General features: G+C 41.9%; 5 protein-coding genes and 2 pseudogenes across 6 annotated transcripts; 3 read left to right on the forward strand and 4 right to left on the reverse strand.

The window, feature by feature from the left end:
- Positions 1 to 2,885: 2,885 nt before the first annotated feature.
- LOC133926339 (vesicle-associated membrane protein 711-like) lies at positions 2,886 to 5,735 on the reverse strand. Its single transcript, XM_062372232.1, has 4 exons — positions 5,428 to 5,735; positions 4,557 to 4,747; positions 4,109 to 4,272; positions 2,886 to 3,287 (listed from the first exon to the last, which is right to left on the reverse strand). The coding sequence occupies exons 1-4, from the start codon at positions 5,645 to 5,647 to the stop codon at positions 3,197 to 3,199; spliced, it is 666 nt and encodes a 221-aa protein (XP_062228216.1). The 5' UTR covers positions 5,648 to 5,735; the 3' UTR covers positions 2,886 to 3,196.
- Positions 5,736 to 7,308: 1,573 nt separating this feature from the next.
- Positions 7,309 to 11,652, reverse strand: LOC133927534 (uncharacterized; annotated as a pseudogene).
- Positions 11,653 to 12,004: 352 nt separating this feature from the next.
- Positions 12,005 to 15,715, reverse strand: LOC133926340 (uncharacterized). The gene is made up of 3 exons (XM_062372233.1): positions 15,144 to 15,715; positions 13,864 to 14,033; positions 12,005 to 12,672 (listed from the first exon to the last, which is right to left on the reverse strand). Exons 1-3 carry the CDS (start codon positions 15,598 to 15,600, stop codon positions 12,154 to 12,156), a joined length of 1,146 nt encoding a protein of 381 aa, XP_062228217.1. The 5' UTR covers positions 15,601 to 15,715; the 3' UTR covers positions 12,005 to 12,153.
- A 1,374-nt stretch (positions 15,716 to 17,089) lies between these two features.
- LOC133926341 (putative clathrin assembly protein At5g35200) lies at positions 17,090 to 24,478 on the reverse strand. 2 transcript variants are annotated; one of them, XM_062372234.1, is made up of 16 exons: positions 24,263 to 24,478; positions 22,620 to 22,750; positions 22,320 to 22,389; positions 21,930 to 22,027; positions 21,633 to 21,774; positions 21,441 to 21,541; positions 20,770 to 20,853; positions 20,615 to 20,665; positions 20,423 to 20,488; positions 20,250 to 20,315; positions 19,441 to 19,521; positions 19,276 to 19,347; positions 18,644 to 18,790; positions 18,496 to 18,571; positions 18,293 to 18,408; positions 17,090 to 17,843 (listed from the first exon to the last, which is right to left on the reverse strand). In XM_062372234.1, exons 2-16 carry the CDS (start codon positions 22,716 to 22,718, stop codon positions 17,436 to 17,438), a joined length of 1,677 nt encoding a protein of 558 aa, XP_062228218.1. In that variant the 5' UTR covers positions 22,719 to 22,750; positions 24,263 to 24,478; the 3' UTR covers positions 17,090 to 17,435. The 2 variants fall into 2 exon arrangements, with proteins under 2 accessions (XP_062228218.1, XP_062228219.1); XM_062372235.1 differs by lacking the exon at positions 24,263 to 24,478 and adding an exon at positions 24,023 to 24,176.
- A 21,944-nt stretch (positions 24,479 to 46,422) lies between these two features.
- On the forward strand, positions 46,423 to 51,377 carry LOC133925779 (cystathionine beta-lyase, chloroplastic-like). The gene is made up of 12 exons (XM_062371530.1): positions 46,423 to 46,832; positions 46,947 to 47,059; positions 48,903 to 48,973; positions 49,063 to 49,154; positions 49,256 to 49,343; positions 49,426 to 49,537; positions 49,645 to 49,741; positions 49,833 to 49,914; positions 50,214 to 50,331; positions 50,481 to 50,588; positions 50,714 to 50,816; positions 50,991 to 51,377. Exons 1-12 carry the CDS (start codon positions 46,571 to 46,573, stop codon positions 51,164 to 51,166), a joined length of 1,422 nt encoding a protein of 473 aa, XP_062227514.1. The 5' UTR covers positions 46,423 to 46,570; the 3' UTR covers positions 51,167 to 51,377.
- A 3,831-nt stretch (positions 51,378 to 55,208) lies between these two features.
- LOC133926342 (cytochrome b-c1 complex subunit 8-1, mitochondrial-like) lies at positions 55,209 to 57,403 on the forward strand. The gene is made up of 2 exons (XM_062372236.1): positions 55,209 to 55,518; positions 57,144 to 57,403. Exons 1-2 carry the CDS (start codon positions 55,349 to 55,351, stop codon positions 57,190 to 57,192), a joined length of 219 nt encoding a protein of 72 aa, XP_062228220.1. The 5' UTR covers positions 55,209 to 55,348; the 3' UTR covers positions 57,193 to 57,403.
- Positions 57,404 to 58,389: 986 nt separating this feature from the next.
- LOC133926343 (proteasome subunit alpha type-4-1-like) lies at positions 58,390 to 62,009 on the forward strand (annotated as a pseudogene).
- The last annotated feature ends 8,895 nt before the right edge of the window (positions 62,010 to 70,904 follow it).

Raw genomic sequence — 70,904 nt, forward strand, 5'->3', positions numbered from 1 at the left:
AAGTCTAGCTCTGTCTCGTTGATGCCACGAATAGCTTTGTCTCGTTGTTGTCCAGCTACACTGAGAAAGTGTTCCATGGTATGTCAGGATCAGTCCAAGAAACCATGGCCACCTCACTCTAAGCGCTCGACAGAAACGATCAAGGTCCAGAAGTCCAGCCCCACCAAGGCGTTTTGGCCTACACATTACCTCCTAATTAACGAGGTTGCAACCACTGCCCTCACCCACTTCTGCTCCAGACCAAATGAAATGCTTTCTGATCTTGTCAATCATTTTTATAAGCCATTTAGGAAGTTTAAACATTGTGGCGTGGTATATGACGGTAGATGTAAGCACTGATTTTGTCAATTCAATCCGTCCCACCTTTGTTAGGTGCTTGCCCTGCCAACCAGGTATCCTTCCTGCCAGCTTGTCGATCAGTGATTGGTAATCAACCTTCCGAAGCTTATAAGGTGTAAAGGTAGTCCCAAACATTTGCAAGGGAAACGCTTTACTTTTACTGGGAAAACGTACAACATATCATCCATATCTAACTCATCACACCTGATCGGATATAGTTCTGTCTTATCAAGGTTTGTTTGAAGTCCTGTTGCATTACCAAAGAGCTCTAGGAGCTGTTTGATTGCCAAAACTTCATGCGTGCTTGGATTTATCACAAGCACTGCAGCATCTACATACAGAGCAATTTGAAACCCCCTTGCTTTTGGGTGGACCGAATGATGAGCCTATGGCTCCTCAGATACGATCAATACTTTTAATATTCCTCAAATCATACAAGGTCCAATTACAAGAGCACATTGACGATAATTAGACCACCAGGTGAACTCGTTTCTCGCTGTTCATACTTCCTTGGATGAATTACTACTAAATTCTTGTGATATTTTATTACTTAGGAACATAAGAGAAGCACCACAACCTTACCCAGACGTCACCCCTCAAAGGTCAAGTCTACTCACACTCGAGGCTAAGCTATAGTCATGGTCGTGGTCAAAGTTATGGTCGTGGTCGAGTCTCAGAACAACACGTCAGTAAAACGAGCATAACTCTCTCATACGAAGTCCGTTTTAGGCGATATTGCACATTCTGGAAAGCTTATGACGATCCCTTTCCAATGATCTATGCTCGCCCAAATATTCCTTATAGTGTAGTCAGAGTCAAAGGAATAAGATGTCGCATCACCGTTTTGGACTCTATTGGGTCTTGTAATCATGTTGGGGGTCAGAGTCTAAGTTGTGCACGCCTCTTTTCACGGCTGCATAACCCTAGGTCGATCTCCTCACGTCCCTCCTATATATACACAGTAGCCGTCATAGTTTAGGGTTGGGTTTTACTTAGATTATTCTGTTTTATATAGTTTCACCGCTTGTTCGGTTTGTGGAACCCCAACTCGAGCACTTCATTGGTAATTAGCAATATTCAAGTTGTATCAACATGTTCTTACTTGTGTTCTCGATTCGCTTGTAGGAAAAACCTTCTTGTTGAGGTCAATCGCGTCTTTGCACGGTTGATAACCACGAAGTAGTGGTGTAGTGGTTGCGAGGGTTCTCGATCTGCTCTGGTCGAAGTCTTTGGATCATCAACATCGAAACTCCACCAATCGACTTATCATATTGCCTTCGAAAGATCGGACAAACACGCATCAAGTGGGGCAATTTTCTAGGCTCTAGATAATGGAACTCAACGAAACAAAAAGGATAACTGAGATGAGATCACCTAACGGACAACCAAGTCCCTATTCTGAACAAGCCATCGATGAAATGAAATATAAATGGACGTTCCATTGCTATTCTTCCCTAAGGGTCTCCTTGGCGATTTCCATCTCACGAGTGATCTACCCGGCGGCCACGGGAAATCCTTTTCGGCTATCATCTCACGTCTTGACAATTGTTGGCGGCCATGGGATACCTACCAGAGCCGGGGGTACGCAGCCACATCGGAGTGACAACACGAATTTTTTCAAAATAATAATATTAATTTAATAAAAAATTGCAAAAATATTATATATTTTTAAACTACAATAATAGTACTCTGTCGGTAATTGGCCTGCAGACAAGCACTTGGTGAGACATGTGCCTGTCGGCAGTTGATAATTGATTTGCCGATACTATTTTCGTAATTTTTTGAAAATACATAATATTTTTGTAATTTTTTATTAAATTGGTATTATTTTAACGTAGGTCGTGGCTGCCATGTATGCCGTGCAGCACCTGCGTGGGTCGGATTAGGAGTTGGGACCCGTCGCGGCAAAGCAGGCCTCGCAGGAGATGGGTTCAGGCATTGCGAGTCAGACGGCGGGACGGGCAAGCAACTGCTTCGGTGGCCAGGGGGCACGCGATGGTGGTTCAATGCGGCACGCAGTGGCGGAGGTTAGTGAGGGTCAAAGTGGGTCATAACCTCTCTAATATTGAAAAATTATTGAAGAAACATTTAATTTTACTACTAAATGTCAACAAATTGCTAATCTAACCCGCCTAATCGGAGTTTAGGCTAGATTTATCTCTCCCTTTTTTTTCAAGATCCGCCACTGGCGGCACGAGCCGGCTTTGCGGGGCACTTGCACCGTGCTGACCCAAGGCTGGGACGGCTACGTACAACTATACAAGTGACGCACGCGTATCCAATAGACTTACTAGATTGAAATGAACACCTACTGATTATGCCAAATGTCCAGTGATCCAAAGATGGCCGAGTTCTTTTCGTCCAGCGTTAGGACAGGCACGATGCACTAGTCTATATGTGGGGTAAAATAATTTTGTCAAATTGATTTAATAATAGAATAATAATCCGACACTTGCTTCGCCTAGATAAAAGGCGGGGTTGATAGATGTTGCTGGGGGGAAAAGAAGCTTTTCATGACAACTCCGTGAGTATGTCATCTTGTCAAATTCAACAGATTACAATACATTTTTACCATTGTCACAATATAGCCGTAACTAAATTCATGTACAAACACAAGAATAGTCGCAAATAAACAACCCAGGCACAATCAGTTGAGTTATGCCATAGACATACCGACAAGAAGCAGTTTATGCGAAGTTTACATCTTTAGTTTTCACAATCAATGCACCACAATTACACCATAAGTTGTAGCTTTACTCCTCTACGCAAAAACCAATTGCAATAGTATTGCAATAGATGCTCCCATGGACAGGGACATAAACAGGCACGCCACAAGACAGGATGCTCAGACCATACTTTACCGTATACAAGTAGGTAAGGTGAATCCATGGCAGACGAAGACAAGCACAACGTATATTATTACCAGGAGGAGAAGTATCAATGCGGCTCTGCAGAAACAGACAGAATATATGTACATGAGATGCATATTGCAGACAAGCTCAAATAGCAGTTGAGTAAATAAAACATCGTGTATCATACTAAGACTTAAACAATAATGGCTATGGCATTAAGCTTCACATATAATCATTATTCAAGTGTAGTGTAGGCTATGTTAGAATGCTGCTTGACATGATAAAAAGGAGAAATAGATTAAACCTATGCCTGAAATTCATCGACTATATGCCTACATTCAGGCTACATGCATCCCATTAAGTTAAGAATTAATTTAGAACATATAACCAACAACTCCCCAGATGCAAGACAATTTCAAACAACCACTGCCTCCACATTTTATCATTCTGCATCAAACCAATAACAGTTCATCCATTCCACATCTTATCAACACCATTGATGTAATTTCTTTGGTTTGTTTTAGCCAGAAGATAATCTTATGTTTAGATCTATGTTGCTCATACTACTATGACAGGATCAACAAGATATTAATATGGCTGAGTGAAGCCCTATATATAGATCACTATTATTGCAAACAAAACACAATAAAATACCATATCCACAAAGTTGCATTCAAATCTACTGCATAAAACCATGTTGGGAACTGCTTAGTGGATTGTTTTTTAACACAACCTGCAGCTGAGGTGGACATTAAGAAGCAAAATTAAGCAAGTCCATGGTGGGTGCGACAATTCAGTGGGAAGTTCATGAACCAGAACCACACAGAGTACTCATGAGGAAAAAGGGAAAGGAAAGATCAATACACAAGCTAAAATATGATAACAAAGTATTCTTAATTAGTTGGAATATCACATACGTGAGCTTAACATTTCTCCACCAAACAGTGTTTCTGTAGCGCCGAGCTTGTCGTTTGAATCGAACCGTATTTCCTTGCATATTTTCAGTTTTATCAACCAGCAGGTCCAAACGATCACCTCTTTCAAGGACTTTATCAATATTATCAATCATAACACTACGGACCTGCAAGAGAATAGTGGACAGTAAATATCTTTTAAATTGCTGGAATCTTTCTTGGTGATATGATAGATCTGTGGGAATGTTTTTTATGGTTTGGTCTAAAACAAGTATATGGAAACAACAAGCAGTTTCACAAAGGTGACAGTTCAAGCACTACATGCATGGTCTTTTCCGCTTCTTGTTTATAAGATTGGAAATCACAACATACATTCAATGTTAGTTTTCAGAACATATTTCCTCCAATACACGCAAGTCTTCATAGAAGAACTGAAAAAAGGGGTGCAAACCTGATTCATTTCACCTCTCATGCGATTTATTCTATCGGCATTAGGGTCATTTGAATAATAGTCCATTTGTTGGCTCAGGACCCTTGAGAACTCATCGTTCATCGCGTACGCAAGGGCAGTCAGCGCAGCGCGGCCATACGTCTTGACAAATCTTCCATGAATATCCTCCAAAAATGCAAAGGGAATTCGTCCTGTGACACAAGAAAGTTAATAAGGTTATTGGTCTGCATTGCGGAAAAGAGACATAGTAGCATATCGACACGAAACTCCATGGCATCAAATTCTAGTTGATACTTAATGTGGAAGATGTGGCTAGTACAGATCAGGCATCATCCGTCATCTCACAAGGCTTAATGTCAACAGGATAAGATATTAAGACACAACAAGTAGAATTTGCTCTTGGTTTTACCAACAAAGAACTCGGAGCCAACAATCAGCATTATACGGGAATTGGTAGACTAATAAGTTGCACTTTTGCAGCAACAAATGAGCTCAATCCCAAAGTCAACAGCTGCAGCCAAATCCAAAACTCGAAAAAAAAGACACACTGAACCTATATCCCAGCCCATCAATTCTCAGACGCCATTTGGCTGGCTATAAGCCTATAACTGAATCCAATCGCAACTCCCCGATTTGTCCAGATCTACCGATCCCCTGAGGGAGTAGCAGAGTAGCAGACACCAGATGGAGGCGCGCATCACGACAAAACCTCCAGTTACTCCCTCGGATCTCCGAGATTCCGCCCGCCTATGGCGCGCGGCCACGTAATCCCACCGCACCCGCGGATCCCAATCGCTTTGGAACAATCCCGCGTGCGATCGGTAGCAGGAAACATGGATGGGTGGGATACTGGGATGGGTGGAGTGCTTACGTCCGGCGGCGTCGTCGGCCATGCAGAGCGCGGTGATCCCGTCGGTGCGCTTGGCGTGGAAGACGTAGCGGTCCTGCGTGTAGGAGACGTGGCTGTCGGCGGCGCCGTCGGGGAGGCGCTCGAGGACCTGGCGCGCGACGGCGCCAGCGTTGGTCGCCGCCGAGCTGTGCTCCGCCAGCAGCACCGTCCCCCGCGCCACTAGCGCGTACAGGATCGCCATCTCCTCCGCCTCCTCCGGCTCCGCCCTCTGCCGTGCAGACTCGAGGAGAGGGGAGGAAGAAAAGGCAGGGACGGGAGAGAGGGGTGGGTGGGACAGGTTGGGATGAACGAAGCCCAAGCTGGCTCGCTACTGGGTGGGGCCGCTGTCTCCTCGTTTAATTGCCTGTGGGGCCCGCACGGCGCGTGCGTGTACAGATGCACCTGTTGTTTTGGGCGCGTTGGTTAGTCGCAGAACAGTTGGCCGGTTGGGTTGGGGTTTTGGGACAGCAATGGCGAATGCATATGGTTTATTTTAGTCCTATAATTTTTCTATTTGATATTTAGTAGGATCATAATATTTATTATCTAATTGGATAGTTACGTGGGTTGTATGTCGGTAAATAATAGTTGTTATAATTGGCATAATATATAATAATAGTGTGGGGATCAAGATAGGACTCATGTTTTAATAAAAAATAATATCTAGTAGCAAGAGATGAATGGACGAAAGAGAAATAATCTTTTTTAAAATGCTGATTGCCTGGTAGTAGTGTTATTGCTGGTAGCAAGCTACTGCCTGTTTTAATGGCATCCTAGAATATTTGTTGTCGACAATAAGTTCTTACTACCTCTCTTATTCTCGTATTATGGTGCTCTTATATATCTCTTGATTCTTCTTATCTGATCTATAATTTTTTTTATTTAAATTATATGAATCTCAATACAGATGAATAGTTCAGATAAGTCCTATGTGTAAGATTATGTAAAAATTTTCGTTTGATTTTATAAGGCTATTCGAGAACTATATCGGACTCGTGCTCGCCCCATTCCGCAATAACTTTTTGTTGTTTTGCACTAGTCCGAGCCGGAGCAGTCAAGTTTTAGCCAAGTTTGCATGTACCGTGCCACCTCAAAGAGTCAAGAGGACGGACGGAGGGAGAGGGTGGTGCTGGCACCCCCCCCCCCCTCCCCTCCATGATCTTAAAATTTCTGTAATTATCCATTGAATTCTTGCAAATTCATTTGCATTAGTATTATTTTGGCCCATATACATCACGGTTGGTTCATAGGGAGGTTAGCCCGCTGTCAAGCCTTGCTCCGACACTGGATCTACATTGAACAACATCCTCTGTAAGAAAAGCAGAACACTTGAAAATTACCTTCAAGCAAATATTGTGAGGGAGGGACATCTTACTTCGAGCAAAGGGTTATGTTTGATGCACTTTAATCACACTAGCCTACACCGCCACAACCAAACAGCCATCTCATCACCTTCTCTTCCCCTGCTTTTGGTACTCACTATACCCTTGCGAAATCCGATATCCCCATTGCATCCCGCTACATAACATGCTAACTCGACTCGAAACTGACAGCGAGAAACCACTAACAGCCCTTCAATTCTACGATCAATAGCGCCACTGTCACCTCCGGAAACCTAACCAATTTCACTTTACAAGCATGATCCAATGGTGAAAAAATGTGATTCATGTTTCTAAAACATCAGACACGTGAAAAATCCACTAAGATTAATCATCATATATATACGGTCTGATGAAATGTTTTGCCATGATAAATAGATATATTTGATCAAACACGCACGACGGCGGATTAGCGACCGGCACGCCAAAAACGTCCGACAATAGCTTAACGGTAAGTTGGCAGCGCCTCACGAAGAACATTAGTTTAAGTCTTAACGCTTGCACCCGACGGCACGCGCTGCGGTGGTCCGTCCGGCGGCACGACGAGCTGCGCCAGGTCGAGGTGCGGGTATCGGCACAGCGCGACGCGCTTCATGTCCTCCATGCGGCGCTCGTACCCTCCCAGCGCGTGCTCCGCGAGCCGGCACACGTGCTCCGTGGAGCCCAAGAACTCGTGCACCGCCGCCTTCCTCGCCTTGGCGAGCTCGGCCTTCGCCTTCGCCAGCTCCTGCCGCAGCGCGTCCGCCTCCGCGGCGGCGTCGCGCTCCCGCGCCGCCAGCTTCACCTCGAGCTCCAGCGTGTAGCCCGGCGAGAACGACGCCGTAGTTCGCGGCCTGCGAGCGTCGCCCACGATCACAAGAGACTTAGAATGAGACCATTCACGTAACGATCGAGTTGCGTTGGCCGTGCACCTGGAGCATTGTTATGTAGCTTGAGGCGATGACGTCGGAGGGCTTCGCCGCCGCGAACGACCGCTCCCGCGACGGCGTGACAATGCCCTGCAGCAGCAGCCGCGCGGCCTCCCAGTCGGCGGTGTCGCCGTCATGTCCATCGGGCACGCGCCGTGGCTGTTGATCATGGTCATAGCCAATGTTTGATGGCTTCTGGATGAAGGAGCCCGGCGGGACCGGAGAACACGTACCGGACACCGAACCGTGGGCATGATCAAGTGGCGTGTTCGGCTCAGGGCGAGACAGCCCCTGATTTGTGTCGTCCTCTGTAATACTTGAGAATCTTTTTCAGGAATTTAGAAGTTGACCTCGGCACCTCTTAGGGGTGCAAAATTTGTCTTTTTCATCTGTTGCTCGAATGGACGATGGAAGACCGTAAATGCGTCGATTTCGTCAAGATGTATTCGTTTTTTTTATCTAATGTCCCGTTTGAGTACTCGGTGAAGCCGTAGCGAGTCCAATAAATCTAATCATTAGATGAAAAAATAGAGAGTATATGACCGAGAGAGGATAGGTCACCACACCGATCCCTACCTGTGCTGTCCAACGCCCTCGCCCTTACCTAGGGGACATCGGCCGCCACTAACCACCTCGTCGATTGCTGAGGCGCTTGTCACAGGCAATCTTGCCGCCCCATCTACGTCGCCCCCTCGTAGCGCCGCCGTGGAGAAGGTGGGGCAAGAGGGGCAAAGAGGAAGGAGGGGCCGGCCGAAGCAAGAAAGAAAGAAGGAAGAAAGGAAAGGAAGAAGGAAAGAAAGAAGAAAGAAAGAAAAGGAAAGGAAAAAGGAAGAAGAAGGGAGAAGGGAAGAGGAAGAAGAAGAAGAGAAAAGGGAGGAAGATTTTTGGAATTCTATTAAATCCATCGTCGATTCAAGTTTCTCGCCACTAAGGTGACTTATAGTTAGTCTTTAAATGCTTGTGGTTAGTGGAGAGCGTTCGATCTTCTCGTCATTTTGGTAATTCAATGATACGTTTACCCTGTAATGATATAATTTTAAAGTTTAGGCCTAACCGGTATCGAATTTGATCGTATGGTTAAAACGAAGGTTGTAGGCCCCGTTGATAGTTTTTCGTTGGCTTTGGTCTTGGTCTTTTTGATTAAATGGTTTATGAGTTTTTGTTAAATTAGTGTTGTTGTCTGGCAAGGGTTAGTCCGTGCGTCATTGTTTTGTTTTTCGATCTTCGACCTAGCTAGAGTAGATTCTCGCTTGGTGTCTTACAAGCAATTAGGTAGATGGTTTTTCGTAACCCTCGGATGTTGTGTATGTGGGGTTTTCAAGCGGAGGAGTGTGTCTCCTTTTCCTTTTATTGTTGTGGCATTTTGGTACTAATGTATGCATTGGTTTACGTGGTGCCGCTTCAAGACGTAGCTAGTCTCTGTCTCTGTTGTCGGTGAAGGCAAGTGAATCTAGCGAATTGCTATGTTTTAACTTGTTATTTGATTACCTCTATCTTTTAATTATAGCACATACTAATATTTTATTAAATGAAATGTGAATGTGTTACTTTCTGCTTTTTGAAGATTGGATTATTTTTCCTGGATTAAGGGTCAGTGTGTTTAGACTTCTACTTTTGGGTTTTCTGAAAAGTTGTGATTTTGGCTTTTCTGAAAAGCTGTTTTTGGATTTTAGATGTTGGTTTTTACAATAATTTTTTAACTCTTAGCACATCACTTCTCATAAAAACTACTCTCAGCTAGCTTATCAGCTTCTAATTCATTTCCTCATAAGCAAGCTTTTCAGAAAATTCCGTTTGTTCTAGCTTCTAGCTTCTGGTAGCAGAAAAGCCAGAAGTAAAAGCCTAAACAACCATGTTCTAAGAGATAAAGGAAGTGGGTTAGATCTTCTCTCGTGAAGTTATTTATATTTCTCATATGCGAAGCATGATGTATATGTCTATGTTGAAAGTTATGTCTCTTGATTATGCATAATCTTATTTGCTTAATGTTAACTTTTTCGGAAGTTTGCTTGATTCTTGAGTTATGAAGTGCAGGAAGTGAGATTTATCACTTTGTACTTGTTCAGTCATTATAATATGCAATTTTGGAAGCATTATGTATATCTTAGGAGTTATGTTATTGGCTATGTATGAAGTATATCATCTTGCATTGAAAGTTTTGTCATTGTATTATGGCTGTGATTGTAACAATATAACGCCATATGTTGCACGTGGAGGGATATGTCGCACACACTTATGTTGCCCGTGGAGAGGTAAGAGTGAAGAAGAGCATGACAGATGCATACATTTGCATTGGCATGGATATCTTTACTACAATTGCATGGATGACATTCTTATATTGTAAGAAAGTCTTTAATACTGTTTTGATGATGCTGCTATGGTGATTCATAGCTAGCGGATGACAGAATGTGGTTGTCATTGTATGGCTAGGATTATATGTTTTTTTCTAGTTAATTATTTCAACTTCTTATCTTTATTAAAGATGATGTTTAATCAATTGTAGCTAAATAGCTTGTTAAACCAATTTACTTCTTGAGATTTTTGAATCTCACTATTACTATCTTTTCAAGTGCGTCTCGAGTTAACATCGAGCATGCAGGATGGATAGCACCACGATTCATGCACGATCAACTTCACATTTTGTCTATTTGGATGTAATATCAGTTTGGTTCCTCTTAGCTGTTGTATTATATGTCTATCTCATTATGTTATGAATGTATAATCGATACATATTACTCGTTTGCTAGGATGTTTAATATCATTAGTGTGATGATATATTTCTTTACGCGTGGTGATTAATCAGTTATATCTCTAATTACAGAGGGGATGTTGCCAAAAAAAATTTATTCGACTGGATCTAAGTCAGTTTGGTAGCGCTCCGAGCTTGTGGTACTGCAGGGTGTTACATCCTCCGCCAGCATCCTCTTCTTCCCGGACAACAGCGTGTCGCTACTGGGCTCGCTCTTCACGGTCACCTTCTCCGCCGATGCCTGCGCTGCCGCCTTCTCCGCCCGCATACTCTTCATCATGTCGTAGACGGATGGATCCATCCCTGACACGTACACAGCACTAAGATCTTTGTGCAAACCAAGTAACGGGAGTCAGGGAATGCTCGACTTTTACATTTGGCACCAGCACTACGTGGAGAAGACGGCGGCGGCGGCGGCGGCGGCTGTGAGCCAGTGATCATGGCAGCAGAAAGGTTGCTCTCGCAAAAATACATCTTGAGATCAACGGCAGCGCCGTGAGCACGCAGCAGCTTCGCCGCCATGTTCTTCTCTTCTCTGGTGAGAACTGGCTCAGAAATGGAGCTCTTAGACGGTTCGCCCCAGTCCACGGGGCACGGCCACACCGCCGCCAGCGACTTGAGGAGGAAGAACTCATCCTTCCACCCCGGAAACAGTACCATCCCTTGAGCTTGAACGCGCAAAGCGAGAAGAGGTGCCGGAATACGGCGAGCGACGGCGGCACGCCGGCAAAGCGGGAGAGGACCACGAAGCCCGCCATGACGCGCCACCCGTTGGGCGCGAGCTGGCTCGGCGCGACGCCGAAGTGGGCGAGCGCTTCGCAGAAGAAGGCGTGCAGCGGGACGCGTATCCCGGCCTCCAGTGCGTGCGCGTACACGCAGACGGCCCCCGGGGGCGGCAGCCAGCACGCACGCCGGTCGCCGGCGGCGAGCGCGGCGAACTCCTTTGGGACGCCGTACTTCACGCAGATGGCGTCCAGCGACTCTTGTGTCCGGGACGACGAGGCGAAGCGCTCGGCCACGGGCCTGAAGAGCGTGCCGTCATCGTCGGTGTCGCCGCCCTCGACGGTGGTGTCCGGGGCGCGCACGCGGATGGGGTCGACACGGAGGGGCGAGGAAGCGCCGATGTGTAGAGGGAGGACGAGGAGGACGACGACGAAGCAGCGGAAGGCATCGTGCATTTGTGTGGGTACTGGTACAGGCACTACGTTGCCAACCCTGTTTGAAAAATATGAATTCGAAACGAATTTGAAGAAATGACAAAAGAAACAGGGCCTTGTTTTCTTTTTTTTTTCTTTGCTAAAAAAATAAATCAAAGAATTTCACGTAGCAGATCTGCTATACATTACTATTAGTAGGTTTTAACAAATCACTCCAATTTCTCACTGAAATGCTGCGCAGATCGGGGCCGCCTACTCATCGACGTTCCCTGCGCTTGAATTCTCAGAAATGCAGAACATATTTTTCTTAGGTTATAGGCTTACAGCATGCGAGATGATAGGATGCACTCGAGATACAAAGGGGGATATGCACACAATGTTATAATATATTAGTAAAGATCATTTCCCACGACCACTGACACCACCTGAATGTCGGCATTTACAAACCAGGTGAAGTGTAGGGAAATAAGGAAGTAGAACCATAAACAGCCCAGAGATCGCAAAGATCTCCATTACTAACTGTCAAGTATATCAAACTCTGAATCCTCAATGACATCCCATGATTCCTTCTTGGACAGTGATGCAGGCTGAGTTGGCTGTGGAGGCCGGTGGCTGTAGTCAGTGGACGAAGCAGGTTTTCGTCTTTCTGAATCCTGGCGAACTGAGGAACTAGGGTACAGGAGGTTCCTCCGATCGGAGAGAAGTGAATCCATGTATTTGTCCATGACGACAACATTGGCACTATCAACATCACTCAGCTCCTCACTACTAAGGTATCTTTTACCTTCTCTAAAGGATTCCACGTCAGAAGGAATTTCGGACCACTGATCCATGCTTTCCTCGGATTTCGACTTTGCGAACACCCACTGATCAATGCGTCGCGCCGACCTTGTTTTGGTCAAAGCACGGCCATCTGAAGATCGATAGACCTCTCGGTTGCTTTTCACACTTTCTATCTCACAGACATGAGGCGGAGAATCTGACTCTATCTCATTGACGTGATGCACAGAACTTGGCACACTCCGGTTATCTTCCTGCATGTAGAATTAGTGAAGATTAATAAGCAATGCTTATATTAGAATGACTAATATGCGATCCACATTCCCTATCTGTTTAAAATAACATTGTTTCAGTGCACATTATCCATTCTTCCAGCACTGCTAATCTGCTATTGTTTAAACCATATATATGATTTATGAACTAGTTCGTATTGTCAACATCCACTGACTTTTTTTTTTTTTTGCTTATTGGACTAAATCCTAGTATTTACTTACTGAAATAAGCCGACGATAGATCACACCAACTATCAAATAGACATGACTGATATTGCTCATGTTAGTTCTAGAATGCATAAAAAACTGTCTATAACACAACAGATCACACCAACAGGTACACAAAAATCATATCAGAAATGCACCTCTATGCTTAATTGCTGCCAAACTAGAAGCTGAACTTCTCCTTTCAATCACAAAAGAGTGTTGTTTTGGACATCGACAAGATCACCAACATCCTACGTTGACCACTAATTACTAGTATAAAATACATGTAAAATATAGCAAGGTTATATTATGAAACTTCATTTCAAGACAAATCTAGCTATACCATTTTCAAAAGTTCAATCGAAATATTCAAAAGATATTGATCGACAAAGGTTAAATGTGTTGACTGCACGCAACCCAAAATAACACTCTTTTGTGACTGGAGAGTATATAGATAACCAACACGCTCATGTGATAATGCCACTATTTTAGTAGCTGAACCTTGATGCTTCCAGAATTCAGCATCCAATATAAAGATCTGCTACATATTTGACTTGTGAAGTCACGAATAAGGTTTGCAAATAAATAGAATCAGGTGCTAATATCCCTAGTCCAGACAGAATGATGAGTTGTGAAAGAGAGACTATAGTAATTTAGGCTTCCTTAGAAGTAGGGGCCTTCTGTAATAATTAAAAAGAGGTAGTGTCTTTTAACTTCTGTGGAAGTATAGCTTTTCCATAACAATAGTAGAAGAGTATGTCTAGTATTATATCAACTAGAATGGGAAAAGAAAACTAGTTTAAACATGCTTCCAGCTCCAGCTCTATTAGCTTACAGGCCATGCTCTAATAACATCTCAGTTCCAAACCGGAACTTGTTAGAACTAAAATAGTATCGAAAATGTGTTTTACCACCAAAAGCATGCTAGTAGAGAACGATGTATCAAAACTGTATGTCCTAACATACCTCTGAACTATGCTCATTTATGTTCGACTCAAGCAGCCTAAAGTATATCTTCCAGAATACATCTCCATCCATGTAAGAAGGACAGAGCCTAGTCCGCAGAGAGGCTAAATCTGGAACAAGTTTTTCAATGGATTCCATATGATTTCTTTGGATATCAGAAATTATAGAATCTGCAAACAGTAAACACAATGTTATTGCACTAAAAGACCAATAAGGTTTCGTAGCACAGAAAAACAACAGCCACAAATGATTCTTCCAAAAAAAGGGAGCTGAGAAAAATAATTCATAGTAATACTAAGCCCACATTTTCAAGATTTCAAAAGTTATGGAACGACCATGTCAAACTTAACTGATCCAAGGAGAACTAAAGGCAAGAAAAACTTGAACTTGAATCAGTAGAAAGCACAAAACAAACAAGATATCTTTATGATCTATAATTAAACATCAAAGAATTTACTAAATATAGTTGTATATGTAAGAAAGTCCCTATTACAGCTGTAAAACAGTAAACCATTATTCAAATCCATGATAATGCATCTAATTTATACTAAGTCTTATATAATAAGTCAGATTATAATCATGAATACCATATGGATCAGAAGTACAAAACAAAACCATGACTTCATGATATCTTTTAGAGACCTGTACTCAATAGCATAGAAGACAAACTCCCAACGCCCAAGCATAGTACATCATAACAGTTTATCCATATATAGTTTCAGCTTATTCCGAGAAACTTAAGAGTCAATCTAAGGGGCAAAAAAACTACTATCATTAACATAAGATGTCCACTTTGGCTTATTAAAACCATGCTTCCCACAGAAATTTTACTTCATGCCATCCATTCAAAAACTAGTATACCCCGAAACAGCATAAACAACGGGAATATGAGGAGACCCGAAATCTGGAGCCAGAACATTGAATAACACCTCGATTATTTTATTCTTTCTCTGATCGTTCCATCCACCAATACTCGCATCAAAAAGAACTCAAGGTCATCAACTTTTTACACTCACGCACCATTATCCCATGGCACACACTTACACAGTTTCACAGCAGTTATCTTCGACCAACCTAGTCCTAGTTGAATTCCTGAGTTAGTTCGCATCCCTATAAATTCCACTAAAATCTAGTAAAACTCTCAAATCAGCAACCTTCACACAGACGCCAGGAAACCACTCCAAGATACCACATCATAGGCGCAACTTGCGTTAACAGATGTCGATATTTGCGCACCAAGCAACGATCATACTATCAGAATTTGAGAAGAGAGAAATTACTCTCATCGAGGTCGAGCACGGGAAAGTCAATCCACGCCTCGGGCCGCGCGGCGAGGGCACGCGCTGCTCTCACGACATCATCCGCCACCTGCGCATCAGCGGTAGCAGAAGCAGCATCAGGCGGCGGCAGGCAAGCGGCCTGCAGGGACTCGACCGCAGCAGAGGCGGGGTGGTCGGGCGGGGGCGCGGGGGTGGCGGCGCGGGCGAAGCCGCCGCGGAAGGAGCCCCCGATTTCGGCGAGGTCGGAGAGGATGCCGGCGAGGAGGGACGGGGAGGGCGGCGCGGCTGGGTGCGGGGACGGGGAGCGTCGGGGGCGCGCGGCGCGGCGGGTGGGGGTGGCCGGCGGGGAGTCGGTGTGCGCGGGGTTGAGGAGCGGGTGGAGGAAGCAGGCGATGTCGAGGAGGTGGCGCCCCAGCTCGGAGAGGTCGTCGCGGACGCCGCGCAGCCCGCGCGCCATCCACCCGCCGCCACTCGCTCGCTTGCGGGGTTGCTTGCCTGCTTGCTTTCGCCTGGGTGGGGTGTGCTGATGGGGGAGACAATGACTGGGACTTGCTGGAGGGCTCGAGAGAGAGGAGAGAATTGATTTTTTTTTTCATATCTAAGGGCTTTAAATCTCGTTTCCTATATATATACTCTATTTCTCCACATACTCTTAAATCTCACCCTAAATTTCACTCACATATATTTATTAGTATTTTATAAATAAAAAATATTTGTAACGATTATATTTTATATGTGTTTAAATTTTTTTTAATTAAAATTGAATTAAAATAAGAATATCACATGAAATAATAAAAACACATATAAATAGAGTATTACAAATGAACTTATTTTTTCACCATAAAACCTAGGACTAGAAATAATTTTAGAAATGATTCTATCATATAATAAGAATGTTAGTGAATTTTCTTAGATTTTTAGGAATTTATTTGAGACCCTAACAATTTTTGTTAGAAGTTATAAAAGTAGTTTTTTTTGAATAATTTTAGTTTTAATTATATATGGGTTTTTATGAATCCGATTAAAATAGGTCACATATGAATATGAAACATATAAAAAAAATCTAGAATTTTTAGAGTAACACAAAATCACTGTTTTGAGTACAGGAGATGTGAAGGGGAAACTGAAGATCACGTCATGGACAGTGATCCTCTCCGGCTCTCTAACTGTGGTGAGCAAATCGGATCATATTGGATAACCAAAATAGTAAGGTCTGATTAGAGAGTCGGTTGGAGCCGGATTTTTTTTCGACCCCTAAATCTATCAATGGCGGGCTGAATAGTAACCGGTTAGAATTGCTCTAAGAGATGCTTTGCTTATACATTTTTGTTGGTTTCGTTTATCACTCACAATAAAATCTACGGTATTTGATTTCCTTGTTATTATCTTATTTTAATTTATTTTCTTTTTAGTTTTCTCTTTTATTCTAGCTGAACCATATGAGATAGGTTCGGTCTCTTTCGGGTCGACTTGAGCTCATCTCTTCCTCTCTTGTCGGTGAGATCCCGTTTTAACCACCATCTGTCGGATTGAGATCCTCTAACTTTACAGAGTGAAGTTACCACACTACAGTATCTATGACTTTAGCCCTTCCGGGAGCAGCCGTTGGAACGAGATTTATTGTTACTGTAGTGCGATGATTTTACTGGATAAAGGTAGATGATCTCGATCCCTATCTGCCCCTCCCCTCCTCCCGCTGCCCCTGTTATGTGATGTGATGGAATCACTGATGTGATCTCTCACCTGCGCGCACCTCTAGACTGGGTGCGTTGCCCAAATGCTACTGCCGGTGGCTGTGCGATGAGGACGTACACATCTCGGGCGGCTGCTTCGGCATGATCACGCATGATCGGACGGCGCAGATTCACAACGCGATCTCACAAACAGTTTCGATCGCGCAAATCAGCGATGGATGAGGCACGTAGCATACAAAGATTTACCATAGCTGAACTAAGAAAGAACTGTCACATTATTTGACCGTATATCCAATGTCCATGAATAATCCAATTTCAATCTCGACTTGTCGTGTCTCCTCGATCGCAACAACAGAATGACTCTCAACTGCACATGAAACGAAAATCAAAACGCCAGACAATATAATACAATCGCCTTCTACCGAACGAACCCCAGCACCACTGACCTGCTTGCTCCTATACAGTGTACACCCAACCTTGACGCTATATATGGCCGCGACCGCCGGCCTCTACCTGCTACAGTTCATCACACCGGCGACGAGAAAACGTGCGAGGACAAAAAGAATGGTACCATGCAAGAAACCGCCGGGCTGGATGGCTAGATCAGCCCCGTGTAGGCGTTGCCGGGCCCGGCGTGGAGCGGCGTGCCGGCGGCGCCGTACGGGTGCGCGCCGGCGGCCGCGAACGGGTTCCCGAACGGGTTGGCCGGGGCCTGCTGCACCGGCATCTGGTGGACCACCGGCGCCGGGGCTGCTGCTGCCATCGTCATCATCTGCTGCTGCTGCTGCAGCAGCATGAAGGCCTGCTGCTGCTGCGCCATGGCGGCCATCTGTACGGCGTGGGGCGCCGCGAACCCGCCCGAGGCGTAGAACGGGTCGCGCATCGCAGGTGCCATCTGCATCATCGGTGCGGCGGCCTCCCAGGGGTTGTAGCTTGCGGTCTGGCTCGCTCTTCGGTTCGCGTCGTCGTATAGGCTGTCAAGGGTGAGCAAGTCCAGCCCACCAGCCTGAAGAAAAATCCAAATTTTTGGTAAGCAAATTAAGCCAAAGCAATAGTGATGTAAGTTGTGCTTCATCTTTCTGAAAAGAGTACATTTCACAACATACAACTATTTTTACATTTGTAACATAAAACTACAACTTCTAAAATCTATTTCACAAAATCACAACTACTTATATTTTTAATAACACAAAACTATAACTTTCTAGCTTGGGCCCACCTATCAGCCACACATTACTCGTTTTCCCTATTATACTGAAAATATGTGGCTAACGGATAGAACTAAACTAAAAAGTTGTAGTTTTGCGTTACTAAGAGCACAAATAGTTATAATTTTATAAAATAGATCTAACAAGTTATAGTTTTACGTTACAAATATACAAATAGTTATAGGTTAGTGAAATTTACTCTTCTGAAAAATTCTGCATTTGCGAGATAAGTGCTTGAGTAACCTACCAATTTCTTGCTTGAGGTGACAGCAGTTTCATTTGAACTTGGTGCCGTGACAAGGGCCAGTTCCCAGCCTGTGACTCCATTTTCAAAACTAGCAGGAGCAGCTTTAGGAGCATCATCTGCCACAATAAGCAAGATTAAAGGGCATGCCTCTCACTTAACCAACTTCAAGTGGTGTGACCAATTTTCATTCGCACGAAACTTACCTATCGGAACGATTGCCAGTGCCAAAGCATTCTTCTCATCTATCTCAGCCACGGCAGGGTGTGGTTCGTTCAGACCCTAATAGGCAAAATAAATTTTAGCAGGAGAATACATGAATAGTGACTGCTTATTAGTACCACAGAGTGTTACCAGCAAATCTGTTGGTTCAGCTACTGGTGGTTCCTCTTTTACTGGTTCCGGTTCTGGCTCGGGTTCCTGTGCTGGTTCTGGTTCTGGGGCTGGAGGAGGTGAAGCTGGCTTTTCCTCTGGCTCCTTTTTATATTCTATCGCCAGTACCTGAAAACAAACAAAATGTGCTCAGATACAAGACAACCCAATGAGGAACATGTCAAACTAAATTAACAAGATGATTGAAGGTCCTCCTGAAAAACTTCAAGCTGAGAAGTTGGTAGCCATTTACTATACAAGATAAGTGTGAAGATTCAAATCTGATATTTCAAATGTACAGGAACATGCCAAATCTGATATTTCAGTAGACAGTGCATCGATTTAGATTCACTTCCAATATATAATCACCATAATTTGTCGCATATAAGGTTGCTAAAATTCACAGTCTATACATAATCTAATTGCAGAATGTATAACGGACTAAGAATCCCTGATTGCAGCATTATGCAAACAAAAAATAGTTATTTTGGTAGAATTGTTTCTGAACTGGATCCATAATGTTTGTGATTGTGGGCATTCCAATCTGAAGACATCTTATTTGAGTTCAAAACATACAATCCATATGTGAGTTCAGGTCTCAATAGTTTCCAAACCTTATCTTTTTGAGCCATCGTGGGAGCATCTCTTACGTACTCCTCCATAGTCTGTAAGAATGATGCTGGAGGCTGCAGGAAGTCATCAATAGAATGATATCAGTAAATTGCTACCGGAGACAAAAAAAATAGACTTGCAAAGAACTCACGGAACATTTATCAAACCTGTTCAATTTTTAAGAACTTCTCACCACGCCCAATGTGTATAGTTTTACACACTTCATAAAATTCTGAGAGTCTTTCAGCCTGTGCGGAAAGAAAAAAAAAACAGAAAAAGAAGCAGAGAAAACCCATCAATATCACTATATCAGTCTGTCTACATATTCTCATAACATTCTGAGTCTTTCAGCCTGTGCGGAAAAAAGAAAAGAAAAAGAAACAGAGAAAACCCATCAATATTACTATATCAGTCAGCCTACATATTCTCATCTCAACAGAATTTCAATGACTGAATCAGTGGTTCAGAATTGAAGCTTGAGAATGGATCAACGCCAGCAGATCTAACGATGCTAAAGTGAAAACTGAAAAACCTTTTGTGCTTCGAGATTAATTTTATCAATACTCCATATATAGATATCTAAAACCTGATTGAAGAAAAGGTGTTGATACTTGATAGTGAACATTTTCTAACAGTGTTTGTTCATGTGCTACAATAAAAAGACAGACTACTTGGGGAAAGGAAATGGTCAAATAGAATGAGCTGCCTGCCTCCTGATATATGTTCCACTGTCTTCATCAGGAAAGGTAAACTAGCTAGGAACAAGATCATAGGAAGCTTAAATAACAGTAGTCTCTCAAAAAGAATTGAATGAATATCACATAAGTCCTTCCATTCTAAGTCCCCTAATACATAGCTAGATCCTCTTTATGCTCTAGCAAGGATTTTGAATTATGTGCTTGCTAAAAGTGAAGAAAAACAGTCCAATCAACTATTTAATTAATGGATCAGCAAGAGAAAAGGGCTAGCAGTTTACCTGGTTAGTTGCTCTTTTGTATATATCAAGTGCCCTAACAGCATCATTCCTTTGCATCTCAAAGAACTGTGTTTGGGAATAAGCTTTAAGTTTGATGAGAAAATAAAGGAACATAGCAATCATTTAGCAGATTTTACAAACTAGTCCAAGGTCGTAAGCACAAGAATGTTCACCTTGTCAACCAGATTGATTGTTCCATCACTAATTGCGGTGTAGATCTTAACACTCTCTAAAGCAACCTACCAGTAATGCACAAAACAAAGTCAATAAACACCAAGGGCCCAAGACCACTTGTACACTGCTTAAAAGGAAACAAGCATACAATCTTAAAAAAGGAAAGAAAGGAACTGAAAATTTGTACTTACCATTGAAAGTGCATGCTGGATTATAATATTGTAAGAAGACGCTCCTTGTGGCTATAAAATTTCAGCAATTAGCCAATAGAATTGAACATGTAAATGAAATCACAGGAAGACAGGAACTGGTGAAGTTGTACACGTATTAGTAGCAAAAAGAGTACCTGGCAAGCAAGAAGCCGAAAAAGGAGTTGCTGTAATGGTGGCAGATGATCAAGCAAAGCAACAGTATCAAGATCCCGAGTCCTCTGCAGATATAAGAATTGTCCATAAACTTAGACTATTGTTGGCAGTTACTGTCTCATGATGAAAAACTTCAATTCTATTCAAGGAAAAAAAATAAACCTACTAATCACTAATCAGCTGATGTATGACAAATTACAGAAGAGGAAAACGAAATTATAAAATTCACGAGTTTAACAAGGAAACCATGAAGTACAGCAGTAGAAAATCGCATTATTTCCTTGGTCAAACAAGCATGGATTGCAGTTCTCACACTAAGATTCAACATTGAATTGCTATAACATGATAGTAATACAATCTTTTCCTGTGTGTAGCACAAATTGCACGTAGTATAATCAAAGGAGGTTGAATTTTGGGCATATGCAATAATTATGCATCCACAGGTCCTAGAGTGAACAAGGTCAGAACAGAGCTGGAAAATTCTCTTCTCTCAAATCACAAGCTTATGGTGCCAGTCTATTTTCAGTGATATGTAGCATGTAACACATAGTTATATGGACTAGAACAAAATGTAAAGATGCAAATGAGATTTCGAAAAGTCCAGCAAGTGCAGGAAACAAGAGTAAAGTAACAGCAGCATTGGATTACATACCGGAGGATCTGTTTCCCCATCATACTTGAGCACTCTGAAGCATTCAAGCCTCTCCTCTAAATATAAAGCATAAATCCGCACCCATGAAGAATAATCCCAAGCTGAACGAAAGAATAGAAACACATAGGGTAAGATTTAAATCAGAATTTATAGTTCAAGAGACAGTGCCAGGATAATACTAAAAACTAGTACCTTCTGCACTAGAGTCATCCTTAAAGTAGGACATGTTCAGCATATGGGACCTAGATCTGCCATAATTAATAAGCTCTTCACGAAAAGTGGGATCAACTTCTCGAAGGGCACGATGTATGACAATCAATGTCTTCAGTGCAACCTGGTGGATAAATAATCAAGCAAAAGGTTCATGAGTACTTTGTAACTTCCGTTGTTATATACCACCCACCCATGAAAAGCATTATAAAAAAGGAGTAACAGGAAATCATTCATGGCATTAGTACTATGAAAAATTAAAATGTATAAAAGCTATACCGCCCAGTTGTGTGTCTTCGAAAGACGTCTGGCAAGGGCATGAATGCAGTAAGCTACATCTGCTCGTGGTCTTGCAGCAGAAATGGAATGAAAAATTTCTGCAAACAAATAAAGATGTGATTTGTGGCAGCATAAAAGATGATGGCACAACTATTGACAATTTGAATGAAAATTACTGCACAATAAAATATAATTACAGGTTTCTAACAACAAAAATATGTACAGGGAATGAATGAATTTCAAGCAGGAGCGCTTATAGTCTTCAAAAGCAGAGGTTCCGCTATATATCATTAGAGTTTTCATTAACGCTGAAAATTTTGAAAATTTGGAGATTGAGTCATAGGATGCAGTTCAGAGTTTGAACCAGCATTTCCGCGGATATGCCATCACCTCTTATGTACTTCTCCTTTGATGGACGCTCAACATGGTTCGTGGCCTTGACAATTGCAATGTCCAATTCCTGTTATAGGGAAGAATGATAAGTCCACAGCGAGTGCAGTGAAGGTCAGATTCTTTTTTTTTTTTAGGGAAATACAGAAAGGGAAATCCCTTCTGTGAAATTGGTGAGAACCGGCATCGAGCAGGCTGAAGCGCAGGCACAACAACAGCATTTCAGGTTTTTTTTAAGGTCTGATTCTGAGCGTGCAAACTTTCAAATATTATTCAGAGGGATCATGAAAACGCTTTCACCTTATAATCACTGTTCACTTTTGCTAAGCTCACAGTCGTCGTGTCCTTGAGGGCACCAAGATACTTCCTGAGGGTCGGCTGAGTTCCGCCAACCGCCATTCTCCTCGACTCCCGGCTGATATCCTAGTTACCTGAATAAGCAGCAAAGAATCAAACGTAGTACAAATGAGACGTCGGCTTATCTGAAACCGAAATGCTATTTGTCACAGACAGAAATAGGCAAAACATCTCCTTAATCTTAACCCGTCCAATTACATCTACAGTTGCAGCCTACCGTACAAGAAATGACTAACTACGCGGTTGCAGTTGGGTGATGAATGCATGGAGCCCAAAAATGTTCCAGCTTTCCTTCAGCAAACAAGACTGGAAGGGCAGAAAGAAACACTGTTGCGCACCAAACTAAGAACCATAACAACCGATCAAAACACTGAATCATGTACAAAGAATTTACTTCAAGCAAGTGATTTCACGTATATCAGGTCATGTGGGAAACTATTTCATGCATTACACGGAAACCACAAACGCTGAACCACACAGGAGGTCAAATTGACCAGAGATCGAAGCAATTAGTACCATTATCAAAGAAAAATGCTAAAGGATCTGCACAACAATGGATCCAAACGAGCTTCATCTAAAACAAATGGATCCAAATGAGCTACAAACAGTAACGGACGAATAAACAGGACGAAACGGAAGAATAAACAGCACCGAAAATCTATGAACTCTAGGAAACAAACACAACGAGAATCTCTGGACGCACTAAACGGATACACAGCGGCAAGAGAAACGGCAGTACGATAACATAGTGAGCTTCCGTAATATGCCGAGCGTCTGAACAGATCAAAGAGCTAAAATGATGAAAAATTGATCAAGGCCGTCACATTAAGGCTCAGCAGTAGACAACTCACGAACAGAGCAAAATAGCAGAAGCGTCGGCAGAACCGGGTAGAACTATTGCGATTGCAAGAGGCTGCTCAGAGCCTCAAACTAAGGTCGAGAGGCTCCAGCCTTCACTAGCAATTTCAGTTTTGGTCGAAACAGCCATACCAATGGAAAAAAATGGATCAAAAAAGCATGAAGAGAATCCATGAATTGAGCAGAGCAAGGCAAGAATCACGCCCGGCAGAGCACCGAAATTTCAGAACTTCCCAGAAAACTGAAAAAAAAAATTCAAATTTCGCATCCAGGCAATGGATCACTCAGCGAGCCATCGACGACCATCCCCCACCTGTCCCAAACCGCACCAAGCACACCAACCAAATCTTCAAGAGGTTGGCTGGATCCAATTGAGCAGCCACGGATCAAGAAACAGCGATGCCAGTACAGTAGCAATCCTACGAAGGACAAGAGCACCAAGAACAGATTTGAAACTGAGCTCGGGCGACCAATAGATAACATTTCACCTTCACGAGGTCCCAGAAAAAGAAAGCTTTGTACGCCGCCAGAAGCCCAGAATCGCCAAAAGCAACGCGACATACCCAGAACAAAATTTACTACAGTATAACTAGAACCGTAGGCCTGCGCTTGCCCCCATAGGAAACCAAGCAACACAGAGAGCGAGCGAGCAGCAGACTATCTCTCGGGCTGAGCTGCAGGGGGGGGGGGGGGGGCTGAGAAGAGAAAGATTACAGCACAGCGCTCACCTCCGCAGCAGAAAAAAAAATCTCCGGAAGAAGCAGGAGTCTCAGGTGAGGAAAGGGGGAGGAGCCTTTCCTGCGCGGAGAAGGGGGACGTGGACCGAGTTCTTGGCGAGGAGAGGAGAGGAGAGGAGAGGAGAAGAGTAGGAGGAGGCGGGGGAGGGGCGGTCGCTTTCGCAGCTCGGCCTACCCGGAGGCGAACCACCACCCGGTGGCCGGACAGGGACGCGGCACCCAATTAAACAATGCCGAGCTGCGCTGCACTGCTCGGACAGGTTAGCAGACACAAGCTTCGTCAGTTAATCAGTGGCGTCCGGGGTTAATTTGCGGTGCTCCTCCTGCTTTCTTTGCACCGTCTTCGACTTTTTTATTTCATTCCTCTACTCTCGTAGTCGTCGGTGGTTTACGTATCAGAATATCTCTAACTATATTCTCTCATTTTATTATTTTTCTGATTCTCTTTCTCATTTATATTCTCTTTATTTTCTCTCATCTCTAACAGCTTTATTTTAAGAAAGATCGTGAAGAAAAAAAAGAGAATCCTGTCATGAAGAAAATAAGCTTAGAAATCTCTTCGTGACGAGAACCGTGAAGAAAAATCGTTAGAACGTTGAAGAGAAAAAATCTCTTCATGATGGAAATCTAGATTGTGAAGGAAAACGGCTTGCAATGATCTTAGCTTATCAGTGAGGTTCGCTTTGCTAAAAGAAGATGATTGTTTGTCAGTTTCGTGGTTTCGTGGTTAGTTTTTTTAGACTTTCAGAAACAAATTCGGAAGCGAGGTATCTAGGCATGAAAACTATTAAGTGCTTCTAGTCAGATGTTTAAGAAAATAGAGGGTTAAATATCTATATAAAAATTATAATTTTTAATATTAACAAAAATTATAGATATTTATATATAATTAATTATCTTATTATTACTAATATAAGTAATAGTGTTTAGCACTCTATCTTCCGTCTAAACGCCTATACTAATACAATTGAGGAAAAAAAATCTGATTTTTCTATAAGCATATCCTTCGAGCACTCTATTGTACATCACAAGTACGATCGAAACGTCACATTTTCACTGGATTCTACGGACATTTTATGGTGAAAAGTACCTAGTAGTTAAAGGCTTGTTCGTTGTACTCTACCAGTATACTGCAAGAAACTGAAAATAGCGATCAAGGCTGCTTTCTCATACGTGTACAGCGTACAAATGTATACCCATGTATAAATTATTAGGAGATCATTAGTTCAGTCACATGATTAGAAGGAGAGACCAGTGTGTCACGAGGACAACGAATATGGAAGTGGCAGAGAGGTATGTGAGAGTATACTTTATTGGAAGTCGACCGTAGCCGTCAAGTTGAGGGAGTGGAATAATGATTGGGGGAGAAATTGTGCGTGCTGAGTAGGACTCACTTGTCCCGACTTTCCTCTTTTTTTCCCCCACCGGTGTATTGCCCTTTTTGCATACAAAGTGCTCCACGTTTCGCTGTTTCGGTGAGTGGGTGCGACCGGTAAAATTTTAAAAATAGATAACATACCGAATCATATTAAAAAAATAATATAATGTTGTATTTATAAATATAGTATGCATATTAAGTGTCTCATTTATCAAATACGGGTTTTGGTACCTCGCAAACTAAAAAATGATGGTCTCAGGTGTGTGTCGTATTCAACATATGAGGTACTAAAAATTAGCTGTATTTGACACATGAGGTGTGGAGTTAAACTTATCGACGGTTACCGATCAAAAATCGCGGTAATCGAGCTTACCACTCCACATCGATAATAGAAACCGACCTGTTTTCAAATTTAAATTAAAAATTTCAAAAAATAAATTAAAAATTAAAAAAATTCTAAAAAAACTAGAGACAATTCTAAGACTTTCTGTGAAAACAATTTTCAAAAATAATATCGTTTGCATTATATTTTATAGGGAGGAAGTTTAAAAAAAAAAGAAAAAAGTTGAAGCATGTAACTCATTTATTAACTTATCTTAAGTAAAAGCTTAACATATAAACCCATATTTTCTTATGTAGGGACTATCTTAAGAGGATCTTTAAAATTGGTTTCACTTCATTTAAGGTTTTATTAATTTCTCCATAATTTTTAAAAAGTTCACAAACATAAAGTGAATATGTTAAGAAATAGTACTATAATTAACCTTTTTATGTCTACCACTATTTTTCCTACATAAAGAATAGTTTAAACAAACTAATAAAAGTGGTTTCACTAATTTTGTAGGTGTGATGAGTTAGTTATGAATTAATCTAGTTGCAACACATTTACACAATCCTGTATGTAACAATAACTATTTCATGAGCTCATGTATTTTTCAAAGATATAGGATCATGTAAGAAGGCTAACAAAATTAGTTTCATGATTTTTGGATTAGCAAAAAGTAAACTATTTATTTAACTAGGTTTAGCAAATATATTTTCTCATAGAAAACATTAAACTTTTTTATTAGTATAAATACATTTATCATGTAGACCATGTTACAAAGAAACCAACAATTTTTGTTTCATTTGATTTGAAGCTCAGATGAATTAGTTATTGATTTTACAAGGTTGAACCATTTTTTGATTTTTTTTAACTTCACTAAAAATTGAGAAAACTGCTCGATAAATCGTTAAAATCGAATGGTTACCGACAAATACAAACGGTTAGCGAAAATTCAAAAAATGCAAAAAAACCGCTCGATAAATCGCTAAATGCGGTCGATAACTGTAGCAAACCGACCGGTTATCGTTCGGTTGATTCGGTCCGAATTCTCGCCGAATTTAAAATTTGACCGAGTGAATTTTGAGCGAATTCTTGCTGAATTTTGCTTGGTTATCACGATAACCACAATTTTCCGGTAACCACCGACGACGGTTTTCGAGGTCCAAATGGTTTTGTGAATCTTGATGAGGTATCGAATATGGTGCACAATGCCATATTCGACTCATCATGTACCGAATACAGTCTAGCCTCCCTTTGTTGGTGTTTTCGGTGTCGATCTCGTCTACGTGCTGCTGTCCATACGCTACTGTTGTCCTATGCTTTAGGTGCTTTTAGCCGGTGCTATAAAATGAGAGCGCCATCAGTTGAGGGAGCCGCGCGAGAAGAGAGCAGCAGTGCGAGAAGAGGAGGAGGAGCAACAGCGTAAGAAAAGGAGGAGGAGCAGGAGAGAAGCAACGCGAGGAGCAGTAGCGTGAGTTGAACACTTCAAGAGTATTCCCTTCAGTTATAGTAAGTACTTACATTACATATTTAATTAATGCTTAGATTAATAGTAGTAATTAGAGTAAGTAGATTATTTAATCTGTTCAATTATATTTATTTAATTATATTAAATTGATAAATTAGAGTACCTAAGATTATTTCTTAGTTTGATTACATAAATTTGATTAGTCAGTGTAATTAGATTATTTACTTAGTTTAATAACATGAATTTTATTAATCAGTGTAATTAGATTATTTTCTTAGTATAATTGTATGAATGTCATTAACCAGTATAATTAGAATATTTGCGTAACTTAATCAGAGTTATTGGAGTTACATGATTAATCGGATTAATTAGTTTAATTGAACTAATTTGATTAATTAGGTTAAGTAGAGTATTATGATTAATCGGATTATTTAAATAGGGTATTGTGAATTTATTTACTGGTTATCAAATAACTATAGCACATAACTTTAAATATTAAATATGATTTTTAATAGCAATTAAGAAAATATTTATTTAATGTTTATATAATAGTTATTCAGTAAATATTTATTATTATTATTAATGTTTATTAAATATTAATCACAATAGTTGTGTATTAATACTTAGTTAATGTTTATTAAATATTTTAATTCAATGTTAAATATTAATTATTTCATTTGAATTTAATAATCATGATTTAATTAGCATTGTTAATTACTTAAATATTTAGTATTGTTAAGTAATGTACTATTTCATTTGCATTATTAATTTACTTATTATTTATCGAATGACATAATTAGTTGTGTATTGTATGTATATCTAAGTAGTTATTTTATTACACGTATATTTGTTTAGCAGATATGGTATAATTATCCATATTTATTATAGAGAACGTCCCGCTGTTTTACATAGGAGGCTCGCAACACTTCATAACTATCAGCACATAGATAGTACGATTGATCTTTCTATTGACCTAGATGACCTGAAATCACATGTTATATATCTTTTGCGTGTGAACCAGCACTCTCATACTGTTGTTCAGGAGAATATGCGGCCTCAACTTATTTCAAACAACTCGGTCGTTGTCCATACGTTATTCAAGATGAGAAGGAACAATACATGAGCTTTGTACTCATGCAAGGCATTGGAGGAAAACTTTAAAATGGGGGTGTACGTAAACATAGTTTCACAAGTGGTGCATGGTGATATAGTGACTAGCATGGAAGGATCATGGCAGTAGGTGATGCATGAAGAGGAGGGAATGCATGTCAGGGAAGGCAGTTTCGGTACAGGCAAATTTCTTGTAATCAATTACACACTGGTAGAATCACCACTTTTGGGAGAGAGGGTGATGCGAAACAAGAGATTTAGATATTTATAAAATGGGCTCATGCCCTTAGTTGTTCCATATTTATAGCCCCAAATTTGCCAATTAGTCGTTACCCCAACGGCTCAAATTCACTCTATACGCTGGATGATCCTGTGTAAATAGTATAGTTCTCACCGAACCATCCAGTGTGTACATCTTCTAAAACTAGCTATTGGAACTCCACTCAAAGCTTCTGTGAACACAAAACTATTGGGTGTTGTCGGTGTATCAGGAACCGGGGGTCCCCGAATCCCGAGGCCAGGCCAGCCATCCGCCACATGGCGTCATCCCGCGGAGTCTCTCCCGCGAGGTGAGAAAGATCGAGTCCCGGGAGAGGGCGCTCGGGGCCACAGTCGGTGGCCCCCGAGAGCCCTAGTTCCTTGATGATCCACGAAATCTAAGTACCGGGAAGAAAGTGCTCGGGAAGGTGTACGGTGACCCCCGAGCACCCTAGTCCCCCGACGACCAGGAGAGCTAAGTACCGGGAGAAACGTGCCCGGGGCCGCCGGCGGTGGCCCCTGGGCACCTAAGTATCCCGAGGACCCACCGAAGGAAGTTCCGGGAGAGAGTGCTCGGGGCTGCGTGCAGCAGCCCCCGAGCACTCGGTTCCCAGAGGATCCGTACAAGAGTGCCCGGGAGAAAGTGCTCGGTGAGGTGAACAGTACCCCCGAGCACTCGGTTCCCCGAGAACAAGAAAGGGCATTCTCGGGCGAGAGTGCTCGGGGAGGTGAACAATACCCCCGAGCACTCGGTACCACGACGACCCAGAAAGCCCCCTGGCAGAGGCCCCCGAGGTGCCCACCGATGAGGTGTCAGCCAGTCAAAGGCCTGAGGCCGCATTTAAAGAGCGTGCGTGGCCTGTCACCTCCAACTGCTCCCGCCGCGCTCAGCGTCAGTTCCTGCCACGTTCTGGTAGAGAGGCGTGGGGTCATTAAATGCATGGGTCCCATCCCGTGCCATCCGGCCCGTCTCGGGATAACGTCGTAAGGGCCGAGGCGTTCCGTCTGCCGCGCTGCTGTGGCAGGGGAACAAGACAGGGCAGGCACGCCGGGCCGCTCTGCGGCTGCCCGATGGGCCCTCTCCACGGCGCCCGTTGCCAGAACATTTATTGTGACGGATGACCGGGCGTGTGCCGTATTTTTCACCCCCGGTCACTTCACCTAGAGGAAATGATGACGCACTTTCCATTTATGGTGTCTCGGAACTCGTGCCCCCCTCCCGTTCGGGGCATGTTGCTGCCGGCGGGTATTTAAAGCAGCCGGCGGCACAGAAGAAGACGGCTCGGAAGACATATAAAAAATAGAGGCTCTGAAGTGAATCAATCGCTCACAAGTAATGACAAGTTTTTGAAGCTTTGAAATCTCTGAGCAAGCTAAGCAGAAAAGAGAAGAGAAGAACAAGGAGCCTCAGGCTCTAAGATAGACAAACATTCTTGTAATCAGCAACATCCTTGAGGGACTTCCTCAAGGCATTTATAGTATCCATACAGGAGTAGGGTGTTACGCCCCCGTGCGGTCCGAACCTGTCTAAATTCTGGTGCATTTACTTCTTTTTGCACTAGGTCATTCCACCACCACCGGCAGTTGCATTCATTCCCATTTATTTCTCCGACGAACAGACTCAGGATCATCCTCCGGCCGAATATCTAAAAAAGGGTCTCTCGGGATCTCTGCGACTGGAGTTAATCCTCCGACAGGTGTGATCTTCAACTCCATCGTACCATCCAGCCTGTGTACTTGAGCCAATCCGAGCCACTGACATCTTTTTTGCACAAAATACTCCAACGTATTGTTTGGTGTATTTAATCCATAGCGCCGAACTATCATGTGTGTTGTTTGATCTTCTTTTCTGAGCAAAAACATTCTAGCGTGCACTCTCTTCATTCGCTGGACTATCCGGCAAGTAGAACTTCAATCTTTCAGCCTCTGCAACCTTCTCTACAAGAAATCCTCCAGCGCATCATCCGGCATGTACAATTCAGATCGCCGAACTATCCGACGTGTACACCTTCTCCTTCTTCTATCAAAATACTCCAGCGTTCATCACTTTCATATGCCAGACCACCCAGCGTGTACTATTTCTATTTGCTGAAACATTTTGGCGTGTACAAATGCCTCTGCATCGGACCTTTCGGTGCAGTCAACTTATGTGAGGCTTCTCCAATCCAATCAAACGTTATCTTGATTTTGGTGGCTTCTTTATGTATTGCATCAATGAGACTTACTAAAGTATATACTTGATAGACATGTTAGTCTTATTGACTATATTATCATTAATCACTAAAATCACATACATGCCCTAACGTAAATGCTACAATCTCCTTAAGGGGATGTTTCCTACAGTTAGGAGATGAAGTTGTTGTATTTTGTTCTCCTAGCGTTCATTGTTCAGTAAAATGTTGAAAATTGTAATGACCTAAGGACTTGTAATATATTTACATTATTCGTTCTTTATTATGTTTTGATGTGCTCAAGCTTGTTGTAAATGTGTGTGTTCTAATCTTTGGCATAAAACACATGTCGGGTCTATCAGAATTTGATTCTAGTTAATCGTTGTTGGTCACGATCGTTGGGGTGAGATATGGTTTAGCACGTGGCATATTGAAAGACGGATGTGTGCTAGCTCTTATCTTATTAAATGATCATCCTAATGATTAATTTGAATATATTTTGGGCGGTTCCTCTCACTAACACAAGTCTAAATAAGATTAGGGCATAACCTTACCATTGAACGCACCCACACGTGCATTCTCGGGATTTAATTCTAAGAAAATATGAGGATAGTGCTGAGTTTATAACTTGAACCCAGGTAAGGTTCTATCACATGGACACTGAAGGGGCGTTTGGTTGCTTGCATGTTTGACCCTAGCCCGTATCTGTGAGCCAAGATCACCTCAGCCAGACTGAGTGTATGTAGTAGCAATTTGTTTGGTTGTTTGTATCTGTTTAGCCTGACTGATAAAAGATAGTGTTTAGTTGCCCGCACGAAGACATATTGCATGAGAGAAAAATATACAAATAAGTGTTATCATGATATTTATTTTATGTCATTGTACTATTATAGTCATTAGTTTATCTTATTAAGTTTTAATATTCTTCAAAATATATTAATATCACTTAATACATACTAATCACATACTAATAACATCATTAGATTGGCACTATGCTGCATCCAGCGAGCCTAGCTCTGTAGAAACGCATTTGCATTCTGTATTTGTAGAGTCAAGCTGAGTGCATGTATTTGCATTCCGAGAGCCAGGGTCAAGATGGCATACAGGCAACCAAACATATGTTGTCTACATTCATAGGCTAGACTAAGCTATATACATACAACTAAACACACTCTAACCAATTGAGATATGCTCAATTTGCGTGTGACAGTCTTTTGCATCTGTTTAAGTTGCAATTTTGTTCCTAGTATGATGTGATTTGCATGTCCTAATCGGATTAGCATCCTCATCAGTTGTATGAACTGAAGGACAGTAGGAGTTGAATGGACGAGCAAAGTTAGAGAAAAATAGTGTCGTGACTTTACCCATGCTACGTGCCATTGGATTAGAAATGGATGGATAAGATCAGGTGTCGCAACATTGATACAATAACATGGTACAGTAAAAGCAGCACATTGGTTTCACGAAAAGTGGTGTAGTAAAGGAATGGACTGTAGCACACTTCACAAACTACTGTTCCTCACCAGGGTAAAGATAGAGAAACTGGATCCGAGTTGAAATGTATCATGCGGAGCTCTGTTTAAATTATGTGAAAATTCAAATTCCTACGAGCGTATATAGGCCGTTAATTTGCAAGTATTGCACATCAGTGTAACCATCAAGTTTGTATGGCCAAGCATGTAGAATAAAAGCTGATTTTTGTTTCTTTCTTTTCGCATGGATAGAATAACTGATGGTGCTCATATTCCAGGGCCCTAGGGAACACTTATAACTTGGATGGGAAGGAAGGGATTGATTTGGCGACTCTCTTTTACGCTTCATCACACAAATCCCATGCTTTTAGCATCACACATATTACATGCTTGTAGCTCAACGATTACGGTATTCCTCTCCATTTCGCTAAATAACACATGTCAAAAAGCCATTGCTTGAATAGTTAGTGGAGTTGGTTATATCTCTCATCCACTTAAGGATCAAACTCTAGATTTGCTTATTGTATGTCTCACCAATATGTATTTTTTTAGCAGGCAATGTATCCATCGATAGCGATGTGTCGTCAATTTTTAAACTGTATATCTTCGGTCTTCAGTAGATATTATATGAGTATATGTGTTGTGGTGTGAATGTGTATTGGTGTTAAAAAAAAAAAGGGCTCCCATCAGTTTCAACAATTACCATCAAGCAATCAAGTTAGTCCAAAGAAGAAGGATTTGCACGATTTCAGGGTCTAGGATGAGAAAAGGCAGCTCTGTACCTAACTCCAGCTGCCTCCTGCCTGCCTATGATTTGCATGTGAGTTGGCAAGATGATTAGCCGAGCTGAATAAATAATAAGTAAACAAATTGGGTGTTAATTACCCTGGCAAGGAAACGAGATGGGATCATGGCCCTGAAGGAAAGGAAGCTGCAGAGAAGGAGAATGTAGGGACGGGAAGGGTGCAGAAAAGTCAGAACTGGGGAAAGCATCTCCTGGCCTAGATCAGCAGCAACCCAGCATCGGATAGGGAAGGGCCGCCGACATTCTCTGATGGGTCTGTTTTGGAGTTTTTTTTATATATATTTTACTTAAAATATTAAATAAATACGCTCGTGTTAGAATGGTGAAAAAGTGAATTCCTTTATAATATTATATTTATATGATATTTTTATCATTTCATGTGATGTTCATCTTTTAATTCAATTTGAATTCAAACAAAATTCAAACATATACAAAATTTAGCCGTTGGAAATATATCCATTGTAAATATTTTTTATGTATAGGATGGAAATATTTTTTATTTATAGGATGGAAATAATGGAAATATTTTTTTATTTATAGGATGGAAATAATTTTACAAAATTTCATGTGATATTTTTTCACATATAAACTATGAATAAAAATAATTTTAGAAATTAGTATGTCATATAAGAAAAATATTAATAAATTTTTTTAGTTTTTTAAAAATTTATTTGAGATCCTAATAATTATTAGAATTTATAAAAGTAGTTTTTTAAACAAAATTAGTTTAAATTCTACGTAGGTTTTTTGGATGAATCCAATTAAAATGGGTTGCATATAGATTACGAAGCATATAAAAAAGTTATAGAATTTTAGGAGCAATAGAAGGTTGCTATTTTGAACAGAGTAGATGAGGGACGAGACGAGAGTTATGAACAGTAATTTCGATGACTACTGTTTGGGTTAACCGCCCACTGAGGCGGTAAGGGCCTAACGGAGGCGGTAATAGTCTAATCGTCTTATGAGAGTACGGTAGGCGTTTATTTTTTCAAATATTTCTACAGAAATCTATTTATTTAATATTTTAAGTTAGAAAATATAAAAAAACCCTGTCTTTGCTCCTCCTGCTCTGCGTCTGCACCTCGCAATGATTTGGGCTTCAGCTGCGTGAAAAAAGTGAGCTCTGCTCTGCATGTATTACCATGAGCCATGCCGAATCATGGCTATGGTGTCTATGGAGTGGCCCTTTCTTGTAGGATGTCATGCCGCCATGGAGGTGAAATTTGTCATCACAATAGCTCAATGCCTCCTGGTCCTTGCTAACTCTGAATTGTCATTCCAAAAGAACAGAAGAATCTGCTGGTCATTGCCGTTTTGAACAGTCAGGTCAGGTTGTTGAACACTTGGTCAGGTCCCAGTCAAGATAATGCAGCGCCGCCATGAGTCAGTCAGTCAGTAAGGGATCAATCTAGAAGAACAGAGATGCGAGTGGCCTGTCCAATCACCCAGCTCGAGGCAGGGATCTAGAAAAGCAGACCGATCAGGACCGAGTTGGAAGATTGAAATGTCCACTCCATCGAGGAACGCCACGGATTAGCGATGTAAGCAGAGGCGTACTGAAGTAGTAAATCGATGGGGGAGGGAAGGAAGAGCGACAGAGCCCACGTGCCTCTACTCTATAGCGTTGGGCCGTGGAGAGAGAACCAGCTCACATGCGGCCTACCGTCCCCCGGCCCGCTCTCTTACTTCTGGGTCTGTTTGTCTTCATAGCCCTTCGATTCAACGTTGGAATGCAAGCATAGTATGTCGTGCTTCTAACCGGTAATAGATGGATGGCATCTGATATTGGAAACAGGGTTAAAAAATGTCACGGTTACTGTTCAAAATTCACGGTAACCAATCTTACGTTTGATTCGGTTTCATAATACTCGATAACCGAATTTGAATTAAAAAAATTCAAATCGATTTTAAAAAAACTCAAAAAATAAGGAAAAAAATCTTAAAAAACTAGAGGTAATTATAAAACTATCCGTGAAAATAATTTAAAAAATATATCATTTGCATCACCAAATAACTGCTTAAAGATTAGGAGTTTATAAAAAGGCTGAAAATGAATAAAAGACCGAAACGGGCCGAATGCACAGTGCAATCAACCCGTTTTGGCCCAGCTCAAATGGATAAGTGAAGTCAGCGTTCAGTTCTCATCGGTGCACAACTCACTTTCCCCTTGCGTTTGTCCACAGCAAAAATCAAATAATCGTCGCCCGACCGGCCAGATTCGCGACAATCCGGCGGAAATCCAGCGTTGAAGCTTCGGTTATGAAGTGATTAGCGTCGATAACTGACCGCATTTGAGGGGTTACATCCGCCTTCGAAGAGCAGCGCGGAGCGCCTGACGTCGAGCGATTTTTGAAGCTCTTCGTTCGGTAAACGTCCATATACTAGCGATTTTTCATGTAACTCGTTTGTTAATCATTCTTAGAGGTCAGCAGTTTGTTGTGTGGTCGATTAGGACTATTTAGTGGTTGATTCGCTTGGTTATTCACCATATAGTGGCGGTTTTCAGCCTGATACGCACAGTTGTTACCTTGTACTGGCGAGGGTTGTTAATATTGATCAAGTTAATTGTTTCTTGAGATATTTATGCATGACTAGTAACATGACAACACATGTTTATCAATTTAACATGTATGGACATAATTATTAGTAGGTTAAATATTGAGCTTTCTTCTTTCAACATAGACAATGCAAACTAGTTAGTGTCGGTTATACTATTATGGTCCATGTTTAGGTTGTTACTTGTTACGGTTAGTTAGTGTCCGAAAACTTTGCTTAGCGTCTAGTAGTTAGTTGTGTTCAATGTTTTCTTGTTGTTGAAATTTGTGGAATGCTAGTTGGATGATATACGTTGTTTTGGAGTAATCGGTTGAGGATAGAGATGTGGTGTGGTAGCACGGGGATAATTTGGTCTTGGGGTTTAGATGCAATTACTGCAGTAAGAGAAAGAAAGGCGGTGATGCTACAAGATTGAAAGAATATTTGACAGGGTGCGGATCGAATGTTATACATTGTCGTTGCTTCCGTGCAATTCACTGGTGAGAGTCAGTTTTCACATGCCACATAAGACCAGGATCACGGTGCCCTATTCTCATAAAGGTATGTCATACAGGGTGACTATAATGGATCACAAAATAGTGAGAGCTATTCCAGCAAATATGGTATAGAGATTAGTTACGGTTATCGCGATAACCGCGATTTTTCCGTAACCGCCCGGATCTAGTTTTCATGTCTCCAAGATATTGCAAACCTTGATTGGAAACGCCAACGATTTTAAAATAAGCATGTACATTTGCAATTTTTGGATTTAAAAATAGAAAAAAAGCATGAAGTTGGGCCCACATGCAGTCTGACGCGGAGGCGCTCGCTTCCGATGAGCCTTCTGCGTGATGCGGCCTGTGGGGAACGAAACAAAAGCAACAAACTCGGGGTTTAGTACCACACCGCTAAGCCAAATTTAGAAAGGCCAGATTATAAAGTCAGAGCCGTGGTTCGCCTGAGCGTAAGGATGACACGTACAAATTGAGCATTAGTTTAGATTTTTTTTGCTGATTTACGCGCTGCTCCCTTGGTGGCGAGTTTTGCGCGAATCCTATTTCGAGCGCGCATACGACTTGGAGAAGTCGCGGCGCGCTCTCTGTGTGAGTCGAGGCGAAGCGGCTTGCAGGCCTGTCAGGCAGGCGGGGGGCGGGGGGGCTACGGGCCGAGGTCAAGGGGAGTGGAGGCCCAGGTGAGTTTAGGTGAGGTTAAGTTTAGTGGTTTTTGCAAATTTACCATTAATTTTTTATTTTTTACAAAAATATCATTCGAATGATAGTTCTGATGGTATTTTTATAATTTTTAGTGACAAGTTTGCAATAACGGTTCAAAACAGTAATAAATTTATAATTATCCCTAAGTTTATGATTGGGAATTCTGTTTAAAAATTTGTGCTGAAAATTGTCGATAGCTTTTCCTCAAACATTTTTCTGGACAACCTTTTCTTATTCCTAAACCTTTTTCTCGATAAATTTTCCCATTCTCAAAACTTTTTTCTTATAACTTTTCCTCAAAAAATTTTCTTATTTTCAAAAATTTTCTCGATAACTTTTCTCATTCTTAAAACTTTTTTCTTGATAATTTTTTCTCAAAACTTTTTTTTGATAATTTTTCTTATTCTCAAAACTTTTCTCGATAACTTTTTTACGGTAACTTTTTTTCTAATTTTTTTCTCTGATTCTCAAAACTTTTTCTTAATAAGTTTTTTTCGATAACTTTTTCTAAATTTTTTTTCTAGTCACATTTTTCCAGACAAAAATGCAGATGCCATCTTCACGGTGCCCACGTGTGCCTTCTTCCGACAAACCAACAGAGCACTCCTTATCTCAGGCCGGCTTTCCACGCGTCGGCCCACACTACCAGCCGCACAGCTTGCCCGTGAGCCAACTGACCATCGGCCGGCTAGGCCCACTGCTCACACGCCCCATCGTGCGCGACCTCGTAACGAAAGGAGAGCGGGCGACTCGTGAGCGTGGTTGTTATATTGCTGTCCGAGAATTGCGCGTTGTGCTGCTCGTGAGCGCGCGCTAATTAGCGCTGTCTTGAGTTTTGTCCTCACAAATATGCCCTGCGGATGGACCGTGCTATTTGGCGCACGCGCGCCAGCACAGTAACTCACAACTTTTTATTTTTGAAAGCTTTTCTCTCCGTAATTTTCTTTTTTCCAGAAAAATTATCGAGACAAGTTACAAAGAAAATTTTTCTAAATAAGTTTTTCGAATAAGTTTTTCAAACAGAGGCGGCGGGAGTAAAGCAACACGTGCGGGAAAAAGTATTTCTGTCTGCGGGTTCTTTCTGCGCCCCTAACGTCTTTCCTTCTCGTATATAACGGTCCTTTTTCTCTTCATGTCAGCCCTTCTATTCAACATTGCAAATACACCCTTCGCATCATCTTTTTTCTTGCAAGGGAGGCCTCAGGTCAGCTAAGTCCTATTACAAATTGACCCGTTTTCCTTTTTTTTTCCATTGTCTTTCTTACAAAGACCTGCAAAGTATTGATGCTACTCCCAAGTTTACACAGTTTTGCTTGACGATCATATAGGTCAACAGTGGGCTGCAGCAACAGGCACGGTTTTCTTTATTTAAATCTGTAAGGACATATCTTTCTTTCAGAAGCAATCGTCACAGTAATTGTTGGAGTTACACTTTACAGCCTCATTCATTTTATTTTGGAGGCCATATCAATTTGGCTATATACCCTATATTTTATCATTACTATAAAGAACAAATTTCATCAAACTTGTATATTATCATCTTTGCAACAATACATAGCAAAGTAGAGTAATACAAAACAAAGTAAAGATAAAAGATGATGTTGTGGAGAGAAAGAGACATAGAGGTGGGAATTGGGAAGTTGAAGATGGTTGTGAGCCGTTGGATGCCCATCCAACAGTTTACAGCCATCGTTTGGAAAAAAATAGACGTTTGAAATATAGCATTTCCCATATATTTATCATTACTATAAATAATTATCGATAATTTATAAACTATCGATCTTACGAATACGTGAAGGACGTAGGGGTACTCCCTGTAGCCGAATCGCACGTCAAAACATAAAGATTTATACAGGTTTAGACCTTCTGAAAGATAATAGCCATACATCATATTTTCTTATATTGATCTTCGAGATATATTACAAGGGGATCATGGCTAGCTTGGATGAGATCTAAAACTAGTTAAAGGCTTCTTGCGAATCATCTTGGCGAGTTGTCGATGTAGATCGTAATTGTGGTTTTTTTTACTGTCTTCCGTAAGGTCTCCTAAGTAGTATTATGTCATTCTTAAACTTAGAAATAAACTTCCTAATTTAAGAGATATTCTCGACATGTGGGCAATTTTCTTATGTCCAGAGACTCATTTTTTGATACAGTCGTACTCCAAAAATCAAAGAAACCTTAGGGGATTTGTATAGTATAGGATAATCGTATACGATAATTTTATACTACTCACCATCAAGCCCGCCATCAGAACGTGAAATAAGGATGACGGATCAAAAAACTTAGCCCAGTTGAGGAAGACATCTCGACAAGCTGCCTCTATGAGTGATAATTTAGGCTCCCGAGTAGGATGTACGTCTATCCGAGTTACTGATTGTCATTGAGTCATCTAGTCGGGATATTAGGCCTTCTCTAGGTAGCTCTATGAGCCTCTGAGTAGGGACCTTATCCAAATAGAAAATCCAGATAAACCGATAAGTATTGTCCCAACTTCTTTGGATACTGAAAAGGTTGGGGAAATTATTGCTCTCCGTTTGGTGGGTTTTTCAAAAGTTGAACCGCCGCGGCGGAGATTTTGCATGGTGCTGAAAAATCTTTCCTCCTTTTTTGGCAAAAGATTACAATGATGTTTGGAAACTGAGCACGTTTATCAGTGTAGTGTCCCAGCTCTCCTAGTATTTCGTACCAACAACCCCGCATGCATCGGAAGAGATCTCGAATAGAAAATGTGATAGGACCCCGTCACAAAAGTCATAGCTCCGAGTAGTACTTGAAACTGCCACGGTGGCTAGTCAAAGAATCACCAAATCTACTTAGTTTTTTTCTCTATATTCTATGCTTAGGAATAGAAATTTATTTTTTTGTTAGTAAAAAAAATGTAAATGAAAATAGTGGGATTTCTTGGGAACTTAATACCGAGGAGATACTGACAACTTAATATGCTTAGTGCTACTTGCTTTCCGCTCCAGCTAGGTTAGGATGACTTTGTTACTAATCAGGGAGTTTAATCATACCAATCCTAGGTCCTACATGAGTTGGAGGCGTTGTAGCCTCTAGGCACTTAAGGACATGATAAGAAACCTTTGTCACATCCCGCGAGTTCGTAACTTACAATATCATCTCCACACGAAGGAAGTTGTTTTGGCACATGCACAATATATTATTGTTACTCTTTGTATGTTGTATTCATCTAGCCTCGACTTGTTATCTGAGAAGAAGATTTAGATAGGCAGTCAAAGATAATAAGATAAAACTGTCAACGGACCATTATGAATTAGCCAGTCAGGGCAAGAGAAAAAATTGAATCCTTGTGCCATTTGTTGATTTCATGGACAACTTTGAGAGTCTTTCTGTATAGATCGTGGTTTATCTTGAAAATCGTGAGGTGGCTAGTTGGGCAAGACTATCGACGATGCAGCTGTCTTTTCTCGAGACCGATGAATTTCTTTTCTATCTTCCACACCTTCGCAAGGTAAGCTGCTATGGTCTTATATGAGGTTTAATACTCTTTGCCGACTTGCTTCACCACCATATATGAATCTCAATTCATAAAGAGGCAGTGGATGACAAGTGCAGGAGCTACTCGAAGACTGGCGAGCAAGTATTTGTACTCGGTCGTGTTGTTCGTAATCGGAAAGTCAATCTACAAAACATACTATAGACATTCTCTGCTCGGGGAGAGGAGGGTTGCCCTAGCCCCCGAGCTTTTGAGCATTAGCAGTACACTAAAGTATAATTCTGTAACTTGGGCGCCTAGTCATGGGTGTTCTGGGGCTGGTTCCTCGAAGAATCACCATCAAGTTCGGGTTTCGACGCAGTCTTAGGTGAAGTCGGCGACATGGCTCGTTGGTCAATAGCAAATAATTTCATCGAACTTGTTTATTATTATAATTGCAACATCTTTTGCATCGAGACAGCGCATGGTTTTATCAAGAATACATAGCAAAGTAGAGTAATACAAAACAGAGTAGAGAGATGATCTTAATAATCTCATTTCGTATGCCTGGTTTTGAACGTAACAAATTTGAGAAATAGCATGAAGAACTGTAGGTCTATGAGGAGGGAATGATCGAGTGCCCACTAATTGCTAATAATGGGTGGACACCTTCCTTCTCATTTCAGGATTTATCATCTCCAATTCTATGTTGAGAATGGAAATTCAATAGTAAATAAATCATAAACAGCCTTTTTTATTCCTCATCTTCAAAATATGTTTCATTTATATGAGAAGATATGTGTTTAAAGAAATGGGGGTTTTCAGAGTCTTCCCCAAAAATACCATGTAAAGATGATCAAATGGGCCAATCGGGCCGGCCCGGCACGGCCCGATTGGCCCATTTACTGTTACGGGCCGTGCCGTGCCGGCCCGCGTGCCGAGCTGTCAGCCCACGGCACGGCCCAACTGTCACCGTGCCGTGCCGGCCCGGCCCACGGCACGGTCGGCACGATGGGTCCGTTCAGCACGGTGGAGGCACGACAGGCCCGTTTGGCACGACGGGTCCGACCGGCACGGTGGAGGCACGACGGGCCAGGTCGGCACGGGAAGGCACGACGGGCCCGACCGGCATGGTGGAGGCACGTTGGGCCCGTCAGCACTCAAAAAAATAAGAAAAAATAAAAAATAATAGCTAAAAAAATCCAAAAAAATAATAAAAATATAGAAAATAAATACATAACATCTTTATTGATTGGTTGGCTCTTTAAAAATCTTTCTACTAGAAGAAAAAAAGAGTACAACCTATGATTATGCTCCGAAAATTACATGATTTCATTAGAAACCCCAGAATTTTGCTTACAATTTTTAATATGCTTCCTCAAGTGTCCCGTTTCATTTGGAGATCTGGCACCTATTTCTATGCTGCATATATTACACTTAGCAAATCTTACCTGTTCCCCGTTAATTTCTCTGAAGACCTTTTCAAAATGTTGCCACACCTATTACCATGCACGCGAGTTCTCGGCGTCTAGATCCATGAATTGAAATATGGAATTGGTTTCTTGATGTGAAGTGACTAATGGCTACTTGGCTAGCAAATAGGAAAAGAGAGATGGGTGGGCAGGGTGGGCAATGAGAATACATGGAGTTTGAGATAGAGTAGATGGTATTTATAGGCCACGATGAGAGGAGAGGTAGGTGGGGGTGAGGCCGCGGGGGGTATTTTAAAAAAATAAACAAAAAACATGAATAAAATAAAAAAAACTTAGAAATAATAGGGGCACATGATTAATTCTAAAAATGAGCTTTATTGATAGGTTGCCTCATTAAAAACCTTTCTAGCAAAGGAAAAAAGAGTACAACCTAGCTCAGAAAATTTGAAATTACACGTTCTCATCAGCATCTAGATACAAATTTTGGAATGATTCTTCAAGCTCAGTATTTTCTGCAGTGTGTTGCATTCGTGCTTCAGCTTATTCCCAATCCTTTACTATGGTGAGTATTTCAACCATCTCACTTGACAGATTTGTTCTTCTCTCTTTGATTATCCTTCCTGTAAGACTGAAGGCAGCCTCAGAAGAAACTGTAGATACAGGAACCGTTAACAAATCTCGCGTTAACAGTGAAAGCACTGGATAATTCGTCTTGTGCTCATGCCACCATTGCAGTATGTTGAAGTTTTCTTGTTCATGGCTGATAACGTCACTGTCGATGAAGGTAGTTAGCTCCCCTCCGGATGTTGGAATTTCGGTGCCCGTAGACGATCGTGACGAAGAGTCTGAACTTCTTGATAAAGAACCTGCACCAAATATTTTCCCGCACGTTATCGTCTTCTTACTTGTTGTGGGTGCTAGTGGAGGTCGTTGCAGGTGAACTCCGCCATACTTTGTTTCATATTTACTATAAACTTCGAATAACTTAGAACGAACATTAGTATAATAATTAGAATAATCATGGCCAAGAGTATCACCTAGAATTGCGAGAACTTTACAGAAAGCTGCAATTTTAGCTTAGGATCTAAAATAAAGGCAAATGTGTATAACAAAGGAATTTCTTTTCAATATTTTAAGAATTTAGATTTCATAGGAACTACACAATCTCTTAGAAGATTGTCATTTTCATAGTTGTTTAAATGAGTAGCAATTTCAACAATATTATGCACTACTAAACAAGATGTTGGATAATAAACTCCTGATAAACTCACAGTTGAATCATAAAAAAATTCAAGAAACTCCAGTATCCTTTCAGTAACATACCAATGCGCTTCCGTGAGTAAAGTTTGACCCCCATGCTGATGGTAATGTGTATGAATAAACACACCAAATGTGCTCTTATATGGTATAATATTTTTAAGCATCAAGAAAGTAGAGTTTCATCTCACCGACATGTCCAAAGCAAACTTACGTGGACGCACACCCATTGCAACACAATACTGTTTATATGCTGCAATTCGTTGGTTAGAGGAGTTCACAAAAGATATTGTAGTACGAAAATCTTCTAAGTATCGTGACAACCTCTTCAAACCGGATTTTACTATAAGATTGATAATATGACAAGCACAACGTTGATGTAACAAGAAAGATTCAGCATAAGTACTAAACAATGGAGTAAGAATATCCATTGCTCTAGAATTTGCACCGGTATTATCTAAAGTGATAGAAAATATTTTATTCGTAAGGCCAAAGTCTGCAACTACTTGAGATATTTTTTCAGCAATATTTTTACCGGTATGCGCGTTGTCAATCACGAAAACCTATTATTCTCTTTTCTAATTCCCAATTATTATTAACAAAATGAGCAACCACACTAAGATAATCCTCTCTAGCCCTACCTGCCCATATGTCCGAGGTCAAAGCAACTGAAAATGTATATATTTGCAACATTTTTTTAAGCTTGCTACGACACGCATTGTAGTATTTTACCATATCCCTACTAGTTGTCTGTCTAGAAACATGCGTGAACCTAGGATTATGAGCTTGCTTAATGTAATCTTCAAATGCAGCAGACTCACCGATATTGAGTGGTAGATCCGCTCTTGCAATGAAGCGACATAGCTCTTTTCGAGCATTGGCAGAGTTATACTCCCAATGATGAACAGAGCCGTCGGGGTTGTACTGCAACACCGTCTGCTTCATGGCTGCTCCACTCTTTCGCTTGCAACTTATGGCGTGCCTCTTCAAGTGCCCCGTTCCACCCGAGGGCTTTGCAGATAATTCATTTTTACAAATATAACACCTAGCATACCTGACACTTACCCCATCTTCCTCTTTGTAGATCCTTTCAAAGTCTTGCCAAACTTCAGAAGTACCGGCTCTTGATCTTTTAGACCCGCTGCTTGCTAATGTGTGCGCACTTGTAGAGCCTGACGATGGAACTGCTGCTGCATCACCTGGATCTGGATGTGAACCAACCGGAGGTTCACCGTCGGGTCCATCATCACCTGCAGCACTGGTATCAAAGAGGCCGTAGTCCCCTGTGAGTCATTGGAGAAAAAAATCATGATCTATGGATGTATCATGATCACCGGCATCCATGATCAATGTCGAATGACACTACAAAAATTGTAAATATTCAGAGTTAGAAATAATCAAGTAATAAAACTAATAATAAAATAAGACTCAACAATGATGCAAAAAAATCACCAAGATTTCTTCAACTTCAAGATAGCAAGTTAGCAGGATGACGATTTTGGAATTGCTCGGATTTTTTTGCAACAATTCAAACTAATTTTGCCAAATTATCGCTAATTCTCACGAACTTCGAGACAAGAATGAGAGGAGGAAACAAGAGAGAAAATGGTGCTGCTGGTGTGGAATGGAAGGGCAAGGTGCTCCTCTATTTATAGGTAAAAAATGGTGATTTTTGTAATTTTTTTTGAATTTTTTGGAGCTCAAACGGTCACAAAACGGCTATAAAATTCAAAAATATCGTGCCCCCACGTGCCGGCCCGTTTAACCCGTTAACCCGCGTGCCCCCGCGTGCCCCCGCCGGCCCATCGTGCCCCCACGTGCCGGCCGGACCGTGCCCCCCGCGGTGGGCCGTGCCGTGCCGTGATGGGCCGGCCGTGCCGTGATGGGCCGCCCCGTTCCCGGGCCGTGTCGTGCCGTGCCGGCCCGGCCCGGCCGTGCCTCCTGGGCCACTCGTGCCTGAGCCGGGCCGTGCTCGTGCCGGCCCGCCGTGCCGCGTGCTCGGCCCAGGCACGGTCCGTGGCCTCGTGCCGTGCCGGCCTGGCCCATCTCGGCTCGGGCCGGACCGTGCCTACAGTTCCGTGCCTCGGACTGACCCAGTAAGCACGGTCTATTTGGACATCTTTAATACCATGCACATTCATCTTTCTCCTCCTAACACAGCTGTATTCATGCTTTTCAAGTTTGTCAAAATCACGATCCTGAATTGGGCCGGTGATGCTCCAGTAGGATCGCATTTTAGGATCGGTCGTATCCGGTTCTACAACATACATTTTCTCAATATTTTAGTGTACCCCAATACTGGTATGGTTGTTTGTTTGGTCACTTGCAACCAAACTCGATTAATATACAGCAATTTTTTCAATAGAAACAGAGTTTGACTCCCTGACAACTGGACAATTCTACGTATGGGAGGGAAAACTTATGATTTTACCATGACCCGTCACAATTCTACTATGATCCTGCAAGATTCTACGACTAAGATTACAATCCTACCATGATTGCACAGCACACGACTTGTCATACCATTTCAGTCGTGGGATCGTAGAATCGGCTCGGATCCCAATTTTAATAACTTCGATGCTTTCCATCTACACGACCCTAAGAGTAAGGTTGCAATCCTACAACCATCCTAAGAGGTAAGACTTATGATACGATTCGAATGAGTTTAGTGTTGGCGGGATCGTAGAATCGAGTATGATTTGAATTTCAAAGCCTTGATGCTTAAACTACTCCTAATGTTATTAGTTTTAGCATGGTTTCTTATATCGTCATATCATGTTGATACAGCCGTAAATATTTTTCTTCTAGTGTATTGTTTCTACAGCTGGCTCATTTAATAAATATCCTCCTCTCACAATCTGTTAAGATATAGTTTCAAAGCTGTATCTTTTATAAAATAATGTTATCTCCTCTCTCTTCTTCAATTACTTTATATATTAGTGAAAAAATCCTATAAAATTACTTAAGCTGTATCTATTTAAGATATCGTATCATAGCTGTATCTTATATAAGATGCTACTATATCTTTTTTTTCTTTAATTACTTAATATATCAATAAAAAATCCTACATAAAATCTTATTCACGTGCATGATACGTTGTACTGAGAGTAGCATTACCGTGATCATCGTCCGCCCGCCGTCTCGCACGAAACGTGCTGGCACCCCGGCACAGGTTCAATGAACGTAGACAGGACTAGCTGTGACATGCATGCATGCATGCTTCTCCTTGAACGAAAAAAAGGTGAGCATTTAACGCTGCCTGGTTTTCAAATCTCGCTGCCAGTAGTGACTAGAGGACCCGTGAGAAACTGAATCGCGTCTCCGGGCCCACATGTCAGAAACACCTTGACCCGCCGTATATAAGCACACGTCGCCGTCGCCGAATGGCGCATAGGCACTAGCCACCCCCAACGCCAACCATCTCCCGCTCTCCAATGGCCGCCGCCGCCGCCGCCGCGCCCACCGCTCTCGGCCGCCTGTTACTCCTCCACTCCACCCCAGCCCCCTCGCTCCCGTCACCGAACCCCGGAGCCGCGTCCGTCCGATCCCTCCGCCTCCCCTCCGCCCGCCTCACGCTCTCCCGCCGCATGGCGGGGGGCCCGCCGGCGGCGATCGCGGGCGCCTCCGGCGACTCCGATCGGGACCTGAGCGCTTCCGCGGTATCCTTGGAGGCCCTGGAGGCCGCCGTCGATTCTGGTGGGTTTCTGGGGTTCTCATTTTTTTTTTCTTCCAGTAATCTGAAATGGGGGTTTGTGGCGGTTTTGGTGGGATTGGGATTTGTCGATGATGCTTTTGTATTTTGAAGTGTAGATTTGGAGACGAAGGAGCCGAGCGTGGCGACAACTCTCACGAGCTTCGAGAATTCATTCGACATGTATGGCTCTACGAGCACGCCGCTGTACCAGACAGCCACGTTTAAGCAGGTAAATAAGTTTAAGAACTACACGCGTCAGTGTTTGTCAATGCATTTTGATTGCTGTCTGGAGTCACATTGTTTGTTTCGTCCTGCTTCTGATGATGTTTCGAAGTAGGTGCTGTGGTGTCAACTGTAGTCAACAGATAGTTTAGGATTTTTAGTTTGGAATTTTGTTAGTTGGAATACAAATCAATATTCAGGTAGATGTGGGAACAATAAGCTGGTATAATTACTCGAAAATTTCCAATCTTCCGGCACAAACCCTACTGCTGTACATTGCTGAAGAATTCTATGACCTGGCAGTTGGGGATATCCCTTTTTTTTTTTCCGAAAACGACGACAAGAGAATTGTCTAGTATTATTGATAGAAGAAAGAGGTCCGATACAACATTTCTACGCCGTCTAGTTGGAGACCTGTGCAATAACTAGAAATAAAACAGCCGATGAGCAATGAGTACTACTACAAGACCCATAGATTACATACGAGATCACTCACTCCAAGCTCGTTTCCTTTGATCTACGTTTGTTGTGGTCAACATGGTCACTGTCTCCGGGTCAAGTGATTGTCCTTGGAAAATCTGTCAGTGTCTTTTCTTCCATACGTTCCACCAAAAATAAATGATGGGTCTATTGAACTCCTGCCTACCTTCTTTTGTTTTCTTGATACGTGCATGTCGCCACCACGATTGAATGCTGTTGTGCTCGGATAGAGCAGGTAGGTGGCTCCATTCGAACCATTGAGACATAATGCACCACACCTGATTCGTGTAGGGCAATTCTTTGCTAGGTGCGTGACATCCTCGTTAGCCGTGTGACTGCAGGAGCAGTGTTGTATGCGTTACCATCCCTTACTTACCAAGTTCTCCGCCATCAGTATCTTCCCCTGCACGAGAAGCCAAACAAACATTTTGCATTTTGCTCTGCATATGCGCTTGGAAGCTTCAACGAATTGAATTTTGTAAGCGCTCCGCAATGCGTATTCTCCTCGCATGGACCACTTCCAGTGGATTTGATCCTCTGCTTCCGGGTCAAGATGCACATGCTGCAATGCAGTCCACAATTCGATAAACTGAGCTAGCTCGTATCGTGTTGACAGTGGACGCATGTTAAGGATCCAGCTTCCATTTTGTAGTTCGTTGTGCACCGTCTTGAGCTTGCGTTTAGCCATTTTGTAGAGATCAGGAGCGATAACTCTTGGTGCTACACCGTTCAGCCAACTGTCATGCTATAAACTAATCTTTCTCCCATTGCCTATGGTTACCTCGGTGGAGAACATGAAGAGATCCTGATCCATCGTGTCACACGAAATTAGTAGCTTATTCCATGGTTTTTCTGCGTCCACCCCATTTCCATTAGCATATTAACGGTAACCACCGGTACGATATTTTACAACTTCAGAAGCAGACATAGAACGTATATCAGCCTGGCAGTTGCTGTAACTGAACATTGTGCATCAAGTATCATCACATTTGAAATGTTAGCATACCTGACATTCGATTCAGTAGATAGTTGTCGTAGTTAAATGGTTATTTCCTTAACTTGATCCGCTAATTATATGTCAATTGGCTTCGTCCTTCTTGAAACAATTCCGTGGTATAATTATTCAACGAACTATTTGCATTTTCCTCTATTTTTATATGGAGAAGCAATTATGTGAAGCCTTTAATCTTCATTGATCTGTAATTATTCAGGTGATCTGTTCAAATATTGATCTTGTGAAATTGTGTGGCAATATTTGTTATCCAGTTTGACCTTATAAGTTTACGAATTAGGATGTTTCATGATTTGCACTTTTGCTTGTTTATCCCCTAGTCTACAGTTGTGTCTTACTCCCAAAAGTTATTTTCCAGCCTTCAGCAACAGATTGTGGACCTTATGATTATACTAGAAGTGGTAATCCTACTCGTGATGTTCTGCAGAGGTTAGTATAATGTTTTTCGTTTACTATGTGTAGTGTAAATGCATTATTTAGTGGCACTGAATTATTTTTTAATTTGAGCACATATTCAGCCTCATGGCTAAGCTTGAGAAGGCGGATCAAGCATTCTGCTTCACCAGTGGGATGGCAGCACTAGCTGCAGTAACACACCTCCTTCAGGCCGGTAAAGCACTTGGCATTTTTTGTGTGCATCCCATCCCATTCATGCTTGACATCGATTCTCGTAAATGCCTACAAATTTATTGGTGAAATTTATGATTTCAGGGCAAGAAATAGTTGCCGGAGAGGACATATACGGTGGCTCTGATCGTCTGCTCTCACAAGTTGTGCCAAGAAATGGAATAGTAGTAAAGTTAGTGTGATTTCTATGAAAATGATTTCTTTTGTTCTTTTGCTGCTCACTTACAAATGGTATATGTATTATGGCACTGTAGACGAGTGGACACAACAAAAATTAGTGATGTGGCATCTGCAATTGGGCACTTGACTAAACTAGTTTGGCTTGAAAGTCCCACCAATCCTCGTCAACAAATCACTGATATAAAGGTAAGACTATGGGAGTGGTCATTAAGAATATATGAGATTTTGATCTATCAAGATATTTTCTCTTAGGTTAAATTGTTATTCCATCCACTGTTTTGTTTGCTTGACAGAAAATCTCAGAGATAGCTCATTCTTATGGTGCTCTTGTTTTGGTAGACAACAGCATCATGTCTCCAGTGCTCTCCCGTCCAATAGAACTTGGAGCAGGTTTGGAATAATATGTTTACTTTACTAGAAACCAAATCATTCTATGTCATTTAGCCTCACAGTTCACAACAATCTATTGTCCTATCTGCAGATATTGTGATGCACTCAGCTACCAAATTTATATCTGGACATAGTGATCTTATGGGTGGAATACTTGCAGTAAAGGGTGAAAGGTTTGTTCTCCTTTTCCCTTGCTACTTATAATCATATTGTATGCATTCAATGGATAATGATGCTCCACATTTTGTTACTTATTAGTACGTCACTGTAAACACTACTTCTCAATACATATGTTTTCTTAAAATTAACTCTATATATATTACCTTTTTTCCTATTTACTGCGGTGTGAAATGAACTAACAGTTTAGACATTGATGGATTATTTCTGTATTTTTTATCGCATGGAGCCTTTGAATCCTCTTCAAGTTTCATAGATGCTTTTCTGGCATAACACTTGTTTCATTTGCTAACAGCTTGGCTAAAGAGATAGCATTTCTACAAAATGCCGAAGGGTCAGGTTTGGCACCTTTTGATTGCTGGCTTTGCTTGAGAGGGATCAAAACCATGGCTTTGCGGGTGGAGACACAACAGGTGAAACTATTCTGCCTATAATAACACAACTTGTATGTTATCATATATGTTGATTTATTGTTGGTATTGACTCAATCCATTTCATTCTTTCCTGTCCTTGTAGTCATTTCAATTTCAAAAGCGGCTAACGATTAGTTTATTGTTGGTAGGCTAATGCCCAGAAGATCGCTGAATTCCTAGCTTCTCATCCAAGGGTCAAGAAAGTGAACTATGCGGGACTTCCTGATCATCCTGGACAGTCTTTACACTATTCCCAGGTACTTCTTGTTTACCACGCGGTCTCTCATCAAGTAGCTAAAGTGATCATCTATTTAGAACTGGATCTCCATGCCAGTCCTGGGCAGTTATGATTGTTACATTTTCCCCTTCGCTTCATTTTCAGGCAAATGGTGCGGGCTCTGTTCTCAGTTTCCTAACCGGTTCATTGGCTCTCTCGAAGCACGTCGTCGAGACCACCAAGTACTTCAGCGTAACAGTTAGCTTCGGTGAGCATACAGATGAACTCGATTCCTTCAAAAATGCTTTACTCCAACAATTTTGTCACCAAATTCTTCAAGCTGCTTCCACAGCCTTTGAGCCATAACACTTCCATCCCTACCTGCTGAAGCATGAGCTTGTGAATGTCAACTCACCCAACCTTACATTGCATCCTAATGCAGGAAGCGTCAAGTCACTCATCAGCCTACCGTGCTTCATGTCGCACGCAGCCATCCCCGCCTCTGTCCGCGAGGCCCGCGGCCTGACCGACGACCTCGTCCGGATTTCGGTCGGCGTCGAGGCCGTCGAGGACCTCATCGCCGATCTCGACCGCGCGCTGAGGTCCGGCCCGGCGTAGAGGCGGCAGGATCCCGCTGCCTCCTGAGTCCCGGTTCAGAAGTCAGAGTAGACGTGATGTGCCTTGGCAATTCATTGGACTGCAGCAATAATAATAATAATGTGAACGTTGCGTGAGAGCAAATGGTGCCAGGAGCATGCTACTGGGAATGACGTGATCGTTCTCTTTCCCTTCCGATTGGCTACGGATTCGAGCGCTGTTCCCGGGGGCCGATCTGATTGTTCTATCTTGGAACGAGGCGTGGGTGCTCGCTTTGGAGCCGCGGCCGCCGGCCAGCGGTGGCCGGCGAGCATCCAATGCCTAGCCGTCGGCCGTCGCGCAAATTAATCTGTTACTCCAGTGCATCCCTTAGGCTGTGTTCCCACGAATTCTACCGCCTACTTCCTCCGGTCAAAAATACTTAGTATCATATCGCATGGTGTTCAATACGTAATTTTAACTATTATTTTTAATTAAAATATATTTATAAAATTTAATAAGTTTGTGATAATTATGAAAATATTTTTTAAAACAAATCCTCACCTATCATTTTTATCGTTTTGGTGGCTCAAGTTTCGAAATAGTCACGACGGTAAAAAATCAGAAAAAAGGCTAGTGGTGAGATCTTTTCTTAGTGGTTTGATTGCTCATCCGGTTAGAGGCATTGTTTTTATGACTTGGTGACTCAAGAGGTGTGACCGGTACCGACCGAGAGCATATTCTTTGTGAAGCTTCAATGTAGACTTGAGGTGATATTCATGTCATCGATACCGTAAGATAAAAATTTCTTGTGCCGAGTTTATTCTCTCTACCTTATTTGCGTTTTCGCATTTACATTCTTGCAATTTAACTTTTTAGATAGGTTACAAGTGTTTTGATCGATAGTGTAGATACACTAGATAAATCTAAAGCATATTTAGATAAAAATTGATATAGATTTATCTTATCTAGTTTTTAGAGTCGAATATATTCTAAATATCCTAATTTATCACCTCTTAGGATGTCATCAATCTCTTCAATCGCTAAAACCGAACGGTTACCGACGAATTCGAACGGTTACTGACGAATTCGACAAATACGAAAAAATCGCTAAATATGGTCGGTAACCGTAGCAAACCGACCGGTTACCGTTCGTTGATTCAGTTCAAATTCTCACCGAATTTTAAATTTGGTCGAGTAAATTTTAAACGAATTCTTATTGAATTTTAACCGTGATTTTCTGATAACCATCGATGAGTGGTTTTCGAGAATAACCGGAAGGAGCAATTCTTCAATATTGGTACTACTTTGAAAGCTTTCGTGGAACTCTGGCGACCACGCTGAATCGCTGAAGCCTTAGTTTAACTTGTCACTTTCAGTTCTAACTTTAGAGCATTCCTAAGAGATTCAAAAAAAATTTGGTGAAGAGATTTTTATTTTTATTTAGTGTTACGACGATTTTTTTTTACGGTTTTCGTTATAAAAGAATTCTTAAAGCTATTTTTTTATGACAGGATTCTCTTATTTACTTTCATGAATCCTTCGAAAGAAAAATTATTATAGATAAAAGAAAATAAAAAAATTAGAAAAAAACGAAATGAAAGAAATATGATTAGGGATGGTCTAAGCGCAATGCTAAAGGCAATGCTAGCATCACGATTTAAGGACCATCTTAGACTAAATCTGCGTTTTTTATGAACCGTGCGTTGCGTTGACAGTTTTGTTTTGCTCGGTGTGTGAGGCGCCATGTGGCAGGACTGGCTAGTTCGTGTCATTGGAAGCAAGGGCTGGGCCAGCGGTAGACTGGTAGTTAGGCCGAACTAAACTGTTGGGCTTCCTTGCTGCAAGCAGTTTGGCGGCTTAATAATTGTTAGGGTGAAAAAGATCGTAATTGATTGGAAAATGTCCCAAACCACTTTGATATTCAATTTTTTTTATCTGAAATTGGACCGGGGACTCAATGATAGGATCGCGAGTCGTAGGATCCACGTAAAATCTAAGATTCTACCTGAAGTTATAATTTTCAATCAGTTGTGTTATTCCAAGAATGATTTAAGTGCTTATGCGCCCGTTTAGCACATAATTTGATTAATAATTATTAATTGTACAAATACAAAGGTTGGGTAGCATCAACAACCACGGGTTTGAAATTTAACGGCTAACGTTGATGACGGAATACCTTGGTTAGAAGCCTAGAACCAGCAGGTAGCAGCTGACATTTTGCACTAGCTGTTAGAGCATCCAACCATTCACCTCCCCGTTTTTTTCTCGCCGGCAGGGTACAAATTGATAAATCTAAGGTGCCTATCAACCCGCTTTTAGTTTAATTAATTACACTAAATTTCTAAAAATTTATTTAATTTGAAAAAATAATATTAGTAATTAAACTAAAGAGATTAACTAAATAGTCTTAGATTCATCAATTTACACGCCTAATGATGGAACCCTCCTGGCAGCCCTCTCGGGGGGTGAAGTCGCTCGGAGCACCCCGGACGGCCGGACTCAGGCGCTAGTCAAGCAGCAGATGCAAACCGAAATCACGGCCGGTCACCGAACACAACACAAGGCGATTAAAAAATGTAAAAAATCCAGACATGATCAGTGATAGTATACATGTAATTTTTTTTTATGTATGTACGATGGTTTTACCAACAAAAAGAAGGAAACCTATCAGGTGGCGAGTTCACAAGAGTTTCATACAAGTTTTTTTTAATAGGAAACTGCTTAATTATAATAGGATTGTTTTTACGTCCTAGATGGACAGTTATTGTCACTTACATGGAGCATTGCCTCCTTGACCTATTTGTCCCAAAGGAAAACTACTCTCAAGCTAAAATGAGATCAACAAAATCAAAGTGTAGTTGAGTTTGTTTTAGTGTTCCGATATCTACTTCTACCTTATATATTTCTTTACTCCATCTAGTTAGAAAATGGTAAAGTTCTATTATGCAACCAAAATTTTCTTCGTAGTCCATACCTCCGTGGATATTTATATAGTACATAACGACATAATAAAATAATATGTGTGAATTAGTCCCGAGAAATGCTTTTGGATATAATCTTTTCACTAAGTTTTATAAATAAACGGAATTATGAACCAGTAGTCAAAGTTGTGTTTATGGGATTGCATTTGAACCAAGTAACATGCAATGCTATAATTGGGCCTACTAACGTAATCTCTCTAGGTTTTTTCCCTTTTTTTTCAATTAATATGGGGATTTATTTCTTCTTTTTAATGGACCGTGGGAATTCTAAGCCTCTACATAAACCTAAACGGGCCATGACCTAGCATGCAGTAGAAGTAATAGCATTGCCTAAAATGGGCTCTTCTAAAATCAAACGCACTAAAAATTGAAACACCCATACTCTACATAAGGTCTGTTTGGTAGAGCTCTTTTTTATTTAAATTCTCTGCGGAGAGTGATTCTTCGGGGAAGTGATTCTGTGGCTGAAAGTGATTATCTAGAATAAACTATATGGAGGAAGTGATTCTGTACGAGAAGTAAATCAGGGAAGCTACTTATTTCAGCTCCCCAGCTTTTAGTTTATTTTAGAGAATCACTCTCACGAATTCCACTCATAGAGCTAAAAACTGAAAGCTACTGTTTGGTAGAACTTCACTAATTACAGTCAGAAAACTGATCTGAGAGCTCTGCAAAATAAGCCCATAATAGGCTGAGTCCAACTAGAATACAGTTCTACAGAATGGTGGAATTTTTACATTTAGATCTTTTTAAAAATATACTCTCGAATAGACTCATACAATTTTTTTTTTAAAAATAGATTATTTTGTAGGTGTCATAATAATTAACGTCGTGGTAACAATAATATATGATCTTCTATGTTAAATTTGTAAGATCACACATGATATCTATCATAATGTTAATTAACACAACATTGGCTATTTAACGATAACACCAATAGTCATTGTGCCATAAAAAATAATCTGTCTTTTAATATTGTTTCTCAATATGTTCATGCGTAGAAAAAGTTTTTAAAGACAACTAAAATCTAAAAATCCCACCACACAACGACACCATTCCTCCGGTTGGCCCATCAGAACCGGTCCGGCCCAATCCCACCTCGACGATATACCGAACCCCAGCTTGGCTGACCGGCGACGGCGAGCGAACGATCCAGAAGCCACCCCCACCCACCCATCGGCGCGAGGAAATCGGAGCAGGAGAGGAGGAAGAAGCCGAGGCGCGAGGCAGAAGGGGGACGATGGGGAAGACGCCGGTGCGGATGAAGGCGGTGGTGTACGCGCTGTCGCCGTTCCAGCAGAAGGTGATGCCGGGGCTGTGGAAGGACATCACCACCAAGATCCACCACAAGGTCTCCGAGAACTGGATCTCCGCCACGCTCCTCCTCACCCCCGTCATCGGCACCTACGAGTAAGCCCCGTACCTCCCTCCGTTTGCCCACCGTTCCGCCATGTCGTGCAGATCTGCGCGGATCCAGCCGCCTAGGGCTCGGTCGATTCCTCGCGTTAGTTTCGTCTGTGCGGGAAGGTCGAGCTGTCACGCAGATTTGTGTGTTTTGGATCATCGGTTTTGTGGTGATGGATGGTCTCGGTGGGGATGCATGATGAGTGAGATGTCGAAATGTCAAACTGTGTTTTGAACCATCTGGTGTCTGACGCATTGATGAGATCAACATCGTGTTGGTCCAAAATATGCTGGCCCCGTATGGCTGCTTTTGGCAGCTAGGCTGGATTGTAAAAATGAAATGCCATGGGAAATGTAGACCCCGTTATTTCGATACAGTTTCTACTTGCTGTGAAATGATGTATGTAGAACTATTTTATCTTCAACATGACGTTGTTTTGATCACGTCATCAATTGTTTGGCCTTTGGTGGGTCTTGATTCGAGGTGAGGAGATGGCAGATAATTCTTGTCCTCCGTTGGGTTATTTAGTTGATGCAGTTCAAATTCAGATGATCTACACCGGAGGTTAGATGGAATGGCAGCACAACATTTATTAGGTTAGTATTGCCAAGCTAAATGCTTAGGGCCTTCATGCAGAGGTTAGGCTTGCCTGATTACTGATTAGTCATCAGTGTTCTTTGATGGTCTCTGTTATCCTGTTCCTTGATATTCACAAACCAGTTTAGCCTATTGTTCGGTGATCAAATTAACCTAATATCTCTTCCATCAAAGATTTATTTTAAAACGTTCATGTTAAATTGCATAATTTCAAAGTTGATGGGTAGAAGCCATCTAATCTTGAGAAACTCTCTGTGTGATCTTGTAGCTTGAAATTTGCAAACTAGTTTAGCCTCTTGTAGGTGTGATCAAATTAACGTAATGCCCTTGCAAGCCTGAACTGTTATTTAAACGACAATTTCTAAGTTGGTGGACAATAAGAGCATCAATCCAGAGAATCCCTTATAGAGCATCTAAGGGGTTTCAACCTATAACACATGAATCTGAACCTTTCTATGCAAGATGTGCTAGGTAGAGGCATTCTGTTCAGATTATTTTCAAGCCTCCCAACTAAGCAAAGCTAGGAATACGCTTTAAGGTGCCTTCGTAAATTTTGATATTCTCCCAGAAAGTAGTGAAGCACCATGTGTCTGGGCTCACTGTGAAGTCAAATATCTTTCTATGCTTTGTTTGGTAGATATTTGTTGTTTTCATAGTTCTGGGACTTTTTCAATACCCAACTCATATTGTGAAGGACAACATTGATTCAAATTGGCATAATACACACACCAATTCTTATAGTAATACTGGCCGTGAAATTCTGCTCAAATGCGATATTTGGAAATTGAAAGAAGAAAAATTCCTTGTTCAACGCTTTAAGTATGAAATGGGCTGAAGGTTATTGTTGATCTATTGTTTTCTGAATAAAACATACTATTATCTATAAAATGCAGTTAGAACAATTTGATTTTCTATTTTGGCAAATGATTTGCACATTTCAAACGTCTGAACTTACCTTTTTTAAATAAATGAGTTGCACATTTCAAATATTTGACATGCTTGATGCCTGATTTGTTTTGATGTGGTTATGCAGGTATGCAATGTACTACAAGGAGCAGGAGAAGCTATCCCACAGATACTGAGCCTGAGGTCCGCCATGGTGTTCTATAATTTTCCAAGAATGATTGAACATTTTGGGATCAGTTCTAGCTGTACTCATTTTCATCTTTCCAAATTTCATGCATATACACTGTGTGCCTTGTTGCGCAAACTTATTTTGAGGCTTGCTACATATGGTGGCATCATCTGTTGCTAAAGTAATTGTTAAATAAAACAACTTAACTGGCTGTTTCACTTGCGTTTTTCAAGAATTGGTCACTGGGTTTGCCAGTTGGTTCACCTTGTACTTTTGTTTTCGCGCTTCTGTTAATTGTTGATCAGTGCCACCGTTAGACCATAATCACCCTTTGTGCGATTGGTTTTGGTGTGCTCGCTGGGCGCCGTCGCCACCAAAGAGCAGCTTCTTTGGGTCCAACTACTGGGGAAGGCGTTTGTGTCAAAAGGAGGAAAGACGGGCAAACACATCCAGAAATCATGAGAGATCCAAGGGAGAAAATTCACAGTAATTTTTATAAAACTACACTATGTTCGTGTCGTAAAACTAATAGAACAGGTTTCGTAAAATTTGGGCTCCGCTTCATATCTCAAAATGTACATGTTAGAAGAGTCAAAAAAATGTACATGTTAGAAACTAAATAGACGTGGACTCGGTTCAACCTGCTGTGTGGGGTCTTCATACTGCCTGCGTACGATTTTCTGATATAAAATGACAACGAACGTATAATTTTGCAACAGATTTATCAATCATACTTCAACTTTGTGAAATTTACTCAAAATTCACAATGTCCCTGAATTAAAAACCTATTTCTGAACACATGATTTTTACAAAGAATATTATAGGGATTTCACAAAATACTGTTAAATTTCCACTACTAGCTAAATAATTATGCGCTGCAACGAAAATATAAATATTAGATGAGATAACAATCACAAACTCAGGTATGGAGATGTAAATGCATTATGGAGCGCCACTAAACAAATACATCGGAAACAATGTCATAGTTTAATTTCAGATGAGATTAAAAAAAAAGAAGAAGATTATCTACTAATTTTTTTTAATTTTTTATTTTTATTAATAAAATAAGTTTTATACCCGTAGCAATAAGGAGACCAGAAGTGTGAAAGGTGAGAGTAGGTAGTAAAAATAGATAAATTATTTGAATTTTAAAAGCTTTTAAGTAGAGATTTGGGTGAAATTCACTCTCCACAGCTTCCGCATCCCCCGAATTCCCTGACCCACTCGTCAATCTCGCCGCCGCCGCGATGTCTCGCCGCTACGACAGCCGCACGACGATATTCTCGCCGGAGGGTCGACTGTGCCAGGTGGAGTACGCGATGGAGGCGATCGGCAACGCCGTCTCCGCGCTCGGCATTTTGGCCGCCGAAGGCGTGGTCCTCGTCGGCGAGAAGAAGGTAACCTCCAAGCTCCTCCAGACCTCCCACTCCGCTGAGAAGATGTACAAGATCGACTCCCACCTCGCCTGCGCCGTCGCGGGGATAATGTCCGATGCCAACATCCTCATCAACACCGCCCGCCTCCACGCCCAGCGCTAAGCGCTCGCCTACCAGGAGCCCATCCCCATCGAGCTGCTCGTCCAGTCCCTCTGCGACACCAAACAGGGGTACACCCAGTTCGGCGGCCTGCGCCCCTTCGGCGTCTCCTTCCTCTTCGCCGGATGGGATAAGCACCACGGCTTCCAGCTCTACATGAGCGACCCATCCGGCAACTACGGCGGCTGGAAGGCCGCCGCCGCCGCCAACAGCCAGGCCGCGCAGTCCGTGCTCAAGCAGGACTACCGCGATGGCATGACCCGCGAGGTGGCCGTCGCCCTCGCGCTCAAGGTGCTCAGCAAGACCATGGACTCCACCAGCTTGACTGCGGAGAAGCTGGAGCTGGCCGAGGTGTTCCTGCAGCCCGGCACCGGGGATGTGCAGTACCAGGTGTGCTCCCCTGAGGCGCTGGGGAAACTGCTCGCCAAGTCTGGCCTCACGCAGCCAGCACCTGAGGCGTGATGTGCTTGTTTGCCGTGGCTTGTGATGCCTACTACTGCTCTTAGATATTGTGGTTTAATCACTTATGCTTCTGTTATCAAAAGTTCAAAACTATTCGACAATTAAGTGTTCTAATTTTTACGTCGAACATCCAAATTGCCTTGAGTTTCTTCGAAATTGTGATTTCTCTCTGCAATGCTTGATTATAATTGTCATCAGGAGTATGGGGAACAATGGCTTATAGAAAAATAAGTTGGGATCTATGTATGCTATCATGACAATTAAGCAATTGGAAAAAAGGTTGCCGTCAACTGTGCTTAGTAAAGCAGCTCAAGTTGTAAGGAGATTCTGCTGTTTGGGGTTGCCTGGTAGATTTATGAGTTTAGTCTAGCATCTTGGATATGTTCAATCGTTTAACCTCCTATTTTCTCTGTATACTGTATACTAATATATTTAGTGTTGATTTCAGACTTCTTTTTACTGACTCCTTGCCATTGTTCTGTCAGCTGGGTTAATTGAGATGCTTGAAGGCTGTCGAGGTAACCAAGGATTGTACATGGATTGTATGAAACCAGGGGTTGTCGTAAGCGAAGAGTCTGTGCTTTCTTTTGCTTAATGATTAGGGTTTTTAATTTATTGATTAGCTAGCATGTATGGAAGTGGAAGTAGCTTTTTCTGGTTAATTCTGTAGTGATGCTTCCATGCTGCATCCTTCTGAAGTTGTGGCCATGTGGTGGAATGCACTGAGCAGCCATCTCCAATCCAACATCCTTGTGCATTGATGGTTTGTTCTTTTAACAGTTCAGTTTCATTAGCAAATGATTCTGATAAGCAGGCAAGCAGCTAATACATTAGGTTCTACCACTATACGAATTTGAAAAAAAAACATGTGCTTGCTAATTGGTACGGACTCAATTGCATTTTTTCATTGTTGTATTGTATCGAGAAATAATGGCATTTTAGTTTGGATTCCTTTGCCTCTTATTACTTAACTATTAAAGCAATTTTGATGCCAACTTCATTTTCAGGGGCCAACAATGGTACGAACCTGAGTGGTGGAAATTTGGAGATTAAAAAACGTGAGTAAATTGACATGTTCTCATTCTCCTGAACTAGTTAATTCTTTTTCCTGGAGTAGATACCATTTTTTTGCTATATCAACATTCTACTACTCATTAGCATCATGTTGGGCTATTAGTATGTAATAATTCTCCTGTTAGCTACCCAACCTCCAGATATCCTGGCTAGATGTAGTGCCAAAAGTGATCATATGCTACAGATTATGTTGGAACCAGGTATATAAGGCAACGCTTACCCAATGTTAGTGTGTGTTCCAACCTGTGATGTCAACCTTATTATGGGATATCAATTGTCGTCTCCTGCTCATTGTCATAACCATGAGTGGCGTGCAATAAACAATTTCACCATAAACTCTATCGACCTAGTAGCAGGAATTCAGTTACACTGTCTTCTGGGGACTATACCTTGCCGACCTCGTGAAGTTCATTCCACTTTATTTCTAAACATAAAGAGTGACACTAACTATTGTACCCTGCACTTTCAGAACACATGTGCTTGCTGCTATTCAGCGATATTCTTTGGCTTTTTTCTGGATGAGACTGACATATGCTGAGAAAAATCTCTGTTTTTTTTTTCATTATGTACCCTCTGTATTGCCTTTTCATTTTCACTAACTGATTCAATTTTTTCCATAAAACAGGTATTTTCGCCATGCTTCTGGTTCTTTGTTTATTCTCTCGAACAATTTGGCTCGCTACATCAACATAAATAGGTAATTGATTCGCGTCTCCCTGTTTCACCTTAATCAATGCTAAGTTAAACTGGGTTTGAGCAACAGCATCCAAGTTAGCTAGAGCAATGGCATGTGTGACTTCCCCCGAGCTTTTGAACACAGCATCTTCTGTACGAGTTGGATCACTGCAAACTGAATGTCACAGTTAGGCTGAATCTTTGATGGTGGATGAAACAGTAGCTTTGTTTTTCAACTTTGCTCTCTTAAATCTAATTTCCTTTAAGACACTTGATCTTTGTGATTGCATGGTGAGCCATGATAATCATGCAGATAATTGTCACTGAATACTCTGTAGAGTATGAAATATGAATGCATTGATTGAAGTCCTATTACTGATTGACTTCAAGGTGCTAGGATGCTGTTATGCGTTCCCTTCTCAAAATTTGTGCATTAGATGTTTCTGGTCAGAAATATGTGCTGCCAAAATTTCCCTGGACAAAAATCTTCCATCTTCCGGTGCTTTATTTCTGCCAACAAGGTTTCTCATCTTCTAAGGTTTTATCTGAATAAAACACTTCTCTCCATCAAGCAGTGCGTCGCTGCAGAGCTATGCACATGATGATATATCAGTAGGTTCATGGATGATGGAAGTGAATGCGACTTATGGTGACGATGACTGGCTGTGCTGCAGCAGTTCTAGACAAGGTAGAAGAAGCAGCTTTGGACGGTTCCAAGGAAATTGTTTTTTGCTAATGCTATATTTTTTCCATGATTCCCAGAGAAAGTTGTTCCAATGCTTGAGTTAAGCGGAAGGAGTGGTTCTGGCTGCGTATCATAATGAAGAATTGTTGTACATCTGGCATCTTGTACACTGCGCTTTTGTCAATTGGAAATGGCTACTATCCAGATAGCATTGTCTTGCTCTATTAGAATACTTAACACAAGTTTTTGCAATCATGAAAGTATTCTTGGAACTCCCCTGTAGATGGACGTTCCCAGTTCTTGCACATCCTTCTCCTTGGAGCCTGACCTCCACATTTGTCTGAGCTTAGGCCAACATATATACCGTTATCTAGTCATTCGCTTGAGCTTCAATGCAACCTATCGAATAAAGTTTCTCTGAACCTCATAAATTGCACATAGAATTGAATCATAAATATGAGGTTGCAATACATTTGTGGATGGGTGGGCCTTATATATTGACATGGCTCTAGTCCAGCATCTATTTGAATCTACAATTTGCCTTTACAATTCTCGAAGCAAAACAAATGAAGGTCAATGTTAGGATAAACACCGTCAAGAGAATAGTCAAGCGGTGTTTGCTACTATAGGAGGGATTAGACTATATATATTGAGGAGCTATGTGGTAGAACTGAGAGATAGAGAGAGGATTGAGAGAGATAATCGAGAGGGAGAGTACTGATGTGAGGGAGAGAGCATATATGAGATAATCTTCTTGATTGATTGATTACATAGATGATGTGTCCTCCCATATATAGGAGCCGATCTTAACAATCTAAACTAACAAATCTTATCTCTAAGGCTAACTAATATATCTTGCCGTGGTTACTGTTCATACATGTGAACAATATGTGTGAACAATAATTCCTGCACATAACACTTCATCCCTTCTTGCAAGATAACCCGTCCTCAAGCTACGGTGATGACCATGCCACCCAACATGCAACCCTTCGTGGATGGGACCACCTGGTGCGACACCACGGCCAACACGAACACCTCCTGCTACGCTCTTGGAGACGATTGTTACGCAGACACCACCTCCTTACTTTATTGCGGCAACGACTGTTGCATGGGCGATGTCTCTTATTTTGGTTGTGGAACAGTGTTGAGAGCCTCGACGAACCCATGGTGCTCTTGATTGGGCTCGAGAAAGCCAGTAGGCGGTGGTAGTGGCGACGATTGGACAACCTTCTCCGCCGCCGAGAGGTGAGAAGACAAATTGGCCATCTACTGTTGCTGGGTTGCTATCGGTGAAGGGGCTGCTATACTAGAGGGTGTGCCGCTTTGCAGCTAGGCCAGCTGTCTTGTAGTGTCCAACAAACGCTTGTCAAGCACCGATAGTTGCGAAGGCATAGCGATCACCTGTGAGGACATGGTGGCCACCTGCTACGCCAAATCGCTAGTCTGTTGTTGCACGCTCTTCTGCAGGTCGGCCACCACCTTGGCCAAGGCTTTCACGGCCTGAGAGCTAGTGCTATTGTCGGAGTCAAAACCTGACATCTTTAATACCAAATGTTAGTATAAATACCGCCAGAGGATAACCAGGAGACGTCGGCTGTTAAGAGAGCTATTTGGTAGAACCGAGAGATAGAGAGAGGATTGAGAGAGATAGCTAAGAGGGAGAGGGCTGATGTGAGGGAGAGATAGCATATTCTGTAGGAGATAATCTTCTTGATTGATTGGTTACAATGAATGCTATGTCCTCCTTTATATAAGAGTCGGTCTTAACCATCTAAACTAACAAATTTTATATCTAAGACTCACTAATTTATTCTGATATGATCCATAACAACAAATCTTATATCTAAGACTAACTAATTTATTCTAATACGGTCCTTAACCAATCCGAGCTTGGGCTACAGGGCAGCGGTTACTTGTTCACACATAAACAGTAATGTCTGCGCATACCAGTCACATACTGGATCCCCTGACTAATGGCCATACCTTTCTTGTGGCACAGGTGAATACCTATCCGAATCATAGGATCGTTGATCTCAACAGGTGCCATCTCAAGACCTCCAAACATCTATAGTAGAAAACTTACAAAGGCGAGCAAGCCTATATCGGTGAACATATGTACAGAATATCTCATTTGTTGGATGTAATCTGGACGGTTTAATACTGTGGTTGTAGTTTTCCTATCCCGTGCCTTGGGCCCAATCTGACATGATAAAATAAAAATAAAGTAAAAGCATAAGGCCTTGTTTTTATGCACCACACGGACCAGACGGCCAGTAAACAACAAAACTACATATGTTCCGGCTAGAACACTCAATAATTCATGATGGAGCAAATGTACTAATAATGTACTAATCCTACTACGTAGGATGGTCCCATATATAATGAAGAAAAAGAGAGCATACCATGCAGTTGATTAGTAGTGGACTAGTCAGAACAGTTCCCTCATTGGTCTACATGTCCTGGGACCTTAGTTTCATTTTGAGTTTTCTGGGAAAAGAAAAAGCTCTCAAGATATATGAAGATCTCTAGTCTACTCTCCTGTCAAATCACGAGGCCTTCCTAGTATATAGTATTTTCATTTTGAGTTTTCTGAGAAAAAAAAGCTCTCAATATCAAAGAGTATCTCTAGTCAACATCTTCTATCAATTCAACGTACGACTTGGATATTTTGCACGTAGTTGCATAAGCACCGAGTCAGATTTATACGTTTGTGAGTTTTAAAAAATTCTAATAAAAATCGTAGATGATGGTAAAACATGTTCATCTGCAAAAATTGGGGAAAACTGATCATAGAGCTGTACAAAATCAGAGAAAAGAGCGTCTGCAAATGGTTATATGAAATTCTATTTTTCTGTACAGATCACATATGATCGTGTTTTTGCGCAAACTTTCTGCATTTAGACTTGTTTCACCATATTCTATGTCTATGAAGTTTTTGAGAATTTTAGAAGCGCAAGAGTATACAATCCAACTTACGGGTGTACACGCACCCAGGTGAAGAAATAAAGCTGAGAGGAAGGGAATTCAACAAGGAAAGCATTGAACGTATGGACGGCTAAGACCAAAGCGCACAAGAAGCCCCAAACGTCCCATGATAAATCATATGACGAATTTTTAATAATATTATTTTATTAAAAATTTACAAAAATAATAACCAAATTTATAAAATTACAAGAATAAGAAACCGTCGGTACGTGAAGTATCGACCTATTGGTACTCCAAATGCCGACATTCTATGTGGTATTGGGCCTAGCGACCTGTCGGCACGTGGAATGTGGACAAAAGGTATGTTGGTCTTCCGCGTACCGATAGGCCCACGGGTAGACACCGATAAGGGTGTCATGGTAGCTGAGTGTCCATAGGCTTGTCGGTACTCTGTTTGCTGATAGGCCTGTCGGTACTCTGTTTGCCGACATGACCCGTTTTACTTGATTTTTTTAATAATTTGAGAAACATTATGTAATTATTATTGAGACACCGCTAGAGCTCAGTGTACATATAAAATAAGTCAAACTCTATCAACAATATCAACTACGGCTACACGGAGGTTGAGGCAATAAGACACGCGGATGTTGAACGACTAAAAATATTTGTTATGTAAATAGTTGTCTAAACAGCATCACGTACAATAGTAGTAGTGAAGAATAATTATCATAGAACCCATCACGAATGTTATATACGGCATGGATGAGGATAACAAATGTTGGAATGTATGTTATGTCTAAAGACTAACCTAATACTAATAGCGTGCCACTGCTAAACATAACATGCCTTAGGGAACAAAAATAGATCAAATTATAATAGATGCTCTCTATTGAGTGCACTTTGGATATTTACCTTTTAGTAGGGCATCAGGACCCTTAGCGCGATGAGCCCTCTCCCGCTTCCTTTCCCTCTCTACTTTACGTGCCTCTGCCGCAGCGTGCTCTTTCACTATCTTCCTCATGCGCTCCTCCTCCACTGCTCCTCTTATTGTTGTTCGTACTCCCGATGTTCATAAGCTTGACTCCTCCACTGCATGCTTATTCGACCCACCACTTCTGGTCCTTAGTTTGCTCCATATCTAGTCATCCCATGAAGTCACAGATAGGTAAATGAGTCTCAAGAAATGAAACAAGAGGGGAGATTAGTAAGACAATGCATAAAATCATATGGAAAGTGCCACAAGAGTGATCTATATCGCTATACCGGTTGGTACTCATACGATCCATGTCGAGACGGATCGTACTAGTAGTTGGCACACATAAAGAAATATTTGTCATAGGTGTAGAAGATGTTCTAGAACTCACGAAGTCTATAAAGATCGCCAAAAAACACATCAGTGGTTCGACTCCCTGGGGTTATATATTGATTATTAGCTGACTTTCTAGGACAATAAAATACTAACCACAACGTGATTATTGCAAGATCAATCCAACATACAGCTTTAAAAGAAAATACACATCTAGTTCTACTTGAAAGAGTTCAAGTCTAGGCCACACACTAAGCATAAAAGTATTTCCTAAAAAAGAGTAAAAAAACTGTAAAAGTATAAATAGACATCAAGTTTCACATAGAACTTTACAAATTCACATAAATGCATAAGAAATAACGTGGATTAACTTGAAGTTCAACACATCCATGAGGAGAAAAAAAAAACATCGCCATCAGTCCTCATGATGGGCTTATGGCCCAAACTAGCAGCCTCAACACATTTTACTACTTGATAAAAAACTTTGCACATCTTAAAATACTACGTGAAAAAAAAAACACTACAGAGGACCCATTACTTAAAAACCTTTAATGATAGATCATATTACGACCTGTTACTTATACAGTCTTGAGTTGAGACCGGATCATAACCCGTCACTTATGATAAATCACCAGTAACAGATCATAAAGTTACCCGTCATTTATAAAATTAGTGACGGATCAAGTTGTGGTCGTCACTAATGACCAATTCATCAGTAATATGTTGTCCTAGACCAGTCATCAGTAACAGGTCTTTCTGTGTCAATCATAAGTGACATGTGATATTACGATCTATCAGTGATACTAAATTATAAGTGAAGCTTGTATTATAATCCATCACTGATAAGGAAGGAGAGAGGGACGGTCCTGCCGACGTGATCAAATCGAGTGGCATCGTGCCACCGCATGCTGCAACGATTGCTTTGGGCTTACGCGACCGAAGATAAAACCAGAGATCAGAGTGGATTTTTTTATTCCTGTGAAATTGGCATCTAGCTTCAGTATTCCAGGGGAAAGGGATTGATGGTTCCTTTGTTCCAAACGGCAAAACTGTTGCCATTCCACGAGAACATTGGATTCCTGTATTTTTCCATAGGGTGTTGAATGCATTTTTAACATGAACTAAAATGCTACAGCTACCTAATGGACCCATAACAGGTGATGTTATGTCTACTGATTCATCTTCAAGATGCAAGGATGCTGTTAAGCATTCCGTTGGTATTTTTTTCCCCCATCATTTCAAGAGAAAGTCTGTTCCAAGAGGTGCTGTATATTAGTATCTGGCATTATGCATCAGACGAAACATTGTCCTGAACTAAGAATACTTAACAGAGTTGTAGGAGAACAAGTTTTTGCAATCATAAAATAGTAGCGTCCTCTTTTTTGTGATGTTCCAATTCCTACTCATCCTTTTTTCTTAGGAACCAAACCTCCACACTGTCTTGAGCTTAATTAGGCCAACTTATATATTGCTATATATTTAGACACATAACTTTGCTTCTAGCTTGGCATGAATTTGTTGGGACTTTATGCAAACTAAAAACTCCGAAACTTAATTTATTGCCCCAAAAATATCTGAGCGCACGCTGGGTTTCAATTTGAAACTTATATTTCCAAAATCAATCACAATCAATACAGATAATGTCAACAATAACGAAGCCCTGCCATAGTGCCAACCGACCACGAAATCCGCTTCAGCCATCAGTGAAGATGGCTGCAACAGCTGCCATCACAGAGCAGATATATAGTTCCATCTCCGGTTCACATGGGTGTCCTCATGGACCTTTAAATAATCTTCGGACCACAAGTTGCAATACATAAACTAATTTACATGATAGCTTCATGTGCTCTGGCAAGGGGCACCCAATAATTCACAAAGGAATAATGTGCCAATCCAACTATGTATGTAGAGTGTTTTTTTATAGAACAAAACAAAGGGAAACCCTGTCATAGTGGAGTAGCTTATAATTTTCTTGAAGCTCATGGATTTCACAAGTGTTTCACAAAAGTCTTTATAAGAAACCTTTTAATTCCGATAGGATAACTTCTGCGTTCCAGATGGACAATTAGTGGCACTACTTATATGGAGACTTGCCTCTTTGAGCTATTTGACCCAAAGAAAAACATCTCTCAAGATAAAATGGTGTCGTAGTTGATCTCTGACAATATATCTAGGGTATATTAGATGACAGGCGTGTTGATCTATATTTTTGGTGGGAGTGTGTGTCGAAGGAACTCAAGAACACAAAGATTTATCCAGATTCAAGCCTCCCGTGGGATAATAGCCTTATGTCCTGTGTATTTTCTTATGAAGTGTACTGAATAGTTATATAGTGTTCTCCCCTCTCTTCTTGGACTCCCCTCCTCCCCTTATATAGTAGGGAAAAAAAGGAATATATACAAACAAATCATGCCAAACGCCATGGCAGACTTACCCCTAACGAAACAAACTATCCCTAGCCCATCATGACATCGGATAGACATACCCACTCAGCTCTGGTCGTCCTGCTCGTCCTGTCCCATCACCGAACGTAGTCAAGCTCACTGGCCAGATCATCCTGTAGCATTAAATGCTACAGGACGGGTCACTGCTCGACCACGTATGCCCATAATCTCTGTCCCCTAAAGGGAGTTCCTGAGGAAAGAAAAAGCACTTGAGTGAATGCCATTAAATACGTCCTGACAGGTTAGGTGAATACCTGCCCTGCGACCAAAAAGGGTTGGTCGTACGGTTTCCATTCGACCAGGGGTTGGTCACACAAGCCCCACCCTAGTCACATGATGAGTCTTATGGTCTTGAAAATATCTACTAAAAGCTAACATTTGGCAGTGTGGGGCCCGCCTTGTGGGGCACCCCATTATCTATTACACCAACATTAGTCTCCAAGCTCCATCGCGAATGGGGCGATTTGAGTGGTTTGTCATAGTAGACCGTGGTCGCTGCACGACGAGTGGTCATGATCAGACCTGGTCACGCCACTTGGATCCTAGGTGAATACTTGTTCGCCCTGGGGAGTGGTCATTGACGCAGCCCACTTTTGTAGTTGACTCAGAAAACCGCATCCCGATGGGAAGTTAAATGTTCGGAGAAAGAGAGAGAGAGAGAGAGAGAGAGAGAGAGAGAGAGAGAATGAGGGAGAGAGAAACATTAATTATAGTTGGACCGGAGAGAATTTCGGTTCCCCACGCGTGGCCTTTTGAATTTCGAGCGGATCGGACCCTGCAGCAGTTGAGATACCACACCATCCCTTTAAATTGGAGCGCATGTGGTTCCCATGAACCCTTTCGTTGCCTCCCTTAGGCTCCAAGCTTTCACGCTCAGAGCCCTTGGTCTCTGTTTCCGTTCTTGACCTCGCAACATCTTCCATCATTGTTCAATGGCGCACATCGGTAGCAAGCCCACCTTCCCCAGATCTAAGTGCGATGTGGCAAGGTTGCGACAGATGCACAACGCTGGCCTGCTCACCCGACGCCTGACCCTTGGATACCACTCCAGGGTGAGCGCGCCTGCTCCCCACCCAGGGGAGATCTTCATGTTCATCTCGTTCTCCTTAGCCAGCCTTGTGCCGCTCTTCTTCGAGTTCTTCACCACCGTCATCTCCTTCTACAACATCTGTCACCTCCATCTAAACCACAACTCCATTCTTAAGCTCAGCATATTTGCTCATTTTTGTGAGAACTTCGTTGGGGTCGAGCCATGCCTCGATCTCTTTCGGTTCTTCTACACCTGCCAGTTGGTGACCGGGCCAGACCAACGGGAGCTACGGGTTTTGCCTCTGTGATGGCTCTGCAGACTCCTACATTGAGGTAGGCCTGAAGTCATCACGATCGAGCTAGAGGTAGGACTGGTTCTATCTTACGACAGACAACTCCTTGGGCAGCCTCCAAGTGCCGAGCGCACTAACGCAGGTCATGGACAACTGGGGGAGTTTGCCCTTGACTACTCGGAGCTACTAACCTTTGCCAAGCGGGTTGTCCAGCTTTGAGAGGCTGGGCTGACGGGGTCAAATGTCGTCCATGACTTCGTTAAACGCCGGTTGTGCCCCTTGTGGATGTGAGCACACCCGATGTTTCAGTATTCTGAGCCGAACCGCCGTTTCCTTGTCGTCGCCTCTTTAGATAGGTGTGCGACTTCTTACATCTCCTAATTTGTCCAGATCTTAATGATGACACAGTCGACTCATAGGTCCGAAGCCTAATGTTGGTTGCTGCGAGGAAAGATGGTCCTCCGGCTGGCGCACTTCTGCTGTGTGATCTCACCCTATCAGAGAGAGCATGGCTTAGAAGGGTAAGTTTGACATTTCTAGAATTCCCACCCTCGAGCCTTTTTAGATTTTCACGGTTGGCGCCATGGTATGGTCTCCCTGAGGTTGACGTTCCCTATCATCGATGAGGTCATGGAGGCCTCCGATCAGACTGCCTTAGGGAGAGAAATTCGCCCTGACCTCCACCTGGGTGTCCAATAGAGCATGACCTTGCCTAATCCTAATCCATCTGGTCGCACTTCCGACCATCAGGTCGCGGAATCGACCAAGCTACTTCAGGCCGAACACTGATCATGGGCAGGGGCCTTACGAGCAGTGCCAGTCAGCAGGGGAGCGATTAGCCTTGCCCTAAACCAACTGAGGCGACCAGATTACCCATAGTCGATCGTTGACCCCAGATGGAGACCCTGCGAGTGGTGCTGGTTTGCAAGGGAGTGACCAACCTCACCTGAGCTAACCGGGGGTGACCAAACTGCTCGCAACCAATCATTGACCCTGGGCAGAGACCCTGCGAGTGGTGCCAGTCTGCAAGGGAGTGACTAGACTCACCCTAAGACAATTGGGGGTGACCAGACTGCTCACAGTGCCCCCACGTAAGGGGAGAAGAGATCAGCAAAGGATTTGGCTTTTGCAGAAGCATTCAAACGAGCCCATCAACTCGGTGGCTTTGTGAGGATGAGAGTTGTGCTCACCACTCTGACCACGCGGTAAATCCTCTGGTTAGGTAGATACTTTGAGTTCTTTCTTAACTTTGCAATTTGTTGTCATTGCAGGTCCTCTACCTTGCCACGAC

Source organism: Phragmites australis, chromosome 8 (genome assembly GCF_958298935.1).
Source record: "Phragmites australis chromosome 8, lpPhrAust1.1, whole genome shotgun sequence".
NCBI classification, from domain to species: Eukaryota; Viridiplantae; Streptophyta; class Magnoliopsida; order Poales; family Poaceae; genus Phragmites; species Phragmites australis.

Bases quoted from the DNA above. Each gene is read 5' to 3' on its own strand.
- LOC133926342 (XM_062372236.1), top strand. From the start codon at position 55,349: ATGGGGAAGACGCCGGTGCGGATGAAGGCGGTGGTGTACGCGCTGTCG. The intron at 55,519-57,143 runs GTAAGCCCCGTA...GTGGTTATGCAG, and splicing joins CCCGTCATCGGCACCTACGA to GTATGCAATGTACTACAAGG.
- LOC133926340 (XM_062372233.1), bottom strand. From the start codon at position 15,600: ATGGCGCGCGGGCTGCGCGGCGTCCGCGACGACCTCTCCGAGCTGGGG. The intron at 14,034-15,143 runs GTAATTTCTCTC...TACTGTTTGCAG, and splicing joins CGTGCTCGACCTCGATGAGA to ATTCTATAATTTCTGATATC. The intron at 12,673-13,863 runs GTATGTTAGGAC...TTCTACATGCAG, and splicing joins TAAATGAGCATAGTTCAGAG to GAAGATAACCGGAGTGTGCC.
- LOC133926339 (XM_062372232.1), bottom strand. From the start codon at position 5,647: ATGGCGATCCTGTACGCGCTAGTGGCGCGGGGGACGGTGCTGCTGGCG. The intron at 4,748-5,427 runs GTAAGCACTCCA...CTTGTGTCACAG, and splicing joins GGCCGACGACGCCGCCGGAC to GACGAATTCCCTTTGCATTT. The intron at 4,273-4,556 runs GTTTGCACCCCT...ATTCTCTTGCAG, and splicing joins TGAGAGGTGAAATGAATCAG to GTCCGTAGTGTTATGATTGA.
- LOC133925779 (XM_062371530.1), top strand. From the start codon at position 46,571: ATGGCCGCCGCCGCCGCCGCCGCGCCCACCGCTCTCGGCCGCCTGTTA. The intron at 48,974-49,062 runs GTTAGTATAATG...GCACATATTCAG, and splicing joins ACTCGTGATGTTCTGCAGAG to CCTCATGGCTAAGCTTGAGA. The intron at 49,344-49,425 runs GTTAGTGTGATT...ATGGCACTGTAG, and splicing joins AGAAATGGAATAGTAGTAAA to ACGAGTGGACACAACAAAAA.
- LOC133926341 (XM_062372234.1), bottom strand. From the start codon at position 22,718: ATGGCGGTTGGCGGAACTCAGCCGACCCTCAGGAAGTATCTTGGTGCC. The intron at 20,666-20,769 runs GTACTCTTTTTG...GAAATTTTATAG, and splicing joins TTCGGCTTCTTGCTTGCCAG to CCACAAGGAGCGTCTTCTTA. The intron at 20,316-20,422 runs GTGAACATTCTT...TCCCAAACACAG, and splicing joins CAATCAATCTGGTTGACAAG to TTCTTTGAGATGCAAAGGAA.